The following is a 72,089-nucleotide window of genomic DNA, read 5'->3' as shown; positions in this document are numbered from 1 at the left end:
CACATTGGAAGCGTGTATTCGTCATCACCATACTGGCGTATCACCCGGCGTGCTGGTATGGAGTGCCATTGGTTGCACGTCTCGGTCACCTCTTGTTCGCATTGACGGCACTTGAACAGTGGACGTTACATTTCACATGTGTTACGACCCGTGGCTCTACCCTTCATTCGACCCCTGCGAAACCCTACATTTCAGCAGTATAATGCACGACCGCATGTTGCAGGTGCTGTACGGGCCTTTCTGGATACAGAAAATGTTCGACTGCTGCCCTGGCCAGCACATTCTCCAAATCTCTCACCAATTGAAAACGTCTGGTCAATGGTGGTCGAGCAACTGGCTCGTCAGAGTACGCCAGTCACTACTCTTGATGAACTGTGGTACCGTGTTGAAGCTGCATGGGCAGCTTTACCTGTACACGCCATCCAGGCTCTATTTGACTCAATGCCCAGGCGTATCAAGGCCGTTATTACGGTCAGAGGTGGTTGTTCTGGGTACTGATTTCTCAGGATCTATGCACCCAAATTGCTTGAAAATGTAATCACATGTCAGTTCTAGTAATATATATTTGTCCAATGAATACCCGTTTATCATCTACATGTCTTGTTGGTGTAGCAATTTTATTGGCCAGTAGTGTGAAACAAACTTCTTTGCATGAATTAATAGTCAACACTGTTCACTAGTCTGTCTGTAATAATGCAGGATCTACTGATCCTTCTGCTATGTTTATTTATGGTTTCCATAGCTTCCCTAACCCTTCATGTGACATACACAGAAATATTATGAAGAAACGATATTAAGTTACTTAAATTACACGTATATGGTCGCGTGAGCTATTTTACATCCATTTTTTTTTTCAAAATATAATATGTCACCTAAAAGTATCATTTCCCGCAAAAGTCCCTTGGGTGTTAGAACATAAATACTACAGTCTTGTTCCTTGGATGAAAAAAAGTTCGCATTTTTCACTATTTCGGTGAAATACCTTAAGCCTATTTCTTTTTGGAAACCACAGAGTAATTCAATATTTTTCACGTTTTACATCCGAATGGCACAATCTGCTTCTTTATTTTTCTCCTATACTCTAGCCCGTGACCAGAACTGTCATATCGTACATCAGTCAATGGCACAGGAGCTGCTTTTTCTTGTTCTTTACGGCTTCCTGTCCATCCAATAGTCAAATGCAGGTTTTCTCGTCCCAGGACAGATCAGTCCGTCTGCAATGTCCTAAGTAAGAATTTGTATAATAATCGTCTTTATGACTTCCTTTTTTCCGTTTACAAGCAGTTTTTGTTGCAAAAGAAGAAACAGTGCCGCAAAAACGCATTAAACTGTTACCTTGGCAACTTATGCTCACATAACCTTGCTCGGGGTCTGCTTAATAAACACACTAACCAGAAGATTTTCATCAGGAAACAGAATATCGTTGTGTATGAGAGCTTAAATGTGGCTTGCAAGCGCCATTGCACATCCAAGAAGGAAACTTCAATCATGTTGCACAAAACATTGTGAAATATTTATGTTTTGGGAGCAACACTGCCCACTTAAGAGCTATAATACTGCAGGTAGATTCCAGGGTGGAAACTGCAGTCCATGGAGTGACCGTCATATATTTACCAGCGGAAAAATGCTCCTATCGGTGCACATAAAAAGAAGAATATGCTCCTCTTCAATTAAAAGACTCTGACTAAAAAGTGGGGTAAGCTGCCTCATTCTACCTTCCTCAGTACCTTTAAAAATTTTCCCAGAATTTTTGGCATGCGGACATATTCGCGCTCTTTTCAACATGCAACTCACCTCTCATTCTCACAAGCTCACCTACTGTAACTGGCTCATGCCCACTAGACCATCGCTTTTAGTCGCTCTTACCCATCCACTGCCGCTCACCCATTCTCACTCACTCACTCAGTCCAAATCACTGCCGTTATCTCTTTGTGTCTAACTGTGACTGTCGCCTGGATCACACCCAGAGTCTGCTTCGTTCCATCCTACTGCTATTACCATTACTACTACTGTCTGCTCTCACTGTCATTGTCTCCCTCTTCCCCTCTCTTACTACTGCTACTCATTCATTCCTTCCCACTGTTGCTGTTTCTTCTCACTGTCACTATCTCTCTCTTCTTCTCTGTTATTGTCATAGACTCTCTCTTTTTCACTGGCTGTCACACACGTCCTCTTTCTCCTTGTCTTTATTCCTCTCCCACTTGTTCTGTCTCCTTCACTCCTTTCCTAGCACTGTTCTGTCATTGTCATCTATGTTCTACTCCCATTGTGATCCTCTTTCTCGCACTGCCATTGTCTCCTTCGCTCTAACTATACCACTATCTGCTATCTTCCAGTATTTATTACTTTTCCGTCTCCATCCCACTACCACTCCATCCTTCCCTCTTAGCATAAAAATTGCGAATATGTTTACATGTAAAACTTTTTGTGAACATTTTTAAATGTGCTAAGGAAGGTAGAACGAGGCAGCTGATACTTCACTTCAGTCAGTCGTTTAATTAAACAGGAGCGTATTTGCCTTCTTTGGGCTCCGATAGGAACATTTTTCCACTGTGTCCCTTCTTGTCGCTGGCACAGCAGGGAATGTCACTCATGTGAAATGAACTTCAGGGGTCAATAAAATTTTGATAGTTTGCATCTCTGAAATTGAAACAATGGAAAACTGATTTTACACCGCAGACAGGATTTTAAGTGCACAAAAATTTTGCAAGTGCTTCAGTACTACAGCATGGGATTCCCAGAACCCTTCCGGTTATATTGGAGATACTTTTCAGAATATTTCTCCGTGCTACGTCACCTTATAAACTACGTTTCCCGCTCACACTTGATTTTACGTGCGTATTTTATGTGTGCAAATTCGGTGACTTTGAACCTCTTTATCTCGGAAGCGAATAAAGAAAACAAGCAAATTTTCAAGTTTGTTCGAGATCGCGATCTTAGGGCTCTCAAGTAAAAAATTACACTCATTACAGTCATTTGCTGTGCATGGCCATCTTGGAATCTGTGGCTCGATTTTGGTCCCCTAAAATTATGTGTAACACTACTATTGATAATACCTATATTTGTCTCAACTAACTTCTTTGTCTGTTTTTATGCAGTGTGACTTCAGTATCACCAAGTTCTTTGATGTACCATCTGTGTAAATGTTTTATTCATTATGTATGTCAACTGATGTCATTGCAATGAATCTAAGGATCTAATTGTAAAAAAATAATATTATGTAAAAGGATGATTAATGCTAAAATTTTACTTGCGATCCTGGTTAGAGCACAGGGAAAGTAGGTTTGTAAACATGTAAAACACGGAGGGAAGCTCCTCTGCAGCGAAACTTCCTTGGCGGGAATGGAAAAGGTGGAATTGGCCGTCGAATCACGAGTCCTCTTTGTGGCAAGAGTCAGTCGGTAGTTAGCAGTCAACGTGTTGCATCTTGTGAACTGACCGGGTTTCTTTTTCAATAACAAGTTTGCGTTCTGTAAGCTTTGTGTTAAATAGCTGTGTTTTATCCTTTGACATTTACCTAGACAGGTTCCTATCCCAAGTGCTATTTCCGAGTATCCTATTTTATGGACCTGAAGTCATTTCAGTAAACTTTCACTACAGTAATAAACTCCGTGGAGTAGCAAATTTCACAACTATTCAGTGAGCTTAAGTTTTGAAGTACTCCACGTATTTTTCATAAATGGATAAAGTTTCACCCTAAATTAAGTTGCGAAGGAAAGATTTATAATATTCAGCTTAAAGACTGTTCTTATTGAAATCTCTGCACGGTATTAGAGTTACATGCAAAAACGATGATCCAGAACAGTTACTGGCTAGTAGACTTTGAAGGGACAGCGTAAGAATAATTACTGTACTGGTTTGGAAGTAACAGACATTATAATTTCATGTGCATATAGTTAATAGTGTTTTCCATATTGTGTTGTAACTAAAATATTCAGCCTCGATGTGAGTCTACTGATACATTAGTTTCTGCTAATTGTTGATCCAGATTTAAGTTACATATTGCAATTATAGCATTAATGAAGTACATTTGCCAGTTATCTAACATTGTTTGCTATAAAAAGCAGCTGGCTACAACTGTTCAAACTACACTAGATCTAGATTCCACATGTTCCATATGAGCTAAATAATATAAGGTTGTTAATACTCCTTGAGAATACAAATAATAATAGGAATAGAAATGTAATTACCTGACAGTTATTTCAAGAGCAGTATTTTCCAATAATCAAGCTGCTAAAAGAAACTCTTGCTCAGCGAATTCTGTGCAGCCATTAGTAATTATACATCTACAATAATAATCAGCTTTCTGCTTTAAAGTATAGATTGTAAACATTATTGACAGCCAGTAGTTGCAGAAACGGTTAATACTCCATCTGAGTTGATCATGCCAAACTACTGTTACCTTGCGCGATAAACTGCGTTACTGCTTAGTATCTTAGTTGCAAAACGTAAGTTCCACATCAAGTGAAGACAATCACATAGTCAAATTTCTTTATGAAACTTGCTAGTACATGGTACGACTTTACCAAACTAGGCTGGCACCGTTTACTTTTACGTAATTACAGTTTACACGATTATTAATAGAACCTTGGCTCGATTACCGTTTCTTCTGTTACTGTTTCCGTTCCATAGAAATCTTTAGAGGAACAGAAACAGCCCGATAGATTTCTGTCACGCGTAACCACTGTCAAATAAGATCCATTCACAGGATTAGCATTAGGGTTTATTGTTAACTTAGTAGTAGCCGGAAGTGTTCTAAAACGTTTTCCAGGTTATCTCACGATCCACCCATGAAGTAAAATAGTGCCTCCATAACTTCTTTATTCGCGCCACAGACTACATATAATACACAAAGAACTAACCGATTTGCTTCATTTGCCCAAGCTGGACCACTGGACCAATCTGTAATATTCAAATGTAAATGTCTGCATATGTGAACTGCTTTTTTTCATTGTGAAATTGTAATACCCACGATATGTCCAATATATTTGTAAAAGTGATCCATAGATGTTTAAAACTACTACTACTGTTTGTAGTACTTGTCTTTTGGTTTCCCCTTTACGGTGCGTCACATACAAAGAAGGGCAGGCGGAGCGACCAGTGATTCATTTCATTTGACTAGTGAGGGATACTATAGCAGAAACGGTGAGAAATCTTCGAACCTCGGAAAAAGATTCAAGTATGTAACGGAAGCAAAATATCGGAAATAATTTTTTCTGGAGAATTTGGTTGGTTGGCTGATTTGTGGTAGGGGACCAAACAGCGTGGTCATAGGTCCCATTGGGTTACGGAAGGATGGGAAAGGCCGTCGGCCTTGCCCTTTCAAAGGAACCATGCCGCCATTTGATGGGGAAAGAAGTCGGCCGTGCCCTTTCATATTAACCATCCCGGCATTTGCCTGAAGCGATTTTGGGAAAACACGGAAAACCTAAATCAGGATATCCGGACGCAGATTTGAACCGTCGTCCTCCAGTATGCGAGTCCAGTGTGCTAGCCACTGCGCCAGTTCGTTCCATATGCAGAAATGTCCTCTTAGGCGAGAGATGTTGGAAATAAAACTATCCACATATAGGCATTAAAATTCATTCTTCTCACAGTTCATCCAACTATGAAACGAGAAGAAACCTGACGGCAGTTCTAAGTGTAACACAAGGAAACCCAAACCTACGTGATAAAATATCCTAAACTGTCTTGAGATGAGGAACCAATAGTAGGAAATGAATCTTCGAAACATTGTGAAGTCATAAATCAACAATACGTGTGAGTACCGCATTCCTGTCCTTCTTGTGTTTGATGTTAAGCAACTGCCTGTCACACTGATGATAGTGGAAGATGTAGGATTACTTGTTAGGTGAACGTGCAAATATGAGTTCAGTATATCGAGTAATACAATGTACTGTCTGAAAAGGAAGCCGAATATGCATGTAAAAGTTTCTGTACGCGCTTTACCTTATTTGGAAAAAAATTGGCTTCGTGGATAGAAACTCACAAGAAATTGGGTCTTACATGCTAATTAGCTGTCCAAGGATCTTGACAAAGAATTTGCCACATAAAAAGCCTGAAGAGAAGGATTTGTATGGTGAAGAAGATGTTCAATAAATAACCAACCGCAAATTTCGCCGTGAAACGCACAGTTAGAAGAACATGGTACTGAGGGCACAGGAGGAGCTGCAGCTACACCTCCATCATAAACGACCTGTACAGACAATGAATCCAAAAGCCTTTTTACTCGAACTTCAGTTCTGTTGTGTTTTATCCATTGAGATCAGCGGTCGCCACATTGAACAGCTGCTATGAACTCAAGTTATTAATATGCAGAGACAGTTAGTGACGTATCTATTGAAGCAACAATAAGGAGTTCAGTTGTCGCTGTACTCACTCGTTAGGCTTTTACATCCCTTTTTCCAACCAGATCTTCCTCATTTCCCAGTATTCTTAGCTGATGCAGTATCCTTAAATTTCCATTCCTCAGATCTCGCTATATCAGAAAAAGTCTGTTTTCAACACTTATAAAATCTTTTTATATCTTCCATTATCATTATCGTTGTTACTGTCATTACTACTATTACTGTTATCACTATTAGCGGCAGCAGCTGCAGTAGTACAAGTACTGCCAATATTAACTTTATTAGTTCATTGCCAGTATCATTGTATCAAAAAAGCAAATTATTTTAAGAATTGTTGTCTTATTAAAACTTTTTTTTTTTTTTTTTTTTTTTTTTTTTGCTAACTATGATGAGAAAAATGTACTGTACGTGTGAACTCCTGGTCCGATGTAAGAGAGGGCCTGATGGCCCTTATCAGACCGGGGCAACAAACAAAAATAAATCAATTACTTATGTCACTAAAAAGCAAAACATCCACATCCGATCATTAGTAGCTTATCTCAAACTTCTCAGTTTAACGTCTCCTACCATCTGTATAATTCTGACTCTCAATGTTTGGGACACCTGTATAAGCAATGCCGTAGAGCCTCAACATACTGAAATAGCTTCATTATGAAATCACCATAGGATGCTCAATGAATTTACACTGCACTAGAGTACCATTACAAGACAAATGTCACATCAGAGTAAAATTCGTAATATCAGAAACCTATATTAAAAATTTCTTCTATACGATGTATTGCTAAACATTCTCTATATGAGCTCTATAAAATAAGTAATTGTCAAATGAATACACAAACCTTGAGTGACATTGTTGGCAGGGATATACGCTATCGATCCAGATGCCAACATCGGAAAGATTTTCTATATTCGTAACCACTGGGATGTTTTGTTTTCGATGCGTGACTTATGCACGAGCAGTGTTCAATAAGTAACGCAAGACTTTTTTTTCTCAAAACAGGTTTGTTTCACCCAGGATTCCAATACGTCATATTATTTCCGCCTCTTTTGGCTACAAAATCCCATTATTCAATATAACCTCCGTTCAATGCGCCCGCTTTACGCCACCTTACTGGGGAGGCCTGTATGCTCCCATTCTGCTGCTCCACTGGTCGACGTAGGAGCTAATGTCTTATTGCATCATCCACGTACTGCTTCCCTTCAGTGGGCCAAGCAGAAGGAAGTCGGAAGGTGCGAGATCCGGGCTGTAGGCTGAATGAGGAAGAACAGTTCGATAATGTTTTGTGAGTTCCTCTCGTATACGCAGACTGGTGCGAGGCCTTGCGTTGTCATGGAGAAAGGATCTCTCTTTGATCGCTCCTATTAAAGGTTAGAAACGAATACTGTTCCAACAATAACACATAATTATGATCACAACACAAAATTCGGTAGTGCATTAAAATTTATAGACTCAGTTAAGACGTACCTTCGTGAAAATTACGGAGATCAGCAGTTAGGCGGCCGCTGTGGCCGAGCGGTTCTAGGCGCTTCAGTCTGGAACCGCGCGACCGCTACGGTCCATGTTCGAATCCTGCCTCGGGCATGGATGTGTGTGATGCCTTAGGTTAGTTAGGTTTAAGTAGTTCTAAGTTCTGGGGGACTGGTGACCTCAGATGTTAAGTCCCATAGTGCTCAGAGCCATTTTTTCAGCAGTTAGGCGCAATGTTCGAATTTCAACGTCAAAACTAGAGAAAATTTCTAAGTCGAACTATGTTCCGATTAGCTCTACAGCCTGTCTCATATTTTGCGTGCTTAGGTCACGCAAATCAAGTAAATTACAGGCTTGTGGTTCAAACAAGAAGCGCTGCCACCCAATAGCGTAATACTCGTAGATGTTTCCCATGGGACTCATATCAACGGAAGTTCACTATCAAGGTCCTCAAAACACTGTAAAACGATGGTCTTTGGTGTGACGTCATAAGCGCGTGACTGCGTGTGAGATCGTTCTCTAAGTTTTCATATATTTTTAGGTTTCAGATACATATTTTAACAGTTTTTCTGATAATATTTACTATATATGTGACTTATTAGTGGTTTCTTCATTCACCTCCGCCTTTCTTGTGTTGTGGCCTGATATTTGTGAGTGTATCGTATCGAGCAACTTAACCTTTTACCTGTGTTTACATTCCGCGCTGACCAGTTGCAGCTGTAGCGGCGCATCGAAAGCTAAGTACTAATTAATTGTTTGTGTATAGTGGTTTATTTAGGAACTTTAGTAGTCTTCAACCGGTGTTCTTGGTGTTCTCTGATGAAATAATTTTAGAATAAATTTTTGGGAACTGTTTTCAGTTTCGTTACTGTGTCATTAGACGTTTGATTTTCTTTCTGTGTTAGTCTTTTGTTATATTCTCATTTGCTGTTGATTAATACTGTTAATAAAAGTAGTTACTTCCCTTGTAGAGTAAGTTAGTGATTATTGTAGTCAGTTTTTTAACATCTTCGTATTGTAGTAACGGAACATAGATAAAGTAGTTTTCTTGTTTCAATAACTGTAAAATTTTACCATGAGTGAGAAGTGTGGGCTTTGGCGTAGGTTCGTGAGTAGTGGATTGCGGTGTGAGACTTGTTCGAAGTATTTTCACTGGGGGGGGGGGGGGGGGGGAATGCAGTGGGCATTCTGTTGAGATCCTCTCATGGAACTGCAGGCTATGTAGCAAGAGTAAGTTGATAGAGGAGCAGGAGCGTAAGATCTGTGCCCTTCAGGTGCAGTTGAAAATCGCACAGGAGGAGCTAAATAGGATGAGGAGGGAGAAGGCGTTGGGGAATGGGAGCTGGCTATTGGCAAGAGATATGCTAGGAGAAGGGGATTTTCAGATAGTTTTACTATTGTTGTTTGCAATAGATATGACCAACTGTCAGAGTCTAGTGGAGAGGAATCTCTAGTAGCTGTAGATGTAGGAAGTACGCAGTAGACCTCAGCAGTTACGGTGGCTAGGACAGTCTCAAAGTCTAATAGAAAGAAGAAGGTTCTGCTGTTAGGTAGTTCTCATGGTAGAGGTGTAGGCCAGCAGTTGCAGAAAGTGTTGGGGAGTTAGTACCAGGTCACCAGCATTGTGAAGCCTAATGCAGGATTGGCTCAGGTGACTGTTAACATAGGGGGGTTACGTAGGGATTTTACTAAAGAGGATCAGGTAGTGATTTGGGTGGGGCTGGTAATAGTATTGATAGGGATGGGGAGTATGACATAGCTGGTGACCTGGAAAAGATAGCCACTCAGACTGGCAACACTAATGTTCATTTCGTGGAATTGTTTCAGGGTCACGATCGGCCTCATCTTAATACAGCCGTCAAGCGTAATAACATGAGACTTGGGGGTGCTCTGATGACAGAAGGCATGAGTCACATTTCAGTGGTGCCAGTGGAGTCTATCAGCAGGACGGGTTTCACTAGACATGGCCTGCACCTCAACAGGTATGGAAAGGGGAGGTTGGCAAAGCTTATAGGTGACAGCATAGGTGGGGGTGGTGGGATCACTCATGGGAAAATTCCTGTACTAGTGGGTGTTAGAGCTGCACCTTTTTTAGACTGAAGTCAGCTGATAGGTATTCCTGCTTACGGGAAGTCTCTCTAGCAAAGAAACCACTTTCGACAAAGCTTAGGTATCCTAGTAATGAGGGAATCAGTATGTTTCATCAAAATATACAAGGTATTAGAGATAAAGTTAGTGAACTGCTTATAGATGTTGACTCTGAAATATATCTGAAATATATCTGAACACTTCTTAAATAAGGAGATAATTCAGAGGCTTCCTTTACCAGGATACAGGTCGGCTGGCAGCTTTTCTAGGAGCTCTTTGCGGTGTGGGGGTGTAGCCATGAATGTCAAAAACGGTATCCCGTTTGAGTCAATTGATGTTTCAAAGTACTGCACTGAAAAGGTGTTTGAATGTTGTGCAGGTGTGGTTAAATTTAATGGAGTTAAACTTCTAACTGTTGTTATTTATAGATCCCCAGACTCCGATTTCACAACATTTTTTGCTAAAGCTAGAGGAGGTTCTTGGTTCACTTTATAGGTAATACAAAAAGTTAATTATATGTGGTGACTTCAATATTATTTGTATAAGTGATTGTGCAAGGAAAAGGATGCTGGTAGACCTCCTTGATTCATATAATCCTATGCAAACAGTATTCTTTCCAACGAGAGTGCAGGGCAACAGTAGAACAACCATAGACAACATTTTTGTTCATCCCTCATTACTAGAAGGGCATTCTGTTAGCAAAAACGTGAATGACCTTTCAGATCATGATGCATAAGTTTTAACTGTAAAAGACTTTTGTGCTGCAACACATGTTAAATATAGTTATCAACTTTTTAGGAAAGCTGATCCAGTTGCTGTAGAGACCTTTGTAAACCTTATCAAGGAACAAGAGTGGCAAGATGTTTATAGTGCTGATACAGTAGATGATAAATATAATGCTTTCCTCAAGACTTTTCTCGTGCTCTTTGAAAGTTGCTTTCCGTTAGAACGTTCAAAACAGGGTACTAGCACAAACACGCAGCCTGGGTGGCTGACTAGAGGGATAAGAATATCCTGTAGAACAAAGTGGCAATTATATCAAAACGTTAGAAAAGGTCAAAATCTAAATGCAGCAGCCCATTACAAACGGTATTGTACGGTACTTAAAAAAGTTATTAGGGAGTCAAATAGTATGTGGTATGCAGATAGAACATCTAAGTCTCAGGATAAAATTAAAACTATATGGTCAGTCGTAAAGGAAATGGCTGGTCTGCAGAGACAAGTCGAGGATATAGAACCAGTGCGTAGTGGGAATGTCCGTTTTACTGATAAGTTGCATATATGTACAGTATTTAGTAATCACTTTCTGAATATAGCAGGTGAACTAAATAGAAACCTAGTCCCAACAGGGAATCATATAGCGCTCGTAGAAAAAAGTGTTCCGAGACTGTTACCTGAAATGCTCCTCCATGATACTGACAAGAGGGAGATTGAGTTAATAATTAAATCACTAAAGACCAAGAACTCTCATGGATATGACGGGGTATCTAGCAGAATACTGAAGTATTGTTTTATGTATATTAGCCCAGTACTTAGCCATATCTCTAACTTTTCCTTTAGGAGTGGTCGATTTTCTGACCGATTAAAGTACTCGGTAGTGAAGCCACTTTATAAAAAGGGAGACAGGGATAATGTTGACAATTATAGACCTATTTCTATGTCATCGCTGTTTGCTAACGTTATCGAGAAGGTTGTATATACAAGGTTACTGGAGGATTTAAATTCACATAATTTGCTGTCAAATGTACAGTTTGGTTTTTAAAAATGGTTTAACAACTGAAAATGCTATATTCTCTTTTCTCTGTGAGGTTTTGGGCGGATTAAATAAAAGGTTGCGAACGCTAGGTGTTTTCTTTGATTTAACGAAGGCTTCTGAATGTGTTGACCACAAGATATTATTGCAGAAGTTGGACCATTATGGAGTAAGTGGAGTAGCTTACAATTGGTTCGCCTCTTACTTTAAGAACAGAAAGCAGAAGGCAATTCTCCGCAATATAAAGAGTGGTAGTGATGTTCAGTTAAGTGGGGCGTCCCCCAAGGGTCGGTGCTGGGGCCACTGCTGTTTCTTATTTATATAAATTATATGCCTTCTAGTATTACAGGTGATTCAAAAATATTTCTGTTTCCTGATGACACCAGCTTGATAGTGAAGGATCTTGTGTGTAATATTGAAACAGTATCAAATAATGTAGTTCATAAAATAAGATCGTGGCTTGTGTAAAATAATTTGATGCTAAATCACAGTAAGACTCAGTTTTTACAGTTTCTAACTCACAATTCAACAAGAACTGATATTTTGATCAGACAGAATGGGCATATTATAAGCGAGACAGACAGTTCAAGTTCCTAGGCGTTCGGATAGATAGTAAGCTGTTGTGGAAAACCCATGTTCAGGATCTTGTTCAGAAAATAATTGCTGCTTTATTTACCATTAGAACAGTATCTGAAATAAGTGACAGTTCAACATGAAAAGTAGTCTACTTCGCATATTTTCATACGCTTATGTCATATGGTATTATGTCATATGGTATTATTTTTTGGGGTAATTCTTCTGATTCAAAAAGGGTATTTTTGGCTCAAAAACGGGCTGTTCGAGCTATGTGTGGTGTAAGTTCGAGAACCTCTTGTCGACCCCTATTCAATAGTCTGGGAATTCTGACATTGTCCTCACAATATATATTTTCTTTAATGTCGTTTGTTGTTAGAAATATTAGCTTATTCCCAAGAGTTAGCAGCATTCACTCAGTTAATACTAGGCAGAAATCAAATCCGCATGTGGAATGCACTTCCTTGACTCTTGTGCAGAAAGGAGTGCACTATTCTGCTGCATCCATTTTCAAAAAGCTACGACAAGAACTCAAAAATCTTAGCAGTAGCCCAAACGCTTTTAAGTCTAAACTGAAGAGTTTCCTCATGGCTCACTCCTTCTATTCTGTCGAGGATCTCCTGGAAGAGCCGAAAAATTAAGCAAATTCCGGTGTTACATTGTTGATTTTTTTAATTTAAACTTACGAATTGTCGCCTGAATACGTTTTTTGTATTTCGTTTTATCTGTTTCTACTACCGTGTTATAATTTCATGTATTGACTCGTTCCATGACCATGGAGACTTCTTAATTTGGTCCCACGGAACAATAAATAAATAAATAAAAACAATGATTGCCTTGTGACACGGAAAATTATCGTTCGGAGAATGCCACTCTTGTCAGGGAAGACTCGAAACATGAATGGATGTCGGTGGTCTGCATTAATGGTTCCATAGTCGACATCTGTCATGGTGCCTATGATTACTGTTGTGTACGAGGTAATGAGAGGAATCAGAGAACATTTTATTAATTAAGGAACCATTTAAATCACCCCAGCTGTTGCAGTTTAGAGTAATGTGTGGTTCTGTTTGATACTTTGGTGGGTAAGGAGAGAAATCAGAGAATACTTTACCAATTAAAGAACAATTTCAATCACCCCAGCTGTCGCAGTTTAGAATAATGTATGGTTCTGTATGATACTTTGGTGGCCGAATTGTTTCATGTATATAGCAGACAAAAAACAACTGTGCTACGACGTAACGTCCACTCAACTGTTACGGATTAGTAGGTACACTGATAAAATTCATTAATGACGAATACTTTGAAGGTAGTACGACGGCGTACCTTTGTACAGTGAACGCTTTCTAGAGCTGTATGTTCGGGGTAAAACAAGAACGTACACCACACGTCAGCTTTCAAACAGCACTCTGAAGATGATTCGACGATGGTAATTGACTAGTAATAATGGAGGCACATTAGAGCGTGTGATACAGAATAGCATTGTGAGGTTATTTCACAGTACACTAGAACCACTATATTTTTTTAATGGTTATGACCAACATAGTGGTCGGACATCGTTTGTGGATGGTCCAGGTATAACTATATATTTATTACCATCTTGATAAGAGCATGGTGCTTTGTGTCGTTTGGCTCTTAAAAGCTCGTAGGTAAAAATTAAGACGGGTAGTTACTGTGGGACTTGCATAATCCCCCGAGGCACGCGAACTCGCTCCAAAGTTCAGCCTCTACTGTTCTAACATATTCTAGGTGTCGTGACGTGGGACATAGGACTTCTGTTTCGACAACGAGCATGTGTGGTGCATGATAATTTCCTGGATGGTTGATTGGTTAGGCTGCGTGTTCCTGTCGACCAAGCTATCCGAAGAACGAGTCGAAGACATCGATTTTCAAAGTCTGAATGGATTGGAGGGACTGGTTGGCCCCCACGTGTATCAATTGTATAAAATAGCTGGGAGGACTGTGGCTCTGAAAAGGCGAAGTTTCGTACTCACGTTTGTATTGAAACATGGCGTTTTATCAAATACCTGGGTCCACTATTGATATTCGTAATGGGCGGATCGGAGTAAGGGGGCCTTCGACAATGTCAACAGGACCCAGAACAAATGAACAGCTTTTATGTAATTATTGGTACTTGTCATTGTGATACTCGAATACTTTGAAAACAGAGAACTGCAAACGAAAGTTCGAAGTAGCTCGAAGTAGTCGTCGTGATCTAACATTTCAGTATCACCCATCAAGGATCGAAATCCAGAAGAAAAGCAATTTATTACACGGTCGTGGAACAGAGTAGTCGGTCCACCAGAACAATTTCTAAAGGCGACCGTTCGTCAGCAACAGGTAACTGGCAGATCCGACACGGTGAAAACCTACCAAGCGCAGAGCGTAGCTGAAGTAAGCTACTAAGAAAAACTCGCCACCAACTTTTTCACTGTAAGTTCATCTGTGAGCTGGCCATTTGAGGGTACAGTTGTCGGATGAGTCGTAAGATCTTAACCCTCTCATCCCGTACACGCAGGTTAAAAAGTATCTTGTTGTCGAATGTGACCACGAGGTGCTTTAAATGACTGCTGCATGGAATTTCCTGATGGAAAAAAAATCGGTCTGTCTCTAAAATCCGGGCGGAGACGGGTAAACATCCCCGCACTCGTCTGCGTTGACAGCAACTGTATTTTCCCTGGCCCAGTCTTCTATCACCGTGAGTTGACGCTGTAGGCGATTGATGATCGCATTGACCCTCCGGCTATTGGTCAGCAGGGTGGTGTCGTCTACAAACTAGGCGAACACCACACGAGGCAGTAGCGAGTGTCATTGACACAATGACAAAGAGTAGTGGAGACAACACAGAACCTTGGAGGATGCCATCTGTGAGGAGTCTGAGGCTGTCCCTCGATCTTCAATAGTATATGCCTATTGATCAAAGAGCTGTCGATGATCTTAAGGCAGTAGTTCGGGAGCAGTTTGCAAGTAGGCCAGTTTGATCAGTCATTTGTCCTGTCAGTCTCGATCGCCTTTTCGACTTCCAAAAAAATTGGGACTTTATAGTTGGACACATTAAGACCGTATGCAATAAATTCGAAGACGCGGATGAATAGCAGGTCTGCAGATAATGAAGGCTGAAAAACAAATTGGTATGGACGTATAATATCGTTGTCGAGGATCGATTGCCGAATAGATCTACTCGTCTGTTGCAGCCGTTCTTATAACAAGGTTCCTGGGAACACCGAGGGGCGTGCCCTAAGAACCGCTCGGATTGGCACCAGGACTGGCACTGCACTGACTTACAGCATCTCTGCTGTTGTCGCCCTCTTGTTTTGAGTTTCGATATTCAACAACACTGCAATTACTACTCCATTAAAGCCAGCTGACTGTCCCCCCACATCTTAACACTGGTCCTTGCCACTCTTCTCCTGGTGACATGATACACGTTTCGAACAACCATTCGCACTTAATGACAGTGTACCCAGACAATAACATCAACCTCGTACAACAAGAAACACGATTCATCCGACCAGGCCTAGGTGACTGGCTTTAATCGGCCACGGTCCAATATCGATGATTGCATGCGTACTGCAATTGTCGATGTTGTTTGAGGCAACATGGAAACACACAGAGGTCGTCCATTTGGTGCCCCATATTCGACAAACACTTGTGTCTTCACCAGCATTATGCCCTGTCGACAGATATGCCACAGATCGCCGCTTATCCTCCGACAACCGGGTTGTGTGAAAGGCATGGACGTCCGACACCTTGTCACCTACTGATGGTTTCACGGTCTCTCTACTACCTTCTATGCACGCCCACGACAGTACTACAAGCATAGCCGATCAGCTTCAACATTTCCGAAATGCTCATTTCCAGGTACAATCGTTTATGTCAATGGACTTCCTCATTCGCGGCCCGTATAGTGGCTAGACTGACTCTCCATTCATGGCTCTCCCGTTAACATAACTTCCTTACCGCGCCACGTGACTGCAACATCACCAGACGGCATTCTATCCAGCTTTGGGCAACAATCATTTTGTTTTTGCTCATCAGCGCACTCCACATCAGTTGTGCATTATAGCGCATTATAGTCAATTACGTTAACAGCCATTCAATTATTCTCCAATTTTTCCATGAAATTAATACTACGTCCACACAGGAAGACAGAGAATCTTATTACTGCGTACACATGTCTGAAATTTGGCGTTCAGTTTGAGTTTGCATAGTAGCTACTTTTAATACGCGTTGTAGCATCTCAACAGCTTAAACCTTGCTGTGATGTTTTCACCACACTGGTTGCTGGCAGTAGCTGTTGTTTGGAAATTGTACATTCCTGTGCAAGGCCACGTCTACAGTAATTATAAAAAACTCGATGGTGTGCCTCTGTAATATTCAACAGATGTTTCCTAGTAAGATCTTCCTTTTCCTTTTTTCTAGGTATTTTCCCATGATATGCTTCTGTCTAAGGAAGCCTAATGTTCTTGTTAGAAACATCTGACCTGGTTTTCACTAACGTAAAGGTATGGGCTTCGAGGAAACTGCAGAGGAGTAAATAATGCTTTGTCCTCTGCTAGTGCCTTTTTCCATTGTTTTATCTGATATGACTACCTTTTTGTATAAAGAGATCCACCACGAATTAAAAGCCACAAATTTGCTTGTTTTTTCTGCATAAAGGTGGCTGGGTTCAGTGATAAGTGATATACCGGGTGTAACTAAATTCCCTTTACAGACTTTGAGGACAGGATTCTTATATCAAAACAAGAAAAAAAGTCTAATAAACATTAGCTCTAAAATGCATACCCTAAGAGCTATGGGCACTTGTTCAACAGAAGAGATGTGTTTCAGATTAGCGAGATGAACAGGTGTTCATAGCTCTAAAGGTCTGCATTTTAGATCCCATGTTTCTCAGACATTTTTTCTTCTTTAAGGAACCTATCCTCAAATCAGTAAATGGAATTCAGCTGCAGCCTTTACATTGATCTGCAATAAGTACTCGGTCACACATTCGCAACTTTCTTTTCACCACACCAAAGTCGCAGTCAGACAGAAAATAAGAGTGCCCTCTAATGGGGAAATAGTGATAGATTTGACATCTGTCACTTTCTGCGAAGGTCAATAGCTATATAATTCCGATTTCGGCTGCCACGTGCTTTGCCGAAGAAGTGGAGTTCCCTTACGTTTTTGGGGACGAAGTATTCAGTGTAATAGTACAAAAAGGTGCACACTCCATAAGGATCTTTCTTACCTTGGTCCACATGGTAAGAATAAACCACACCTGTATCAGGTCTTAGGCTGCGCATCTAAGAAACCGCAACAGCTTGAGACAATTTTCTTGAACTTGCAAATATGGAAGTGGAACGTTCTGCATATAATCATATCAAAACAGGCAACAATTTCTTTGCAATTTTTGGCCACTTTTTTCATTGCAGTATAAACCTTAAAAGCCTCTGTTTTACGGGCGAACATTTCTTGTTATAACTGAATGAAATCCTCTGTGGCACACAAAATCTAACAGTACAGCTACTAAAAAGTTGTCAAGCTTTTCTTTCTTTTGTAGTCTTCTTTTTTCACCATTTTTGAAACGTCAGACTCTAAGCTGTTAATGTTAATATTACTGTGGAATAGTTGATCAAAGCTTACAATAAAAATCACCAATTGGTTCAGCATAATTCCAGGCCTGTCAACTAATAGAAATAAACGCAGATTTCAATTCGATCTCTACAAACGTCAAGGCTATGACGTCATCCCGTTTTCAATCCAATCGATACACCTATGTCCCAATAAACCGAAACCAACAATTCTGCATTGTCAGTTCTTGAGGGGAAATCTTCTTTTAGTACTAAGTGAATCGAATTATATTTCTACTAATACATAACATTTTTATAGTTACTTTCTCATTACTATAATTTATAGCATTAACTGCATTTTCTGCTAACGCTTGGCGGAACGTAATAATGATCGCTAAAACTTCGCAAAAAATGAGAAAGAGTCTTCCTGTTTAGTTTTAGTATTATGACAAATTTTATCATTATCATTGGTATTGTGGTTTTAATATTATAATTATTGCTAATCTAAGGCACAACTTTGTAATCAGTTATAATGTGTAACGATATAAAAAATCCCAAAAACAGTAAATTTGAAGACAGCAATAAATATATAAATTAAAATAAAATAATGATACATGCCTGTGTGTGAAATTAATTACGTGCTCTTAAATTAAATCATCGAAGATGCATTGATATATGAGATCATATCAAAGGAAACTTGCACATATTCACAACTTGCATTGTGGGAAACCTGTAGGGACAGTTATAATTATGTACTGGGTCGAGAATTCAATATGGAAAGTGCATCCAGGAAGCTTATCTATTAGGGTGCCTACTGTGAGTTTAGGACTACAAACATGTCAAATCTCACATAATCTGTCAAGAGTAAAAACCAGAGAGGGCATTAGCAATAGTAATAAGTGTATTTATAGCTGAAGACCATTTGACTCATTTGTTTAATATTTATTGATTTCTTGTCAGATGTTTCTGCACAAGGAAATTAATCATCAGATATTTGAAATGGTCCAAGAAATATTGAAGGATCACTGTCAGTTGTTGAGGTGCAAAGGAGTCAGTGAAATGAGGAAGACATATGTATCTTCGTATTCTTGTTTATTTCATGCACTTTGCCCCCAATTACAGGTCATTGATGGGACAGTGAGGACAGGCATTAGTAGTCGAGCCCAACTGCAGCAGCCTGCGCCTGCGCTTGTGCCTGGCTCAGGGCTGCGCCGCCACCACCGTAGTACCCACCCCCAAGCCCGGCAGCCTGTGCCTGGGCCTGAGCCTGGGCGAGGGAGTCAGTCAGACCCAAGCCGTAGAGGGCGTGCCGCTTCCAGATGCCGTGGTAGCCACTGCCCAACCCAGCAGCCTGGGCCTGTGCTTGGGCCTGGCTGAGGGCTGCACCACCCCCACCATAGTAACCTCCCCCGAGCCCAGCTGCCTGTGCCTGGGCCTGAGCCTGGGCAAGGGAGTCAGTCAGACCCAAGCCGTAGAGGGCGTGGCGCTTCCAGATGCCGTGGTAGCCGCCGCCCAGCCCGGCAGCCTGTGCCTGCGCCTGTGCCTGAGCAGCACTCAGCCCTGCTCCTCCACCCAGAAGTCCACTGCCGAGCCCCAACCCTGCTGCTTGCGCCTGTGCTTGAGCTTGAGCTAGGCTCGCATCCAATCCTCGGTGGATGCCGAATCCTGTGAATCCAGAATACATCTTACATATTTGATTTACTTTCCTCTCCTCATCGATCATTTTTTCTACAACAATCATGTTTGAGCAACGCTATAATAGATTTATTCAATTGTTGACTCACATTTACAAGATATTTTGAGGCCTTTTTTTCACCTTCATCCTCTCAACTCCAGCTTAAACTTGCATGCTCTAAATTACAACAGCCTTTGCTACCACTTTCTCAAACCACATTTCTTGTGTGCTTGATCAGTGTAAAATTGCGACAACCAAAACAGTCTTCTTGTACTATTATGCACATACTACATGAAGTATTATACACATTGTTACACATTCTGTTAAAAACTGCAAGCAATTGTAGTCAGTAAGAGAACAACAACGAGATGACGGCAGATACAGAAAAAATCGCCAAATCAGTCCAAAAAAAAAAGACTCACAACACTATTTCTACTATGATGTTATACTCTAGATCATTACTAACAAATTAAGACTACATCCAAAATCAGGAATGAAAGACGCCAGATCTGCCATTCACCAAACATGTTATTTTGATCTAACCACTTGAGCCATCCTCTCGGGCTACTTATGACTACAGCTCACTGCTGCCCAGTCTTAGAGCACTACTTTTGACAGATACATTAAACTGACAGACCTATCAACTGTGTCTCTGTTATCTTTGTAGGACATTATCTTGTCAAGATTAAACTGTGTCATCTCCTTCCTGAGGAGTTACTGAACAGCATTCTAGATAACAATGTGGGCGGTTGACACTTCCAACTGGGGATACCAGATATCAGAAACAGAGCTGATAATTCTCACTCATCTTCTTATTTTATCTTTGAAATTCTGAATAGTATCCATTCCAAGAGCCTTACCAAGGAAGAAATATCGTTGTTGGTAGCAAGGAACGTGTCACCCAGGGCACTACAATAAATCGTAATTTTTTGGTAACAAAAATGTATGATGTATTAGTGTAAGAGTGGGATCTGACAGCCTCCTTTGTTGCACAACAATCAGCGCACGCATCTCTGTCAATCAATGACATCATGTGCTCCAACTCCTGTACTGGGCAGTAAATAAAGTACATGAAACAACCACTTATTAAGGGGAGGTGTTACCAAGTGAGACACTATCTACGCATACTAGTTAGACAGTGGCCTAGAAATATATTCCTCTGGCGGTATTTAGTCTACATCTCAGGCACAGATTACAAATTATGTAGAGTATCTTACCTAAATATGTAACCTGTTGGAATATTGCTGCCTAACAACACTGACGTATGGTAACCACAGTCAGGTCTGAAAGCAGGTTAGTCAATCATTTAAACGCTTAGCACTGAAAGTTTGTTTATTAGGGACACTAACATAATGCCTCCTCAAAAGAGCAAGACGCATACAAACTTCGAATATTCCAGACTAAACAAAACAATCATATGATACTTCTAGAACCTTCTAGAAATGACAAACAAAGGGTAACAATTATTTCCTGGTGCTCAGATTCGAACATGTGAGCCACAGCAGCCAGCCGGTGTGGACGAGCGGTTCTAGGCGCTACAGTCCGGAACCGCGCGACCGCTAAGGCCGCAGGTTCGAATCCTGCCTCGGGCATGGAAGTGTGTGGTGTCCTAAAGTTAGTTAGGTTTAAGAAATTTTAAGTTCTAGGGGACTGATGACCTCAGAAGTTAAGTCCCATAGCGTTCAAAGCCATTTGAATCATTTTTTGACCCACAGCATGGCATCCAGCGATGCTGACCACTACTCCACACTGAATGGAGCATAGTTCCCAACATATTCCCTCTCCTGAAAAAAAAACGACCCACTAGTTCAGAAATTTGTTCTTATTGGAGAAGACTACAACATCCTGGATACAAATATTGGCAATGGCCCTTTATATGGCAGTGCACGAGGATCCTTGCCTTTGGGTTGGTTCAAATGGCTCTGAGCAGTATGGGACTTAACATCTGAGGTCATCAGTCCCCTAGAACGTAGAACTACTTAAACCTAACAAATCTAAGGACATCACACACGTCCATGCCCGAGACAGGAATCGAACCGGCGACTGTAGCTGTCGCGCGGTTCCGGACTGAAGCGCCTAGAACCGCTCGGCCACCGCGGTCGGCTTGTGTTTGGGTCCTATTGTGTAGCCTCTCTCATTGAAGCTTGCAGTCATCGAGTAGGCGTTCAGTTTCTTTGAACAACAAGCCTCCATCGTCCATCTGTGGCTCAGTATTTTTGTAGGGCTTCATACAAAGGACATGGATGAGGTCTCAGCGCTTCTGCTTGCTGAAGAGTCGTAATACTCAACTACGCAAATGATGTCCAACAAGGATACAAAGTAGTGTTTTAATAACTTTTTTCGACAGTTCCACTTCTCACAATGGAGCAAAAATCCATACGGTGTCTCTCAGGCTATATCTCATTGGTTGTGACATGGTGTTTTGGTCCTTCTCCTGAGCATCCAAGATCTTTCTTGGGTACTGGCGATGAGATGTTTCACATAGTCATCCTGAATGTTGTCCGGTTGAAATATTAACTGTGCATCCTGTGCCCTTTGGGCCTACTGACATTTGAGCAGAAAGAGCAGTGTGAAGCCTCTAATGACTTGCTTTGTGGTGTTACATGCGAACATCGTGAGGGCATTATAGCATTCCTGTATCGCTGTTCGACATCACTGTACATCAAGAGTATTTTATTAAAACGTTTTGTTAGGCTCTTTGGGTGTAGGCTGTTGTCATACTGTGAATGATATCGCAATAACAAGTTACATCTGACACTATTTTTCCTACAATTAGAGATCATAACACAGGCTGCTTCATGCTTCAAAACTATGTCCTCCACAAGTTTTGATGACAGCATTGTGAGTGAAGTAGTCAGTGTAGACTACTGTCCATCGATTCCTTTTTATCGGCATAGGGAACCTCCGCAAGAGGTCGATTCCAGTTCGATGGAATGGCGCTTCTGCAGGCAGAATTTGTATCAGATGCCCTACAGGTAACTGCTGCACTTGCTTGCGTCACTGTCATTCCTTATAGTGGCTCACATAGTGCCTAAAAGATCAGTAGAAAGCTGACCAGTGATACCTGCGCCTGATTCTGGCTAGAGTCTTTACGAATCCCATGTGACTCGCTACTGAAGTGTCATATAATTTCTTGACCACAGTTGATTGTAGATGAGCTAGATTGCTGAGAAATGATTTCCAGAACATTGTGTGATAGTTCCTTTTGAACAAGGATGCGTTCAAGAGGAATTCTTCTTTAGTCAGTTCCACCTTCAAGGATTATTTAGTTTACAGCAGTATTGGATCTACCATCTGTTCAGCAGCAGTGTAGTTTGATGCAGCCATGAATGAGAATTTATTGATAGTTCTGTGTTCCACCAAAAGATTCCTTGAAAGGTATGTGGCAACCCTATGTCTGCACACCTATCTTGTATACCTTTATGATGTCACACTCCTGAGGGCTCAGTGACCATCTCGCTCATTGCCCCAAAGGATCTGATGGGCTAGTTAGCAAGCATAGAAGAAAACGGTCTATCACAATAGAGAATGATTTGCCAAATAAATGTGGCCAGAACTCATTCATGGGCCAATCAGTTGCGAGGCACCCTCTCTCAGTTGCAGACTTGGAAAGTACTCTGGAAGCATAAGCTGTCACCCATTCGGCACTTTCCTCAAGTTTCACTAGAACTGTACCTATCTCACAAATGATAGCAGCATTGGGAAGCTCTGACAATGCGCTCTTGTAATACAGTGCTAGGAATGGAGAAGATATTGTTGTTGTTGTTGTGGTCTTCAGTCCTGAGACTGGTTTGATGCAGCTCTCCATGCTACTCTATCCTGTGCAAGCTTTTTCATCTCCCAGTACCTACTGCAACCTACATCCTTCTGAATCTGCTTAGTGTATTCATCTCTTGGTCTCCCTCTACGATTTTTACCCTCCACGCTGCCCTCCAATACTAAATTGGTGATCCCTTGATGCCTCAGAACATGTCCTACCAACCGATCCCTTCTTCTGGTCAAGTTGTGCCACAAACTTCTCTTCTCCCCAATCCTATTCAATACTTCCTCATTAGTTATGTGATCTACCCATCTAATCTTCAGCATTCTTCTGTAGCACCACATTTCGAAAGCTTCTATTCTCTTCTTGTCCAAACTATTTATCGTCCATGTTTCACTTCCATACATGGCTACACTCCATACGAATACTTTCAGAAATGACTTCCTGACACTTAAATCTATACTGGATGTTAACAAATTTCTCTTCTTCAGAAACGCTTTCCTTGCCATTGCCAGCCTACATTTTATATCCTCTCTACTTCGACCATCATCAGTTATTTTGCTCCCCAAATAGCGAAACTCCTTTACTACTTTAAGTGCCTCATTTCCTAATCTAATTCCGTCAGCATCACCCGACTTAATTAGACTACATTCCATTATCCTTGTTTTGCTTTTGTTGATGTTCATCTTATATCCTCTTTTCAAGACACTGTCCATTCCATTCAACTGCTCTTCCAAGTCCTTTGCTGTCTCTGACAGAATTACAATGTCAAGGACGAACCTCAAAGTTTTTATTTCTTCTCCATGAATTTTAATACCTACTCCGAATTTTTCTTTTGTTTCCTTTACTGCTTGCTCAATATACAGATTGAACAACATCGGGGAGAGGCTACAACCCTGTCTTACTCCCTTCCCAACCACTGCTTCCCTTTCATGCCCCTCGACTCTTATAACTACCATCTGGTTTCTGTACAAATTGTAAATAGCCTTTCGCTCCCTGTATTTTACCCCTGCCACCTTTAGAATTTGAAAGAGAGTATTCCAGTCAACATTGTCAAAAGCTTTCTCTAAGTCTACAAATGCTAGAAACGTAGGTTTGCCTTTCCTTAATCTTTCTGCTAAGATAAGTCGTAAGGTCAGTATTGCCTCATGTGTTCCAGTGTTTCTACGGAATCCAAACTGATCTTCCCCGAGGTTGGCTTCTACTAGTTTTTCCATTCGTCTGTAAAGAATTCGTGTTAGTATTTTGCAGCTGTGACTTATTAAGCTGATAGTTCGGTAATTTTCACATCTGTCAACACCTGCTTTCTTTGGGATTGGAATTATTATATTCTTCTTGAAGTCTGAGGGTATTTCGCCTGTTTCATACATCTTGCTCACCAGATGGTAGAGTTTTGTCAGGACTGGCTCTCCCACGGCCGTCAGTAGTTCCAATGGAATATTGTCTACTCCGGGGGCCTTGTTTCGACTCAGGTCTTTCAGTGCTCTGTCAAACTCTTCACGCAGTATCATATCTCCCATTTCATCTTCATCTACATCCTCTTCCATTTCCATAATATTGTCCTCAAGTACATCGCCCTTGTATAGACCCTCTATATACTCATTCCACCTTTCTGCTTTCCCTTCTTTGCATAGAACTGGGTTTCCATCTGAGCTCTTGATATTCATACAAGTCGTTCTCTTATCTCCAAAGGTCTCTTTAATTTTCAGAGATATTAGGCTAAGGAAAAATGTTTCTTACACCTCGTTTCAGGAATCTCTGGATCCCCCTGCAGTAGTTCTTGCAAGATATGTGCGTTGACATAGAAGTCCTTTATGAATCGCCAGTAGTATGAGACCATATCGAGAAAAATTTTCACTTCACGAATGCGTCTAGGACTAGAAATATCTGCGACTGTTCTTATCTTCTCTGGATCGAGAGAAGCTCCATCGCTTTAATTAGGTGCCCCAAGATTTTCATTGCTTGGACGAGACTTCGGTTTCGTGTGAAGGCCTGCAGTCTATACACACTTTAGTATAGTTGTCAGGCTGCTTAGATGTATTTCAGTGTCTTCAAAGGAACGGAAATGTCATACAGATAGCAAAGAGATAAAATCTACTTAAGATTTCTAGGCTGATTATCCGTCATAGGCTCAAAGACAGCTGTAGCGGTACGTAGTGCAAATGCCATACAGAGCGTCAGGAGTCCTGAAGGTAGATTTTTTACAGGCTGCCTCATCAAGTTCATTTGACAGTAGCCTGTCTGAACAACCATAGTTGAAAAATACATCAAGGACTCTGTGAATATTCAGTGGTGTCATCTTGTAGCATTTTCTCTGCTTCCCTCCAAATTATGCGTCATGCAACTTGTGGCATCCCTGTAAAAGCGTTGACTAATTGGTGGGTGCTCCCAAAGCATGTGAAAAGTGACACAGAATGGCTAACACTCACCGACATTGTTGCTAGGTCAAGCCACATCCTATTGGCACTCCGGTAGCACTTAACTCCGCTGCATTTTCTGAACTGATGATGAAGCATGATTTTTTGTCTATGTCAGTGAGCTGCTCTTTCTGAACTGGCTCTGCTGTCCCTACATTTATGATCATCACTGTTATGTAAAGTTCTTTTGCAACTGACTAAAGCTTCACAGTTTAACTAACCTTATATACTGACGAAGAAAGTCCTCTCATTGATGACAGTGGGGAAAAATTGCCCAGAGCAATCTTTATGAGTGTTTGTTAGAATAGCTTGTCAGCCTGCACCTCTTCCACAATCAATGTTTGCTTGTGATGCCTGCAAGGAGTCTCATCAGAGAATAACATAATGAGTACATTCTTTCAAAACAATAAATTCAAAGGGCTGTGTTCTATCATTAACAACTATTCTTGCCAAACATTCTTCATAATCATCATATCATGGAACAGTCTTGACGATGTCAAGCAGTCAACTTTACAGAAAATGCAAACCCATATATATGCGTGCGTGTGTGCGTGTGTGTGTGTGTGTGTGTGTGTGTGTGTGTGTGTGTGTGTGTGTGTGTGTGCAAGCAGTTATTCGGCCTGATCATCATGTCAAGTTATATTCCTTCAAACGTTCTCAATTTAGGAGAGTATCAGCGACCGAGGTATGGATTAGACAAGACTGAAGACACCAGCAGAAACCCCCACCGTGTACAGGCAGGCATTATCTTGCTGTTATGTAAGCCCACGATGTCTTGCCATAAAGGGCAACAAAACGGGACGTAAAATATCGTCAACGTACCGCTCTGTTGTAACGGTGCTGCGGATGAGAACCAAAGGGCTTGTGCTAGGCGGCCGGTGTGGCCGAGCGGTTCGAGGCAGGTTCGAATCCTGCCTCGGGCATGGATGTGTGTGATGTCCTTAGGTTAGTTAGGTGTAAGTAGTTCTAAGTTCTAGGGGACTGATGACCTCAGATGTTAAGTCCCATAGTGCTCAGAGCCATTTGAACCATTTGGCTTGTGCTATGAAATGAAATGACATCCCACATCATCACTCCTGGTTGTTGTCCATATGGCGGGCGACAGTGATGTTGAAATCCTACTGCTGCCTAGCGCGTTTCCTGACACGTCTTCGCTGCTCATCAGGCTCGGTTCGAAGTGGGACTCATCACTGAAGGCATTTCTACTGCAGTCAATGAGATTCCAGGCCGAAGACGTACCCCGAAACTCCACGGACAGTAGTGAGATACGAACCTGACTGTAGCCCGCCATGTGGCCCGACTGCCAGGACTGCTATTTCTTTTCACAGTAGCATCCCTTTGGTTCCCACAGCACAGCTGTATGTCGATGATATTCTGATCACCGTTTTGTTGCCCTTCATTGCAAACCTTCCTGAGCTTACATTTCAGCCTGCACACTACGAGAGTTTCTGCTTCTTGCCTTCGTGCTTGCCGGACCCTGACTTGACCAGGAACATCTTTGGATCTTTCTCGAACTGAGAACGTCCGGATCATTATGGGCAGGTCAGTCCAACCATCTCTCGATTTTGACTATCTGACGAACCATTTCACAGATTTTGGTACGGTATCTCTAAGGAGGATGGTCATCGCGTTACTGGCTTGCTCAACTTGTAAAGCTTTTTCTCTTGAATAAATAATCCAAATTTTCTGAAACTATAATCATTTTTTTGTCTGTAATGTACATCACATCTCACAGTTTCCGTCACATTCGGATAATTCCTTCGCGGTGCGTGTTTTTTTTCTTTTTTTTTTTTTTTTGTCTTAGAATATATATACACTGACGGAAAAAGTCGCAACAACAAGAAATAATTAATGAATAGTAACGAAATTCCGGGATTATTTGTCTAGGTAACATATTTAAGTGATTGCAAGAGCACACGTTAATGTAAGCGCGAGATTAGCTATTGCAAATGAGAAACGCTGGAGCATTAATAACCTGTGTAAGCATTCAAACATGAATGCATTTTGTTGTACAGGTGCCGGGTGTCAGTTTCTGGGGTGGAGTTCCATGCTTGTATCACTTGGTCTGTCAGTACAGCGACGGTTAATGCTGGTTATGGATGACGCTGGAGTTATCGTACGATGATGTCCAACATGTGCCCGATTGAAGATAGATATGGTGACTGAGCAGGCCAAGCCAACATGTCGCCATTTTAGGTTAGAACAGCGGTATGTGGGCGAACGTTATCCTGTTGGAATGCTGTTCATGAATAGCAGCATAACATATGTCACCAGACTGACGTACAAATCTGCACTCAAAGTGCGTGGGAAACCACGAGAGTGCTATCGCACCACAGACCATAGCTCCTGGTGTAGGTCCATTGGCTCTAGAACACACACAGGATGGTTACAGGCTCCGACCTCCTTCTAACCAACACGGGTCAGTGGCACCAAGGCAGAAATAGCTGTCATCAGCAAGCACAACAGACCTGCATCCTGCCCTCCGACGAGCTCTAGCTTGACACCACTCAAGTCGCAAATGGTGATGGCTTGGTTTCAGTGTAATGTACGCTAAAGGACGTCTGGCTCGGAGCTGTCCCTGAAGTAACCGATCCGTAACACTCCGATGTGTCACTGTAGTGCCAGCTTCTGTTAAGACTGCTGTTGCAGATGCAATACGAGGCCAGATCCATATGCAGAAAACGATGGTCTTCCCTCTCGGTTGTGTCACGTGCCACCGCACTTTCTCGCGGCAATTGCTGCCAGCAATCATGTACATGGCTACATTCCTGCCAAGCCCTTCTACAGTATCGCAGAAGGAATATACAGCTTCTTGTAGCCTATTACACGACCTCGTTCAAACTCAGTGAGGTGTTGGTGGTGTTGGTGTTGGTGTTAAGTTCCTTTGGGGCCAAACTTTTGAGGTCATGAGTCCCTAGGCATACACACTGCTTAATCTAACTTTAACTAACTTACCCTAAGGACAACACACACACACATGCCCGAGGGAGGACACCTCCGACGGGGGGAGCCGCGCGAAGTGTGGCAATGCGCCTTAGACCACGTGGCTACCTCCCGTGGCACGGTGTTGGTAATGGCGCCTGTGTCGCCTTAAAGGCATTCTTGAATTACATCAACTAGCTGGCCGCTGTGGCTGAGCGGTTCTAGGCGCTTCAGTCCGGAATCACGCGGCTACTCCAGTCGCAGGTTCGAATCCTGCCTCGCGCGTGGATGTGTGTGTTGTCCTTAGGTTAGTTAGGTTTAAGTAGTTCTGAGTCTAGGGGACTGATGACCTCAGATGTTAAGTCCCATAGTGCTTAGAGCCATTTGAACCATTAACATCAACTCACCACGTCCAGTCTCAAAGGAAACTAACGCTCACGACCCTTGCGTAGTGTATTTAAAGCAAACGTGATTTTCTTCCTCATAGTGGTGCATAGTGGCCACTCTTATGCGAATGGGGCGAAATTTGAGTAGACATCATCTTTGAGACGTGAAAACACGCCTACCAACTTCCGTTTACGTCGCACAACTCCAAACATGATTTAACTAAATTGGAAAGTGAAAGACAGACATTGAAAAATTTGAGAAAACTGTAGCATTAATAATGAACGTACACAATGGTGAATTAGAAATCTTCCAACGAATTTTATTAGACTGTGAGTCTTCATCAAATGATTCAAATGGCTCTGAGCACTGTGGCACTTAACGTCTGAGGTCATCAGTCCCTTATAACGTATAACTACTTGAACCTAACTAACCTAAGGACATCACACACATCCATGCCCGAGGCAGGATTCGAACCTGCGACCTTAGCAGTCACGCGATTCCGGACAGAAGCGCCTAGAACCGCTCGGCCACCGCGGCCGGCTAGTCTTCATCAACTACGGTTGTGCCCAGCCAAGCATGGTAATGCATGCTGCAGTATCAGTAGACCAAGACTAAACTACTTATCCTGCTATACCCACGTGAAAATGACCAAAAGGATGAAATTGCAATAGTGGTTTTTCAATAAATGGACAGTCAGTGACGGAAACAACGTCTTTCAAAAAATTTTACGAGACTGTGAAACCAAAGCAAATTCAACTGTGTTTTGGAACAACTTCTTCCAGTTTTTGACAGCTAGTTACAACTACAATTTTTATTTTCTTAAGTATTACATGACCTACATCACTGAAGCGTGCTGCACATGAGCGATATAGCTGGCAGCGTTCGATACTTCTTGTATAACTACAACTGTTTCGCCACTGCAAGAGTGAAGGAGTGATTAATTCCTGAATTGCACTCTATTTGTGCTCGAACTAAACAACTGAGCTTGGTTGTGCACTGGCTTCGCATTCTGGCGGATGCCTCGCATTCTGGCGGATGCCGGTTCAGATCCCTTTTCGGCCATCCCGATAATGGTTTTCCTGATCTCCCTAAACCGCTTAACGTAAATGCTGGTATGATTCCTTCCAGAGTTTAAGGCAGTTTCATTCCTCTTACTTCCCCAGTAGAAGCTTGTATTCCTTCTCTAATTATCTCGTCGTCCACAAAATCTTAAACCCCAATCTTTCTGTCTTCAAACTAAATAGGCACGAAAGAGATTAACTGCTAAGCATACCAATTTGCGACAACAATAGCAGAAGATGGATAGGAAGGAAAAAAAGTAAGTAACGAAGTAAAGAACCACGTCAAAGTTTGTTAGTTACATCTGCTGTCTGTGACTGTACTTTGCAGATATTATCCGATGTTCGTGAGAGACATGCAGCTATTGAATTAGTGCATAAATTCGCAACATTTCTCCATAATTTTAGTAAACACAACAAAGACACAAATGGAGATTTTAGTCATCAATAATATTTATCCTTTACTGCTTTCAACAGTCTTCCAATGCTGGGGTGACTTTTCGATTCAGCAACTGTAGAAATCACTTGGTTTTGAGGCGAAGAACTTGTAGAGCCATGGTCGGAGCGCATTTTCATCCGGAAAGGAAGTTCCTTGAAGACTGTTCGACAGAGAGCGGAAAAGGTGAAAATCTGAAGGTGCAAGATCAGTTCAATAAGGTGGCTGCGGAATGACTTCCCAACCCAACTCATGTTTTTTGTCAGGCTTGAGGAATGCGGGCCGGCTTTATCGTGGAGTAGCATCACTTCGCGCTGTCTTCGTGTCGTTGTTTTTGGACTGCGTCTGCAAGACGTCTCAGTTGTTGACAATAAATGTCAGCAGTGATGGCACACCTCGCGGAAGCAAATCCCAGTACACCACACCGCCGCTGTTCCACCAGATGCATAACATTGTCTTTTGTGGATGCGCACAGGTCTTTGTACTGGGAGTCGCTGCTTTGTTCGGGCTCAACCAATCCTTCTTTCCCTTAAATTAGCATAAAGACACAATTTCTCGCCACAATTAACAGTACAGGATAGGAATGGTCGGTATTGTTCATGAGCCAATTGATGACAAGCGAACAGAGATGCACATATGACCACCCACTGATTTTTTTTTTTTTTTTTTATTGTGGGGTAGAGCATGCGGTGCCTAGACACCTGATTTTGGACCGGCTCCCCATTTCATGCAAATTTTGCACGATGGTGGAATGGTGACATTGTTATCACGTTTGCCACTTTTCGAGGAAAATTACTTGGATCGTTATGAATCAATGAGTTTAAACTATCTTCTTGAAAGCACAAAGGTAACCCGCCAACGCGCTGCTTCCTGGACTCGGGTAGGCGTGCCAGCCCCGGATCGAATCTGCCCAGAGGATTAACGACGAAGGCCGGTGTGCCGGCCAGCCTGGATGTGGTTTTTAGGCGGTTTTCCACATCCCGTTAGGTGAATACTGGGCTGGTCCCAACGTTCCGTCTCTATTACATGTGTCCATTTGAAACACGTTCGCACTATTTCACAATTTACACTAGATGCAGACAGCTGGGGTACACTGATTCCATCCCTGGGGGTACGGGGTGGCGGCAGGCAGGGCATCCAGCCACCCCTAAAACTCACCATGCCAAATCCGTTCTAACCACGCCGACCCTGCGATCGCTGCAGTACAAGGCGTAAACGAAAGAAAGAAAGAAAGAATTGAAACCACGAAGGTCTTCCTGAAGATGGAGAGCTACTAATGTCAAAAGGATCCTTCTCAAGACAAGAAAACCATATTTGTGTGCTCTTTCCAGTGGCATTATCCCCATACACAGCGCAGATCTTTCTGGCTGCCTTCGCTGCTGTCACCCCTCTACTGAAAAACAGAAGAATGTGTCGGAAATGTTCAGATTTCTCCACATGGCACTACGTTTTTTAGCTTTAACAGCTCGAGCCACTATTTCCAAATGACAATATGACAATATGTAAACTGAGACACCAGCAGTGAACTACAAACAAAAATTGACGGTCGATAAATAAACCCATAGCAACAGGAATACCAACATGCAAAACAAAAACGTTTTCAACTTATTCAAGAACGTAATATTTCGGTTTTACCCCTATGCATTAGAACACGCTAAAGACTATGACATTATTTTGTAGTTTAGAACTCCTCTGAAAGACTTTTTACTACGTTTCCATGGATTGAAAACTTTTACAATTTTAGTATAAAGATACGAAACTTGAATAACATTTTCGAATGTAATAGCACATTATTCAGCTTGTATAACTCTATAACGTAAATGTCAGCCATGGTCCTGGTTGAAGACTAGTTAAGAGATGACAGTATGAAGACACGCACTGGTCTCATAGAAGGTAACTGAGGCGACCTACCTTGCACAGCGGCGGCGGCAGCCAGGAGGACTAGGACGGTTCTCATGGCTGTGGGCTGTGGATGCTGTAGCCGAAGTGAGCTCTGCCTTACCTTATATTGGAAAGCGATGAGGAAGCTGGCCAGTTCACGAGGAAGTCGGAGCGCGCTCTTCCACAGTCATTCAACTGCAGATAATGAGGGTGGCGCTACGGCGCGCTTCCCCGTTCGTGGTGGATATCGTGCCCACTCATTAAAATATCGTAATATTCTTCCAAGAACGGGCAGGCTACAAGCTGTTCCAGAGGTACATTGTCATAAACTTTCCCTGTGAAGGGTGGTGGTAAACAACGCTACGTGCTGGTTCTAAAACTCTGCTGTATTTTCATCTACAGCTACACACACACTCCGTTATCCTGCTCACGGTGCATGATAGAGGGTTCCTTGTAATACTAATAGTAATTCCCCATCTTGTTCCACTCGAAAAATGGAACGAGGGTAAACGACAGTCTATATTTATATGAAATAGAGAATGTGGAAAGATAGGGAAGGGATGGCTGGAAATTCATGAATCCCAGCTGCACAGGGCATTGTGGTAATGCAATAGTGTGAGTTGAAAATATGTTCCCGACCGTGACTCGAGCCCGGATTTACCACTTCTAGTGAGCGCCCATCTCTTGACGAACTACCAGTTTAATAAGTCACGGCTGCAAAATACTAACGCGAATTCTTTAAAAACGAATGGAAAAACTAGTAGAAGCCGACCTTGGGGAAGATCAGTTTGGATTCCGTAGAAATATTGGAACACGTGAGGCAATACTGACCCTACGGCTTATCTTAGAATCTAGATTAAGGAAAGGCAAACCTACGTTTCTAGCATTTGTAGACTTAGAGAAAGCTTTTGACAATGTTGACCGGAATATTCCGTTTCAAATTCTGAAGGTGGCAGGGGTAAAATATAGGGAGCTAAAGGCTATTTACAATTTGTATAGAAACCAAATGTCAGTCATAAGAGTTGAGGGGCATAAAAGGGAAGCAGTGGTTGGGAAGGGAGTGAGACAGGGTTGTAGCCTCTCCCCGATGTTATTCAATCTGTATATTGAGCAAGCAGTAAAGGAAACAAAAGAAAAATTCGGAGTAGGTATTAAAATCCATCGAGAAGAAATAAAAACTTTGAGGTTCGCCGATGACATTGTAATTCTGTAGGACTTGCAAGAGTAGTTGAACGGAATGGACAGTGTCTTGAAGGGAGGATATAAGTTGAACATCAACAAAAGCAAAACGAGGATAATGGAATGTAGTCGAATTAAGTCGGGTGATTTAAGGGTATTAGATTAGGAAATGAGACACTTAAAGTAGTAAAGGAGTTTTGCTATTTGGGGAGCAAAATAACTGATAATGGTCGAAGTAGAGAGGATATAAAATGTAGACTGGCAATGGCAAGGAAAGCGTTTCTGAAGAAGAGAAATTTGTTAACATCGAGTATAGATTTAAGTGTCAGGAAATCGTTTCTGAAAGTATTTCTATGGAGTGTAGTCCTGCATGGAAGTGAAACATGGACGATAAATAGTTTAGACAAGAAGAGAATAGAAGCTTTCGAAATGTGGTGCTACAGAAGAATGCTGAAGATTAGATAGGTAGATCACACAGCTAATAAGGAGGTATTGAATAGGATTGGGGAGAAGAGAAGTTTGTGGCACAACTTGACTAGAAGAAGGGATCGGTTTGTAGGACATGTTCTGAGGCATCAAGGGATCACCAATTTAGTATCGGAGGGCAGCGTGGAGGGTAAAAATCGTAGAGGGAGACCAAGAGATGAATACACCAAGCAGATTCAGAGGGATGTAGGTTGCAGTAGGTACTGGGAGATGAAGAAGTTTGCGCGGGGTAGAGTAGCACGGAGAGCTGCATCAAACCAGTCTCAGGACTGAAGACCACAACAACAACAATAGTGAGCGGTTGCCTTACCCACTTCGGCCTTCCGAACCCGTCCACAACCGACTCAAATTCTAACTTATCGCACGCTGCGCTGTGGCGTACATCACCCATTAGCCTCTACTCGCAAATTATTGATTCCCGGAGGAGAGGGGAGCTGGGACGATATTAGTGCATCCGCAACGAAACGAACGTCAAGGAGCCTTCGCGCATGAGTGTTGTCGTAGTGTTGTATCAACTTTCCAATACCGTCGTCGTAGAAAGCAGCCGCCTGTGCTTTCGGCCAGTTATCTGCACTGGTCTGCAGCTCGTTGTCTGTGGAAAAATTTTGTCTTCATAGCCAGCGGTTCTTGTGAGCAGAGATGAGACTCAGGGGGAGTCAATTGTGGGTGATCAAAGACTTCTCATCGGAAACGCAGCAGGAACGTCTTCATTGCCCCTGCAGTGTGCGGCCGAGAATTGGCATGAAGAAGAAACTGCTCGGCAATTGTGTTATGTGGGCTGCATGACACAGGCGATATCACTAACCAGGCCCTCGTATTTGGCGGGAGACACTGTTCCCTATGCATCTTTGCGTGCTCACTGTTCACTCAAAACTGAAAAGAGTGACGGGGCACCATCGACGGGCATACTAGAGACACTGCCCAACACATGTGTGCGAAGCTTTACCGAATTTTCAAATTGGTTTCCATTTCGCGACTGATCGTAAGTTACTTTCTGGACAACCATATATGTACTAGCCTTAATTTCTCTTATCTAATCTTCACCGTCTTTATGCGAAATGCGGTAGGTGGCAGTAGAACGGTTCTGCAATCAGCCGCATATGCCTGTTCCCTGGTGCAATAGTGTTTCGCGAAAACAACGTTATCTTCCTTCCAGGAATTCCCATTTGAGTTTATGGAGCATTTGAGTAATACTCCCATATTAATCGAGCCTACCAGTATCAGATCTAGTAGAAAGCCTCTGAACTGCACTTTCTTCCTTTAATCCGACCTGGTGGGGGGCCCCACACAGTCGATAAGTACTCAAAAATGGGTCACACAAATGTACTGTATGCAGTCTCTTATACAGGGTGTCTCAAAACTTTTGGGTCAAATGAAAAAGATGATAGTGGTCCACAGTCGATTATGTTGAGACCGGGAACCAATTGTCGGAAATACGTATTTATTATGTTATGGACATAAACAGCGTGCACTGTTGTAGTAATTGTTCAAGGCGACGACTGCCAGTCTTAATGCCGCTTGCAGTTATTGGAGACTGTATCCCTTGTTGTCCGCTAAAGTTTATGGCTTCAGCCCTACAGTGCACCAGTGCATTTCGATGTTGATGCCCGCGAGCAGCTAAACAACACGTACCCTCGTCAATGGATTGGAACTGGAGGCCCCATCAAATGGCCAGAGCGATCTCCGGTTCTTGCACCTTTGGACTTTTTCCTTTGGGTTTACGACAAGAAGTTGATGTATGAAACCCCCGTCGACATTGATGAAGACCTGCTTGCTAGAGCCCAGGCTGCCTGTTCCTGGCAATTTAGACACCAAGGATCTTTGAGAGAGTGCGGCAGAGCCTCATGCAACGTTGCCACGCGTGCGTGGAGGTTGGCAGTCATCAGTGTGAATAATTACTATCAGTTACGTTGTTTGTAAGCCGTGTACGCTGTGTATGTCCGTAACACAGTTAATATGCATTTCCGACCGTTGGTTCCCTATCTCACTATAATCGCTTGTAGACCCACTATCACTTGTTTCAGTTTGACACCTTTATGATGAGCTACACTTTCCTAAAGTTCTCCCAATAAAGACGACAATTGTCTTCCCTACAACCGACATTACGTACTTGTTCCATTCCACATCGCTTTGCTACGAGAATCCTACATATGCAGACGACGTGACTGTGTTAAGTATGAGTATGTCTAATACTGTTCTAAGAGTTCTTTTTCCAACTCATCTGTATTAACTTACATTCTTCTACCTTTAGAGCAAGCTGCCATTAAACACACCAAAAGTCATCCTGCATCCTCCTTGAGCCACTCAATGACGAACCTTCCCGTACATCACAGAACCACCAGTAAACAACTGCACGTTGCTTCTCACCCCATCGTCACTTCGTATACGTATACAGGATAATCAGAAACAGTCTGGAAAGCTTGGAAGGAAGTTGCAACGTAGTTTCTGCTGAGAAATAATTTTTAAGGAAAAAGATTTGGCGAGGTCCTAGCAGGACCCGCACAGGGAGGATTCATTACGAACTCAGGCAGTTCGCCCATTCTGAGGTCGAGGATCTAGACGATTTTTGCCAGTTATTGACATGGATACTGGCAAGGTATTGGTCACAGGAATTTAAAAACTTCAGAGGACGTTTAATTACAAGTTTGAAGTCGGATGATAAAAGAAATATTTTCTTCGTTTGATATAATTTCGAATTAACAATTTGTGATTTTTTTCCATTTCTTGTATTGTAAAACCTTTGTTTTTGCACAATTTCATGATTCTAGATCAACGCGAAGTATCCTGTAGATTCTTATGAGTGAGTTTATATCAAAATATGTGAGATAAACGGCCGTATGTTTGGACTATATTGACTTATACAAACTCATAAGTTAATGTTTATTATACCGACAACGGACCGTAGACTTCAGTATGAGACATAAATTTCGACTTGATGCGTCTACCGGTTCTTGAAAAAAAGTGGCCGTAACAGACGGACGGACAGACAGTCTAATAACAGATGATAAAACTTTTTTTCATATGATATAATTACAGATTAACTATTTTCGGACTTTTTCATTTGGTTGTAGTGTGAAACCTTGCTTCTTGGCAAATTTCATGATTGTGGGTCAACGGGGAGTATCCTTCAGGTTTTGATGAGTGAGTTTGCGAGTGTCAAAATATGTGACATAAATGCCCATATATTTTTATTGCACTGACTTAGAAGCTTTGTTTTTCTACACCGGCAACGGAGCGTGGTCTTTAATACGTGAAATAAATTTCAGCTTCATACATCTACCCATTGCTGAGAAAAATGGTTTTGAATGGTGGGATAGACAGACAGACGGACAACAAAGTGCTCCAGTACACGTTTCGTTTTTACCAGCAGGGCTCCAGAACCCTAAAGATCAATACTTTGCGCTGTTTCAGGGTTAATTTTCTTTGAAGTTAACCAGTCATACCGTTGCGTGAGTAAATTCAGGCGGTCCGCCACAGAAGGTGTCGCGAAACGTGTTCATCGTTTGGTTTTCTGAAACCGAACACGAAAGCGACACAAAAAGTAGGGATCGAACCAGAGCGAAAGGCTGAGCTATCATATATGCTGTGAGAACAACTAATACTAACTATATCTGGCGGACCGCTTGAATTTGCGCGCGCGGAGGCCTTCAATCTAAATAACTCGGTAACGGCGCAACGTATTGAATTTTTTTCTTAACGTCATTTCCCAGCACACCGTACCAGGCAACACTCTTACAAGCTTTCCAGACTGTTACTGACTGCCCTGTATAGAGAACAAGAACGGGTCTATCACACTTCCCTTGGGCATCCCTGAGGATACCCTTGTCTCTGATTAACAATTTCCGACCAGGACAACATATTGGGTTCTATTACTTAATAGGTCTTTCAGCCACTCACATACCTGAAAACCTATTCGATATGTTCGTGCTTTCGTTAACAGTCTGCAGTGGGGTACTGCGTCAAACGGCTTCTGAAAATCTAGGAATAAGCAATCTGCCTGTTGCCTTCATCCCTAATTCTCAAGGTATAATGCGAGAAAAGAACAATAAGAATAATTTTGGAGGTTGTAGTGGGTTTGTATTTACACTCAAGAAGTAATTGGAAGTTCTATAAAGCAAAAAAGTGACGTACACTACATCATTTCATGTGTGCTGATGACGATGTTTTGTAGCCCACACTGGTTTATAGTATTCTCAGATTGAAGCGACGAAAGAAAACTTGTACCAAGGATGAGATTCGAACCAGAGTCTCCCATTGACTGCAGATGACTGGTATACGATAGCTCAAATAATTATAATAATTAATAACATAATAAATAACTAACATATGGGTTACTGAAGAAATACCAGAAGATTGGAAATGTGCCCTAATACATCCGTTACATAAAAAAGGGGATAAATCGGATGTGAACAACTACAGAGGAATCTCCTTACTTGCTGTCACATACAAGATATTATCAGCTTGTCTTCTTGAAAGAACACAAAAACTGCTAGAACCCAAAATCTCAGATTTCCAAGCTGGTTTCAGACCAAACAGATCATGTCCAGAACAAATTTTAAACTTGAAATTGATTACAAGGATGAGACAAATGCGAAGGAAGCCTACAGTATATGTCTTTGTCGACTTTAAAAAGGCATATGATTCAATTCACAGACCCACACTATTTAAAATTCTTGAAGAACAAGGACTGGATAAGAAGACACGGAACATCATAGAGCAGACATTAACAAATACAAAATGCAAAGTGAAATTCATGGGAAAACTTTCAAAATCATTTGAGATAAAAACTGGGGTTAGACAAGGTGATGGATTATCACCTCTGTTATTTAACTTAGTTCTGGATAGAGTCATGGCAGAATGGGAAAAAGAACTCAAAAAAGAAAAGTACTGGAAACCAATATCACTGGGAACCAAAAAAGATGACCTACAAATCCCCTACTTAGCCTACGCAGACGATCTTGCAATAATGGCAGATTCTAGTGAAATGGCAGTCAAACAGATAGAAACCTTAAAAGAGTGTGCAGGAAAAGTTGGCCTACAAATATCTTTTGAGAAAACGGTGTTTACAACAACAAATCTAGAAATTTCTAAGTTATAAACCAAATATGGAGAAATTAAGAGGGTACCATACTTTAAATATTTAGGAGAGATAATTTCTGAAAAATACTCACAACAAGAAAGAATATTAAAAGCTCGTAGGGGTCTAGGGCTGGTCCAAAACATTTACAATAAAAAATGTCTATCTATAAATACAAAAATTAAACATTATAAGTCGGTAATTAAACCAATAATGCTATATGCCAGCGAAACCTTGACACTTAAAAGGAAAACAGATATGGAAAACCTGAAGAAAGAGGAAAGGAAAATCATTAGGAAAATTCTGGGACCAAGATGGACCAAAGAGGGGTATAGATTACAGAAAAATTCTAAAATTGAAGAATATTCTAACATAGAGATAGACATGAGGAAGAGGCGTCTAAAATTCTATGGCCACATAATGAGACTTCCCGATCACAGACTTACAAAAAAAATAGTAAGATACGTAACATCCCTTGTTAATGGAGGAGAATGGATCAAAAATGTAAAGAAAGATCTGGAATTAGCCAACATTACTACTGAAGACATGAACAAAAGAAACAATTTCAAACTTAAAGTTGACAAATGGGAGGTCAAACCAGAGACAAAAGCGCCGAGAACTGGAACAAAATGGAGCGAAGAAAGAAAAGCTGAATTCTCGCAAAGAATGAAGACCTGGTGGGCAAACAAGAAGAATAAGAAGCCCCAGAAGTGAACCATCTTTACTTAGCGTCTTCCATGTTGGGAGCTTTACGACTAATAATAATAATAATAATAATAAATAACTAATTTTTCCTGTCGTGTTGTTAGCCGTTACAGGCGTATCAGATTTTACGCTTACAATTCGTGTTAATGACTCCATGTACTGGCCCATTCCGCAGAAACCGAGCCTGTTGTTGTATCTTGAGGTTCTGAGTAACGCGGTATCATGATGGCAGAAGCCTGTGTATATTTCCGAGTGTCTCAAGAAACATCATTTACAAGAGATGAATCGAGTTGCCGGGTAGAGAACACAAATTTCAAGTAAGGCTAAACTTTCAGTGAACCAAAACACATTACTATACGAGTTTTCATATTATTAGCAAATTTTTTTGACATGCCCCAAGGACTTTCCTCGGTAGTGTTTCACACCGGAAAAATAAACTTTGCTGATGACAGCAACTTCTATTCTGAAGATTTGTGAAGAGTAGGATTACAATAAACTTTTCAGTTTACTTTTCTTGCAGAATAGGCTCCAGTTCTTCTTGTCTAGGCGGCTGATTCTTGAAGCTGAAATTCTCACATTTTAGGTCCTCATGGTTGAATTGATCTCAATAATTTTGAAAACTGTCTTTGCAGAATTTTTGTTTTATGTTAATTTATTTTGTCACATTTTACTATAACACACAGTATTATGAATTTTTACATTAACAAAGCCGAAATTACATTCTTCACCCAAAATACACCTTGCTTGCTACTACCCCATTCTGCGGTAATAATAATATTCCAAAGGGCTTAATGGTTCAAATGGCTCTTAGCACTATGGGATTTAACAGCTGAGGTCATCAGTCCCCTAGAACTTAGAACTAATTAAACCTAACTAACGTAAGGACATCACACACATCCATGCCCGCGGCAGGATTCGAACATGTGACCGTAGCGATCGCGCGGTTCCAGACTGAAGCGCCTAGAACCGCTCAGCCACTCCGGCCGGCCAAGAAGGCTTACAATTATTCTTCACAAACGAATTTCTGTTATTCTCGATTATTATTTCATAAATGAATCCAGAAATAAACATAATAAACAGTACTAGAGTGCGTAGTTAATAATAGAAATTTTAAGTGTGCCGAATAATTCGTAATTTCAAATGTCTCAAAAAAAATTGTAACTGTACATTGAGAACTGGTATTTATCGATTAAAACATCCAAAATGATAATTCCTATTCATAAATTTTAGCTTGAAATATAACATATTGTGTATATAATTATATGAAATTTTTCAGTAAAACTGCTGAGATAATACTGACCTGTCGAAAATTCGAAAAATATTACTGGAATCAACTACTACTGTCGATGAAAAGTAATGCTAGAGGAGGATGTCCTGTTACAATACTCAGAGAAAATACAGAGAACTCCTTGCGGAGAAAGTAAATGTAACACTCACCGAAGTTTCTAATTAGTCAGCCTGCAATACAGTAATACTAAATGTAAAGAAAAAAATCCCATGAATTTCAGTTCTATGAGGGAGAGTGACATGGTTTAATTCAATGTAAATGATAGAGGATTATCAGTACAAAATAAAGTAGGCATAATACACTAGTAGATCTACAGTAATAATGAACAAGAAAATAGGAATATGGATAAGCTACAGTGAACAGCACAGTGACCGCATTATCGGAGCCAAAACAGATACGAGGGTGGTTTGAAAACCAATGCCTCCAGATTTTTAATGTGAAAACTATTAGAGCTTTTTAAAATAAAAATGTTATTAACATTCTGCATCTTTATCCACATGACTTCACGTTTATTTCTCAACATAGTGACTCTAGCGAAGAAAACAATTCTCACAACGAGAGACCAGATTTTTAATCCCATCGCCGAAGAATATTTGACTTGTTGACTGAGCCACAACCTCACCTATGCTTGCACCGCTTCATTAATATCAAAGTGAGGTCCTCGAAGGTGTTCGTTAAGTTCTGGAAACAGATACAAGTCGGATAGGGCCAAGTCGGTGTCGTATGGAGGATAATCAATGACAACCCAAGGTGTCGGATTGTTGCAGATGTCGCAGCGCACGTGTGATCTGGAAATTTCATGTTGAAGAAGAGGGTGCCCCATGTGTGGACGAACTCTTCGAATTCGCAACTCGATTATAGTACGATGTTTCTCACGCACTACATATTCACATTTGACACTGCCAAGTTGCACGCTACAGTTCCGAGCCCTCTAGCAGTAAAGGGCTGCAAATATGTAGACGTGAAGAATAAAGATGTAGAGTGTTACTAATGTTCGTTCTATTTAAAAAGTTTAAAAATTTTCACTTCCAGCACGCCCTCGTACAAATCCAACACCCACCACACTGGTAGGCAACACGTTTATATGCCAAGAAGCTGTAACCTCCCCCTCGCTTATCGACCTTAATGACAGTGAAAAATTAAACCGCGTGTACCTAATGGAAATTTGGGAAAAGCAATCGTCACCGAAGTTAATCTGTCGGTAAAGAGGTAGGAAAGGGTTACATCTAAATGAAAGGAAAAATGCAAATGAAACTGGTGGAAATTAATTTTGAAAAGGGGTAAAGTTAATAAAGAAAGTAAATGTGCGGCCGTTACGTTAACAATTAACTAGCGGTAATTAGATATTTGAGATTTGGGGGAAATTACGGTCGCCAGTCCTATGGACAATTACTATAGTAACTGAAAAAGAAAGGTTATTTATTACACATATAATTAGCACTAGAAGCGTGGCAACTGAAGGGTGACACGTGTAGTGTGAAAACTGAAAGTTTGTCAGAAGTAATAAATTTCGCTACACTCTGACTTAATTTAGCAAAAGAATTAATAAAACCGTAAAACTGAAAGTTAATTTAGTAACTGAAGTTAATAGTGAGCTTTCTTTCTGAAGCACATCGAAATTCAGTAAAATACGGTTAGTCTTGGACTACCTCAACAATCATTTCAAAAGCTACTTGAATCTACGCAATTTAGAAATAAGAGATTTAACTTTGAACTTGAATTAAATGATTCTGAATAATTAACAATAGTAAAATTTAGTACGTACCAAGCTGAGCTGCAGTCACAGGTAACTAAAATACGGTAACAAAACTCGCACTTTTAATTTGTGCTTGTGCAACCTAAATATTGTAGCCAGCTATGAATACCTTAACTGAACTTTGAAATTAAAGCAGTGAAATCGAATGATGCTGGCGTTTGAATTTCAACGACACTCGGGCTCATTTCGGAAAAGGAAGGGACCCTGCTTGGCAATGCAATTGGGACAGTGAGCAACAAAGGTTCATGCTAAGTTGCTGTAATTTTGTGATGCAACAATTTTAAAAGTTTGAAACGCTGAGGTCTGCCATACAGTTCTAAAACTTTACGTGCTTCCAGTCTTCCTTGTTGGTTCATTGAAGGTTTGAAGCCGTCGATCGAAGAGGTGGCGACAGTCACTCATTGTCGGCCGTCGCTGTTGCAGAAGCTGGATGTTGGCGCGCCTTCTTCTCGACACGGTCACCAGACGAAACGGGCTCTTGATGTGCGCCAGCTAATGCTTCCCGTCCGCGATACCATGTCAGAAACTATCATCGCAAGTCGAGCGCAATTACATGCTGCCAAACCCCGAAAGCGCGGCAACTCGCGGGAGCTTCACACAACACACCTGCTTCACTGCACCACCCCAGCCAGACTCTCTCTGCTCAGCCCGCGCTCCACGCGGCAGAGTTTACACTACCAAAGATCCTAAACACTTTGGTTCTCCACACAACCTATCGATGTAATGGTTCGATAGCATAGTTTCCCTAGGCCAGACCCAGCGTAAAAATACAAATAATCTTTACACAACAAACCAATTATACGTCGACATAAATGCATATATATACAAATAGTAAAACAGTTACAATATACAAAGACACAGAAACGTCATATATTCAGGTAACAAAATAAGGAAAAAAAATTATAGTACAATAGATGGAAATACGAGGATATGCATTTCCGGCGTTACAAAGCCACGCACATCGAGAAACTATATTCGGAATTCAATAAGTTGTTCATATAGAGAAGGGATACAAGCCGAAATTGGATAGTGGCATATACACTGAAGAGCCAAAGAAACTGGCACACCCACCTAATATTGTGTACGGCCCCCGCGAGCACGCAGAAATGCCGCAACACAACGTGGCATGGACTCGACTAATGTCTGAGGTAGTGCCGGAGGGAACTCACGCCATGAATACTGCAAAGCTGTCCATAAATCCGTAAGAGTAACGAGGGGGTGGAGATCTCTTCCGGACCGCAAATTGCAAAGCGTCCCAGATATGCTCAATAATTTTTATGTCTGGGGAGTTCGGTGGCCAGCGGAAGTGCTTACACTCAGAAGAGTGTACGTAAAGCCACTCTGTAGCAATTCTGGACGTGTGGGGAGCCGCATTGTCCTGCTGGAATTTCTCAAGACCGTCGGAATTCACAATGGACATGGACGGATGCAGGTGATGAAGATGATGTTTGGTTTGTGGTGCGCTCAACTGAGCGGTCGTCAGCGCCCGTACGAAGTCCCAATTTTTACGCAGTCCAATTTTTTTCACATTCCAGTCTAGCCACTGTCACGAATGATGATGATGATGAAATGATGAGGACAACACAAACACCCAGTTCCCGTGCAGAGAACCCGTGACCCCGCGATCCAGAGGCAGAAATGCTAGCCACTAGACCACGAGCTGCGGACTGGAGGTGATCAGACAGGATGCTTATGTACGTGTCACCAGTCAGAGTCGTATCTAGATGTATCAGAGGTCCCATATCAATCCAACTACACATGCCCCACACCATTACAGATCATCCACCAAGTTGGACAGTTTCCTGCTGACGTGCAGGGTCTGTGGATTCGTGGAGCTGTATACGTCCATCCGCTCGATACAATTTGAAACGAGATTCGTCCGACCAGGCAACATGTTTCTAGGTATCAACAATCCAGTGTGATGCTGATAGGCCCTGGCGAGGCGTAAAGCCTTGTGTCGAGCAGTCATCAAGGTTACACGAGTGGGCCTTCGGCTCCGAAAGTCCATATCTATTATGTTTCTTTGGACGGTTCGCACACTTACACTTATCGATGGCCCAGTATAGAAATCTGCAGCAATTTGCGGAAGGGTTGCACTTCTGTCACGTTGAACAATTCTCTTCAGTCATCTTTGATCCCGTCCTTGCAGAATCGTTTTCCGCAGCAGCGATGTCGGAGATTAGATATTTTACCGGATTTCTGATATTCACGGTACACTCGTGAAATGGTCGTACGGGAAAATTCCCATTTCGCCGCTACCTCGGAGATGCTGTGTCCCATCGCTCGTGCGCCGACTACAACACCACGTTCAAACTCACTTAAATCTCTATAACCTACCATTGTCGCAGCAGTAACCAACCTAAAAACTGCGCCAGACATTTGCTGTGTTATATGCATACCGAAGCGCCGTATTCTACCTGGTTACATATCTTTGTATTTGAATACGCATTCCAAACCAGTTCCTTTGGCGCTTCAGTGTAGAAGAGAGGAAAATATGGGAGCCGAACGTGGACTAGGGACAAAGGATTGGAAGGGGAAACCTGTTAGTATGATTTTCCACAAAGTGCAGCGTAATCATTGCTAACATCTAATTAAATCGCTCCCTCCAGGAGCTGATTATGTCGTCTTAATTTCATGCATCCAGCTTGTTACTCTCAATGCACATTTCGGTAGTCTTTCGGTGCTCAGTCCTATTTACTCTTAATTAACAACTTGCAAAGTCACTGAACGTGTCCACTAATTATTAACGTAACTATGTTTAATCATCCCCACCAACCTGTGCTAACATTATACTTTAGACCTGTAATCCGTCATCCATTTGTCAATCCTTCTTCATAAATACCAGTGACTAATTGTCATGTTTAAATATAATAAATCTAATTGGTATAGTGACCATTTGTTTCCCTCATAGGTAGAAGATCTCTCCCCCAATAACGTGTGTATGTGAGTGGTGTGGTACCCATTTCTTTCATGATTAATTGGGCCACCCCTATTAATATTACATAAGACGTTTCCGTTGTGTGACCGTATCTTCATTTTTAATTTTTTGCATGATAATTTGTGGTGGTTCCTTACTCTGTTGGTCACCAGAGTTTGGTACTGTGCAACCTAGGGGTATGCACCAAGCACAACTGGCGCCCTACGTAAGTGTCTGGAGACCCTGCAAGGATTAATTACCGAAATCCGGAAGTCTTCTGATTCTTAAGTTCAAATTTTGTTTCAACTAATTTTAACTGAAAAAAGCGGAAAAGTTGGACCAATACCCAGCAACCAATGAACATCACCAAATCTAAAATAATTTTAAATGCATGCAGTTTTTCTAATTTGTGCTTTTTCCTAGCAAACTTCATAAGCTGGTGAGTAAAGCCACATCGTTGTCCTGAGTTCTCGTTTTTGAAATTGCCAAGGAAATTTTTATCTATTTGTGGCTGGTTAGGATTTACTATTTTTCGTGAAATACGTGTATACTGGGAGAATTTGGGTATCAAACGGAAATATTTAAATGTGTTCTGAGAGTTATTTGTAGATATTGTTTCGTGCATGAGGAATTAATGAACTATAAGAATTCTGTGAGATTACATGTCGACTAGTGATTCGTGTATATTAGGCAGAAACATGTCGCGATATCCACCAGTTCAAGTTTGGATGATGCAGGGAACTGCACTGTCTACTCTGTGTCAGTTCGGGGGAAACGTGTGAGATGGGTAGTTAACGTCCATTCAGGTGCACTCAGCGCCTTCTCCTTAGTCATAGCACACCTTGTAACAAGTCTGTACCCGAATTCTGTGAAACTTGCAATGTGCTTGGCTATTTATGAGGTAGAGAAAGTAGAAACTAATTTGTTGTTTGTTTTTGTAGATCAATAGGCTATGAATTAGGTTAGTGATTTAAGTACGTTTAATAATGGGAGAATTGTTGGTTGATCACTTGAGCAACAGTTTACACTGTACATACGAAATGGCGAGGCCAGAGTTAGAATCCGGATTTCTCGGGGAAATATTTTTCGCTTTATACATAGATGTGATCAGCACTGGATAGTGACACTTCTGTGTGAAATGTGTCAACGTATCATTAGTGTGCGGGGTTACGAAGTGAAGACTTTTCCGCAAACAGCTGAGCACTATATGAAGACGCGACATCCCGATCAGCAAACGTGTGGACTTATTTCGATAATCTACTGATCAGAAAAGGAAATCACACAAGCGAAAAGGAGAAAGGACGAGCAAGATGAGGGCAGGAAAATGCAAACTGTTAATCAAACGGGAATAGTTGAAACTACAACTGAAGTAACCACCAACGAAAAGGCAGAATTAAAAACCACGTACGGTGAATAGTCCAGTATATCAGCATTGGAAGAATCCATGCTGGTCAAGTTAATAGAAAAGGTTCAACATAATATGGAATATGAGGCGGAGATACACCGAAAGACTGAACAGTCATGGGAAAATATCGCGAATCGACAAGAAGTGCCAAGTGTCCGGACTAGAGAAATATTTAGACTAATAGAAGAACTGAGGAAAGGTGCCTCATTAAAAAAAATTAGTGCCGACTTAGAAGCAAAAACCGCAGACCGATTTTTTAAAATTCAAGGAAGGTTGGAGGTTCATAGGAAACACCCTGAGAAACGAATTACAGATTTGGGAGAGAGGGGTATGGGAAAATGCCGCCAGGGTGAAGAGAGAATTTTTGCGAAGCTAGACGATGGGTTGCGCCGAGTAGATACAGAATAAGCAATAGCAATGGAAGAGCAACGCTGAAGAACGAAGTTAAAGCATTGGTGAAGATATTAAATAAAATCAAGCAAGATCTGAAGCTGTTGGAAGAAAGATCCAATAAACAGAACAAAGCAGTAACTATGAATATAACGACTACTTTGAAAGAGGAAAATAAGATCGGGATGGAATTTGCACGTGATAGCTGTGAGGAAAATGTTAGTAGTCACTCCACTACACAGTCGCGTGAATCAGTTGAGTATAGTCTAAGAATCACCGAAGAGGACGTACTGCGTCGACAGTATATTGGAGTCTAGAATAGAAGTCACTTTTCGAATAAGTCCGATGAATTTCATCAGAGACTTTGGATCAGTAATTTAGACCATATTCTACCACTGTCATGGTCACACCACCAAAAAATTAACTTCGTTTGCGCACAATTGCGTAGAGATCCTGCGACAACGATGAGTGTCAGAGTACTTGACTGTCAAATTATAATGAATTTTGACGATATTTCATGGAGGAATATTGGTCGGAACTGCAGGAGGAATGTCAAAAGAGAGAGCTCCTCGTGTCGCCTAAGTATTCGAGATCGTTATGGAACAGTCTAAGAAAATATTTCAAGACTATGTTCAACAGAAATAACATGTCAGACGATCCGTTTACGTCAAAGGTGATTGAACGGCTTTGCAGCGTGAAATTACCGTATCGAGTGAGAAGAGAGCTCATGTTGGCCGGTAGAGGCATGTCTGCGGAGGAGAGTTTTAAGAGTTGTTAGCAGAGTTAAGATTTGAGCGTGAAATGGTCGAATGACGTTCGTAACACAGAGATTATTAAGTACGACAGAGTACAGTTCGTGTTACATACAGGTTTAGAGTGTGAAGTTTGTGTACCTATAGATGTAGTCCGAATGTAGTAGAATTAAATCAGGTGATGCTGAGGGAATTAGCTAAGGAAATCAGAGACTTAAAGTAATAGGTGAGTTTTGCTATCTGGGAAGCAAAATAACTGATGATGGTCGTAGTGGAAAAGATATAAAATGTAGACTAGCTATGACAAGGAAAGCGTTTCTAAGGAAGAGAAATTTATTAACATCGAGTATAGATTTAAGTGTCAGGAAGTTCTTTCTGATAGTATTTGTATGGAGTTCAAAAATGGTTCAAATGGCTCTGAGCACTATGGGACTGAACAGCTGTGGTCATCAGTCCCCTAGAACTTAGAACTACTTAAACCTAACTAACCTAAGGACAACACACACATCCATGCCCGAGGCAGGATTCGAATCTGCGATCGTAGCAGTCGCGCGGTTCCGGACTGCGCGCCTAGAACCGCGAGCCATTTGTATGGAGTGTAGCTACGTACGGAAGTGAAATATGGGCGATAAATAGTTTAGACAAGAAGAGAATAGAAGCTTTCGAAACCTGATGCTACAGAAGAATGCTGAAGATTAGATGGGTACATCACGTAACCAATGAGGAGGTACTGAAAAGAATAGGGGAGAAGAGGAATTTGTGGCACAATTAGACTACAACAAGGGATCAGTTGGTAGGTCATGTTCTGAGGCGTCAAGGGATCACCAATTTAGTACCGGAAGGAAGCGTGGAGGGGAAAAATCGTATAGGGAGGCCAAGAGATGAATACATTGAGCAGATTCAGAAGGATGTAGTTTGCAGTAGTTACTCTGCGATGAAGAGACTTGCACAGGATAGAGTGGCATGAAGAGTGCATCAAACCAGTCCCTTGACTGAAGACAACAACAACAAATACAGGCTTAGTCCGTAAGATTTGTAAGAAAAGAAGGAAGATTGGGCTTCAAGTACAGTAGACATCGAGGTCATTAGAGACGGAGCACAAACTCGGATTGTGGCAAGGATGGGGAAGGAAATCCTGTCCTTTCAAAGGAACCATCCTGGCATTTGCCTGGAGCGATCTAGGGAAATCACGGGAAACCTAAATCTGGGTGGCCGGACCCGGGTTTGAACCGTCGTCCTCCCGAATGCGAGCCCAGTGTGATAACCACTGCGCCGCCTTGCTGGGTGTAATATTTGTATATTATAAGTATGATTATCGTGCGTGTGTTGATCAACTGTGAAATTTCAGTACAAGTTGCGTGTGCCGTGGCCCTAAACGCAGGAATATCAGATGAGTTATTAGATGAGTTATTAGAAGAGTTTTTAACGTTTCATCAGTGAATAATTAAGTATGCCTGTTGCGGGGTCGCACTGTGACAAGAGAACATGTTGATAATGATTTGTCGGACCCAGGTCTGCGCCACTGACGTGTACTCATGGATGTAGACAGACACGTGGACACTGTATACTGTGATTAAAGGCTAAATTGGATTGTTGGTTGCGGGATCGTAGCGTCTGGATTTACAGTGACGAGAAGCGTTCTCGTAGTATACGTAAACTGGACTCAACAGGTTTACTTAGGCGTGAGGGCACGATAAGCTTAGTAGTTATTTTTCCTGTCGAAATAGTGTATAACTAAATTCGCAAGGAAGTACGTAAGTCTGAAGTCAGGAAATGCATCATTGTCTATGGTTTTTTTTATTTGATGTTCGCAGGGAATGCGATGATCGTCCGGTGGAAGTGTCCATTTATTAAAACATTTTTACAGCAATTATTCCGGCCATAAAACATTTTGACGGTAATGATACCGGCCAAAAAAAGTAAGAATTGGTAATAGCAGCAGTAGACGTAATGCGGAATCCAATTCAGGTATGGAAAGGGGGTATTTGTACTAAATATCTGAATTTTAATTAAGGTAGTTCAAAATTTTTCTTTATGAAATAATTAAACATATGTTATGTTCGTGATCAAATTATTTTTCAGAACTGTCTCACAAAAACAATTTTTGATTAAAAAGAAGTATCTTAAACTGTGAAAGAATGGGAAGATACAGAGAAAATACGATGTTATGACCCACCACATAAATCAAGAAGTATAATTACTTACTTTAGTGGAACAGTATCTGATCATAGGGCACGCTAATAACTGTAGAATGAACCTGCATGCTATTCACCACTATTTGTATGGCTAGTAACGGTGACCACCCCTAGTAATGCATGATTTCCGTCTCACGGAACTTCATTGTTCAAATTAATGATTATTGCTTTTTTTATAACACAATTTTCTGGACATGGATCCCACGTCATATTTGAACGTAATTTAAATAATTTCATATTTAAAGAACTAAGAGCCTCATTTAATATACTGCAAATTTTTGAGGCCACGGAGCCGCCCATTGAACTGCATTTCCATAAATAATTTAGGATTGAAAGTTTTTGCAAGGTACAGGATCCAGAATCATGCTGTACGTGTTTTTCTAACTGGCAGAAAGTTCATAGGCCAAAGAGTAACATGAGAGTTTTAACGCCACAGTACATGTTTTGAGCCCACCAAGCCATAACTAGTACCGTTCTGTCACTTTCGGTTGGAGTTATCTTTTCTTGTATACCTATTAAAATGTAAAATTAATTGCAGGCCACAGGATCATAATTAGCACTACTTCTGCATGTTTATACATCAGGATTATCTTTTATTGTGTACATGTGATTGTTATGTGCTATGGTTTTGTGCAACATTTCTGAACTGTATATACAGGGTGAGCCACCTAACCTTACCGCTGGATATATTTCGTAAACCACATCAAATACTGACGAACCGATTCAACAGACCGAACGTGAGGAGAGGGGCTAGTGTAATTGTTTAATACAAACCATACAAAAATGCACGGAAGTATGTTTTTTAACACAAACCTACGTTTTTTTAAATGGAACCACTTAGTTTGTTAGCACATCTGAACATATAAACAAATACGTAATCAGTGCCGTTTGTTGCATTGTAAAATGTTAATTACATCCGGGGATATTGTAACCTAAAGTTGACGCTTGAAACCTCCGACGTTCAGTTGCGTGTTGTAACAAACACGGGCCACGGTCGGCGAGCAGCATCTGCAGGGACATGTTTACGATGACGACCGTGTTTACGAGTGTGGCTGTAGTGCACTGTTGTGGTTTGGTCTAGCTGTCGCAGTGTCCGCATGTAGCGCTTGCTGCTATTGTTATTCTGCATTCGTCTCCGCACGCAGACCAACTGTAGTACACCGTGTTACCAGCCGTCTGTGATAGTGTAGTGTTGTAGGAACTGTGACCATGGTGTATTCGAACTCTGAAAAGGCGGAGATGATACTCATCTATGGCGAGTGTCGACGAAATGCAGCTGAAGCCTGCAGGGTGTATGCAGAACGGTACCCGGACAGAGAGCATTTGCACATTGCAAAACATCTACCGCCAACTGTATGCAACAGGTATGGTCGCAGCACGCAAACGGGTCCGTAACAGGCCCGTCACAGGAAAAGCGGGTGCGTTGGTGTGTTAGCTGTTGTTGCCATGAACCCAGACATGAGTACACGGGACATTGCGAGAGCCGGTAGACTGAGTCAAAGTAGTGTCATGCACATACTGCATCGTCACCGCTTTCACCCGTTTCATGTGTCGCTACATCAGCAATTACATGGTGATGACTTTAGTCATCGAGTGCAATTCTGTCAATGGGCATTAACAGAGAATGCGTTCCAGTTCTACCTGTTTACCGATGAAGCGGGTTTCACAAACCACGGGGCAGTGAATCTACGGGGCATGCATTACTGGTCCGTGGACATTCCTCGCTGGCTGAGACAGGGAGAGCGACAGCGACCGTGGACTGTAAATGTATGGTGCGGAATCATTGGCGACCACCTCATTGGTCCTTACTTCATTGCAGGGGCCCAAACAGCTGCAACATACATCGCGTTTCTACAGAATGATCTGCCAACGTTGCTCGAAAATGTCCCACTGGAAACGCGTCGACGTATGTGGTATCAGCATGATGGTGCACCTGCACATTCCGCAATTAACACTAGGCTGACCCTTGACAGGATGTTCGACGGGCGTTTCATAGGACGTGGAGGACGCATAAATTGGCCAGCCCGTTCTCCTGATCTCACACCTCTGGACTTCTTTCTGTCGGGTACGTTAAAGGAGAATGTGTACCGTGATGTGCCTACAACCCCAGAGGATATGAAACAACGTATTGTGGCAGCCTGCGGCGAAATTACACCAGATGTACTGCGGCGTGTACGACATTCATTACGCCAGAGATTGCAATTGTGTACAGCAAATGATGGCCACCACATTGAACATCAATTGGCCTGACATGTCGGGACACACTCTATTCCACTCCGTAATTGAAAACGGGAACCACGTGTGTACGTGTACCTCACCCCTCATGGTGCGTCAGTGAAAAAGACCAATAAAAAGGTGTTAGCATGTGGACGTAATGTGCTGTTCCAGTCTCTTCTGTACCTAAGGTCCATCACCGTTCCCTTTGGATCCCTACGTAATTCGGTGCTCTCCGATACACACGATCGAACAGCGGAGGAGTGGTACTCAAGCGTCAACTTTAGGTTACAATATCTCCGGATGTAATTAACATTTTACAATGCAACAAACGGCACTGATTACGTATTTGTTTATATGTTCAGATGTCCTAACAAAACTAACGGGGTTGCATTTAAAAAAAACGTAGGTTTGTGTTAAAAAACATACTTCCGTGCATTTTTTATGGTTTGTATTAACCAATTACACTAGCCCCTCTCCTCACGTTCGTTCTGTGGAATCGATTCGTCAGTATTTGATGTGGTTTACGAAATACATCCAGCGGTAATGTTAGGTGACTCACCCTGTATAATGTTAAGTGATACAACTGTTCAAAGACAATCACATCCAAAGCAAGATACACAAGCACACGGAGACTACTATCGGATTTTTTAGTATCCATACTCGACTTTAAGATTTAATTACAAGCAAACCAACAGGCCTATCGAAAATGAGTTGTACCAATAGTTTTTTAGGCAATATAGAGAAACTGTATTTAAAGTGCAGTATATATATTTTTATTTTAAATTGTATAAGGATTTTCAGTTTTCGATGACTTCGCTACGAACTGCTCACTTCAAAACTATATAGCTTGAAATATGTTTGTCTGATGTTAATGAAATTTTAATAGGTTACAGGCACATGTGTTGGTAGTGGAAATCTCAAGTTACAGAAGTTTCAATCAGCCAACAAAAGTTTTTCTAGAGTAACTTTCTCTCAACCCAGGATGAACGCATTACAGAAAGCATGGGTTTGTTTTGATGGTCTGTTTTGGGCTTGTAAAAAACTACAACCACTGTGACGGTACAGAGTGATACGTATTTTATAAAGAGTGATGTTTAAGACTGCTTCTATGCATGCTGGACCTCGCGGTTAACAGAGTGCACGGCTGTGAAAATGAATGTGTCGTTGCTGCGAGCCACTGGGCTATTAGTAAATGGTTTGCCTGTGACTGGCGACGTAGCACATGATTCCCCCATTGCGCCCGCTGTTATTTCCACAATCAGAGATGCATAGAACCAGTCTTAAATATCACTATTTTTATAAAATCCGTATCCCACTGTACGGTCACAATGGTTGTAGCTTCTTAGAATTGCCAAAACAAACACGGACTTCCTGTTACTTGCTTTTCTAGCAAAGTTACTTTAGAAAACTGAGACCTTTTTTGGGTGATTGAAATATTTTGTAACTTGAGATTTCCACTACCGATATATGTACCTATAACCCATTACAATTTCATTAACATCGGACAACATCATTTCAAGCTATATACACTGAAGAGCCAAAGAAACTAGTACACCTGCTTAATATCGTGTAGGGCACCCACGAGCACGCAGAAGTGCAGTAACACAACGTGGCATGGACTCGACTAATATCCGAAGTAGTGCTGGAGGGAATTGCCACCATGAATCATGCAGGACTGTTCAAAAATTCGAGGGGTGTAGATCCCTTCTGAACACCAATTTGCGATACATCCCAGATATGCTCAGTAATGTTCATGTCTGGAGAGTCTGGTGGCCATTGGAAGCGTTCAAACTCAGAAGAGTGTTCCTGGAGCCATTCTGCAGCAGTTCTGGACGTGTGGGGTGTCGCATTGTCCTGCTGGAATTGCCCAAGTCCACAGCAATGTGCAATGGACATGACTGGATGCAGGTGATCAGACAGGATGCTTACGTACGTGTCATCAGTCGTATCTAGATGTATTAGGGGACCGATATCACACCAACTGCACATGCCCCACACCATTACAGAGCCTCCGCCAGCTTGAACATTCCCCTGCTGACAAGGAGAGTCATGGATTCATGAGGTTGTCTCCATAACCGTACACGTCCATCGCCTCAATACGACAATTTAAAACGAAACTCGTCCGACTAGGCAACAAGTTTACAGTCATCAACACTCCAGTGTCGGTGTTCATGGACCCAAGCGAGGCGTAAAGCTTCTCTTCGTGCAGTCATCAAGGGTACACGAGTGAACCTTGGCTCCGAATACCCATACCGATGATGTTTCGTTGATTGGTTCGCAGACTGACACCTGCTGACGGCCCAGCATTGAATTCTGCAGCAATTTGCGGAAGGGTTGCACTTCTGTCACGTTCAACGATTCTCTTCTGTCGTCGTTGGTCCCGTTCTTGCAGGATCTTTTTTCAGCCTCAGCGATGTCGGAAATCTGATGTTTTGCAGGGTTCCTGATATTCACGGTACACGCTTAAAATAGTCGTACGGGAAAATCCCCACTTCATCACTACGTCGGAGATGCTGTGTCCCATCGCTCGTGCGCCGACTATAATACCACGTTCAAACTCACTTAAGTCTTGATAACCTGCCATTGTAATAGCAGTAACCGATCTAAAAACTGCGCCAGACGTTTGTTGTCTTATATAGACGTTGGCGACCGTAGCACCGTATTCTGCCTGTTTGTATTTGAATACGCATGCCTATACCATTTTGTTTGGCGCTTAAGTGTAATTTTGAAGTGAGTTTTTCGCAGCGAAGACGCCGCAAACCAGATAATCCCTATTACAGTTTAAAATTTTAAAAAATGTGCATTGAATTTTAAAACCAAATTGCTCCATAACATAATGCAGAATAAAACAAAAAATATTGATATAACTAATTTTGTTACAGAGCTACTGGTTCGCCTGTAATTAAAGCTTAAATTCGAGGCTCCATAATTAAAAAATCCGATGGTAGAGGCAAGAGCTGAGACCAGCCGCAGCTGAACCGAGTGCGGCTTTCAGTGATCGGTGGTAGAAGACCCGCTGAGAGATTTTCTCTGGACACAGCGTCCGCCGCCACTCTCAGAACCCTCGTTGCAGCCGGCTGTCGGAAGGAGTCTTTCATTGTTGGTGGCCTGTCTCCACGCTACTGTCAAGGTCAGGTTTCCTTGCTACTAGAGCCGACCCACTTTACACAGGAAGTGAATGGGTGCCCGATCTATTTTCGCCGGAAGTCATGCCCTACGGTTCCACAGACTACGAGACAATGCTATGAAACTCATCAAACCAGTGTCAGCATAATGAACTATTAGAAAGACCTTTAGCGACCTGAAAGAAAAACGCACCTGTGCTGAACGCTATCCAGAAAAACTTTCTATGGACACTGAAGCACCACAAGGTCATAATAGATATGTAGTTAACAAACTACTAAACTCTCGTTGTGTACTTGCATATTGAGTCATGCCAATCAGAGACATGAAGACCACTGCTGTTATAGTCGACATCTACTTTGTAGCGTGTTTGTGAAGGAAAAATCATTCCTATTTGACACTCACCACGCCACTTGTGTGCCATTAACACTTTTGCAATTACTCACGTAATCTAGTGAGGACTGGTCAGATCCGAGAGCTGGTAACTCTGACCTCTGTGTTACTGCACGCTGTGAGTGAGGTGGAGGTGGACTAATTACCATAAAATGCAAACTATGGACACCATTTCTATGCTAGTCAGCACATTCACTCTGGTCAAGGCTTTGGACTTTTGATTGGCGTCGCGCGTCCACGAGAATATTTCACTGGAACTATGAACACTCCGAAATTCGTCTCTCATCTACCTAAAGCGTACAGAAGCAATCTGCGTGACGAACAGCGTTATAGCGAAGATTACTGATCTATTTTTGCCTTATATTTTACAGTATGTTTCTCTATTATGCATATTTCTGGGACAATTTGTAACTAAGATTGGCCAACCGGCCTTATAAAGATTGTAGGAATGGTTTTTTGCCGACATAAGTTATCACCTGATATTTAAAGTATGTCAACAGCGACGCAAAATATTACATACAGCAAATGTGCAATTTTCATCTTTAATTCAGTAGTGTCATGGACTGTGCGGCTGGTCCCGGCGGAGGTTCGAGTCCTCCCTCGGGCATGGGTGTGTGTGTTTGTCCTTAGGATACTTTAGGTTAAGTAGTGTGTAAGCTTAGGGACTGATGACCTAAGCAGTTAAGTCTCATAAGATTTCACGCACATTTGAATATTTTTGAATTTTTTAGTAGTCAAGTAACTTTTTATCGCGCACCATTAACGGTACCACAATTAATTATTAAAATCATCTGCTGTGTGTATCTGCAGCCAAGTACAGAATTTTCTCGATACTGCTTTTGACTTTTTTTGTAATCATTCATTTACCGTTGTGAACGTCACACTAACACACAGCTACACAAGTATTTACTGAATAGCAGTCATCGAAAGTGTTTGCATGCTATCAATATTAGTACACATGAATGGATTTTAATTTACTATGTGATAGTTTTTTTGGGTATTTACAGAATAGAAATTTTACGCGAACATACAGAAAGACATGTGCCATTACAATAAATTTTACGTATTCTTTAATGGTTTCCGAAATGTGTTCCTGTAACTGTAACTCGTTTACCTTTCATTTCACTGCCCTTTACTATTTGATAATCCTGTAACATAATTCCGTCTATGTTTTACTGTCAGGTTCGAATCCTGCCTCGTGCATGGATGTGTGTGATGTGCTTAGGTTACATAGGTTTAAGTAGTTCTAAGTTCTAGGTGACTGATGACCTCAGATGTTAAGTCCCATAATGCTCAGAGCCATTTGAACCATTTATTTCAGTATGTTGCAGCATCATCAGCATGGAGGAGCTTGTACACTTGTACCTTAGACACTCTGGCTTTTTCTTTAAAGCGAGCAGTATTGAAAAGTTTTCACCCAGTTCTTGTGTGCAAATACACACTCCCTGCATTCTCTAGTACCATTGATCACAGGCGACTAGAAGAAAATGCCAAGAGTCCTGAGTCACGAGAGTCAGGCGGATGCAGCGTTTCTTAACCTTTTCGAAAATATTTGACTTGGTACTATATCAGCATTTACTAAAAGGGGCTAATCGTAGGATACATCAGAAAAATTGCAAGAGGATTGAGGATTTGTTGGTAGGGAAGTTGGTGAGCCATCGACAGCAATAATTTGAGGCGCACCCCAAAGAAATGTATTGCTATCCTTGGTATTCACGTGCTAATTCATTAATGAAAAGTTTAATGAGTACAGAATATGTATTGAGAGTAAACCGAGGAAACATTACAGCAATGAGAAGTAGCAAAAGAGAGAACAGTGACAAACTTAACATCAAAATTGGTGCTCATGAAGTAGACGAAATTAAAGAACACTGCGGATCTTGCAAGCAAAATAGCTCATGAATGACGAATAAAGGAGGACATCAGAAGCAAACTAGCACATGCAAAGAGGGTGTTCCTGATCAAAATACATCCACCAGTTGCAAACATTTGCCTTAAGTTGAGGAAAAAAATTTTTATGTTGTATACTTAGAGAACGGCATTGTATTGTTGTGAAACATGGACTGTGGGAAAACTGGAACAGAAGAGAATGGAAGATTTTGAGAAAAATGTTGAAAATTAGGTGGACTGATATGCTGAGGGATGTGGAGATTCTCCACAGAATTGGCGAAGGAAGTAACATACGGCAAGTGCTGGAAAGAAGAAGGGACAGGATGATAAGTCATACGTTAATACATCAGGGAATAACTTCTATGGTAAAGGGGGTACATCTACGTGAGTACTCTTCAGTTCACACTTAAGTGCCTGGCAGAGGCTTCTCCGAACCACCTGCAGACTATTTCTGTACCATTCCACTCTCTAACAGCGCTTGGGAAAGATTAGCACGTAAATATTTCTATAGCGGCTCCGATTTTTCTTACTCTATTACAATGACCATTCATCTTTATGCAGTCCGCCCCCGGTAGCTGAATGCCGGTACGGTAGCTCAGCGTGTTCGGTCAGAGGGCTGAGTAAAGGAAGCAGCGATCAACTTGCATGGATGTTATGTGACGTCCGCCCAGACCAAACGTAACGAACAAAAAAAAAAGATAAAGAAAAAGAAAAAGGGTGGTCAGCGCGAGAGAACGTCAATCCTAAGGGCCCGGGTTCGATTCCCGGCTGGGTCGGAGATTTTCTCCGCTCAGGGACTGGGTGTTGTGTCGTCCTAATCATCATCATTTCATCCCCATCCACGCGCAAGTCGCCAAAGTGACGTCAAAAGGAAAGACTTGCACCCGGCAAACGGTCTACCCGACGGGAGGCCCTAGTCACACGACATTTACATTTATCTTTATGTAGAATTGTGAAAATAAAATATTTTCGCATTCAGAGCAGGAAGTTGGTGAAAAGATCATCCCAAAGCGAAAAACGCCTTTGTTTTAATGGTTTTTCTCTCCAACTCGCTTATCATATCAGTGACATTCTCTTATTTCGCGATAATACGAAATGAGCTACCCTTCTTTGGACTTTCTCGATGCCCTTCGCCAATCCTGTCTGGAAAATATCCCGTAGTACCTCTAGCAGAGGACGGACAAGAATGGAAAAAAATGTGGTAAGGGCTTATGGGACTAAAATGCTGAGGTCACCGGTCCCAAAGCTTACACACTACATAAAATAACTTAAACTAACTTACGCTAAGGACGACACACACACCCATGCCCGAAGAAGGACTCGAACCTCCGACGGAGGGTGTCGTGAGCACCGTGGATAGGCGCCTGATAACGCGCGGCTACCCCACGTGGCGACAAGCGTGGTTTCGACAGTCTCTTTAATAGACGTGTTGCGTCTTGTAAGTGTTCTGCCCATAAAACGGAGTCTTTGATTTGCCTTTCCCGCAACATTACATATGTGATCGTTCCAGTGTAAGTTGTTCGTAGTTGTAATTCCTAGGTATTTATTTCAGTTGACACCCTATAAATTTATGTGATTCATAGTGTAACAGAAATTTAACGGATTCCTTTTAGTACTCATGTGGGTGACTCACACTTTTCGCTCTTTAGCAAGATATCTTGTCTAAATCATTTTGCATTTGGTTTTGATCTTCTGATGACTTTTCGAGACGGTAAATGACAGAATCATCAGTAAACGATATAAAATGGGTAGTCTAAATCATTTTGCAACTAATTTTGACCTTCTGATGACTTTATGAGACGGTAAATGGTAGCATTATGTGGAAGAATTCTAAAAGACCTGCTGAGATGGTCTTATAAATGGTTTTATACATTGGTAACAGCAGATGTCCTATTACAGTTCCTTGGGGAACGCTGGATATCGCTTGTGTTTTACTCGTTGACTTTCCACCAGTTGCTACGAACTGTGACCTTTATGACAGGAAATCTCGAAACCAGTCCCACAACTGTAGAGATACGCCATAGAGACCCAATTTAATTAGAAGTTATTTGTGACGAACGGTGTAAAAGCCTTCTATAAATCTAGAAACATGGTATTACTTTAAGATTCCCTGTCGATAGTAATCTTTACGATGTGCGTATAAAGAGCCAGTTGTGTTTCAGAAGAATTATATTTTCCGTAGATTGTTGCCTTAGAGGTAATTCATAATGTTCGAACTCAGTATATATTCCGAAATACTAATGCAAATCAATGTCAGTGATAGGGTCTATAGTTCGTCGGATTACTCCCATTTCTACTTGAGTATTGGTTTGACTTGTGCAGTCTTTTGGTACGAATCTTTCGTCTAGGGAGCGGTTATCTACGATTGCTACGTATGGGTTACTGTTATTAGCATAATCTCAAAGGAACCTAACTGGTATGTTATTTGGACCAGAAGAGTTGCTCTTTCTAAGTGTTTAAGCTACCCCGCTACACCAAGGATATCTATTTCTATGTTACTCAGTCCGGAACCGCGCGACTGCTACGGTCGCAGCTTCGAATCCTGCCTCGGGCATGGATGTGAGTGATGTCCTTAGGTTAGTTAGGTTTAAGTAGTTCTGAGTTCTAGGGGACTGATGACCACAGAAGTTAAGTCCCATAGTGCTCATAGCCATTTGCACCATTTTTTATGTTACTCACATTGGCAATAGTTATCGATCCAAAGTCTGGAATATTTACTTCGTCCTCTTTGGTGTTGGAATTCAGGAAAACTGTGTTTGATAACTTGATAACTAAGCTTTAGTGGCGCTGTGAACGGTAATATTATCATGGGTATCGCACAGTGGGGGTATTGATTCTGTCGTGTACTCAGCAGATGACCAGAATCTCTTTGTAGAGGGTAAACACTGTAGAATAAGGCAGAGATTGGAGTACATTCGACAAATAATTGAGCACGTAGGGTGTAAGCGGTACTCTGAGATGAAGAAGTTCAAACCAGTGAGAAGACTCCTGACAAAAAATAAGGCATTTTTGTGGGTGGAAGTATGCCATACACACTCTGAACTGCTGTGATGAATTACTGTAATACTGTCTCAATTTCTTTGCCACTCATGTGCTTTCCATAATTTTAGCTCTAGTTTGGTTACCATTTGCTAACCCGTAATTTTGCTCACATTGAGAAGATTCTCTTCGCGAAGCCAGTAACAAACTTCAAAATGGCACGATGGCCTTAGTAGAGTATTTATTGAAATAACCTGTTTCGGCAAAGAACGTTGCCATCTATTCTGGTCTTATGCACTACGCTTCAAAGAATTTTGCCCATGTGTACAATAACTTGTGTCACATACTAACTTATTGTAAACATGGACGAGATTAAAATGGTTCAATTGGCTCTGAGCACTGTGGGACTTAACAACTGAGGTCATCAGTCCCCTAGAACTTAGAACTACTTAAACCTAACTAACCTAAGGACATCACACACATCCATGCCCGAGGCAGGATTCGAACATGAGACCGTAGCAGTCGCGGGACGAGATTCAATGAAGCGTAGTGCATAAGATCCGAAGATGACAACATAGTTTGCTGATACTCGTACATCTCAATAAACACTCTAGTAAAGCGATGGTAGCATTCTGAAGTTCGTTACTTCTCTTTTCATATCAGTCTAGACGGCGCCCAGGGTGGAGTAATGTCAAGCATATACAGTATTATCTATCGCGCATATGCCTAGCACGACTAATAGTGCATCCACCGGTGTCGACCATGAGAACAGAGGTGGGCTGTAGGTATAATGGCCGAAACGAGCGCTGCTTGCCCTTACATTAGAAGCTCACGATGCAGACGACGAACGGGAAAGCACCCAGTAGGGCCATCCCACCTTATCTCCAGACAAGTGATTATGGAGGAGCGCGCGCCGATTTCCTCGTTAAGCTTCCTCGTGAGCCCCCAATATAAGGGCCAGCAGCGTTCGCTTCGGCCACCACATCCACAGCCGCAGCCATGAGATCCATCGTGCTGCTCCTGGCCACCGTCGCCGCCGTGCATGGTAAGCTGCCAGACGATCATTACATCTACTCATACGGGACCTTCAAGCAGATATCTGATCAGTATTGAAATTTTAGAGGTATACGTCATAATACATTCGGAAGCGTTCATTAATATTAATGCACTTGCAACGAAGTTGTCAGAACCTTTAGTAGATATACAAGCATCAACATTATTGGCAGTTTGTAGCGTATACTAACGCTTGATGTGAAATTGGAATCAAAAATACTAGAATCATAAACCGGAGAAAGAAAATAATAAATATTTTTAAGATGATTCTTTATTCGTTACTAACTTAATCCTCTTTAAAGCCAGATTCAGCCAAAGTGTGCAATTCCATTTTTTTATTTATTTTCTTACGCTATATTGGAGCAATACTGCAGGCTTATCGGCTTAGTCCCACGTTTAATTCGTGCAGACGTCGCTAAAATAGAGGTTGAGCGCAAAAAAACCAGCAAATCCTCGTACAAAGAGCTGCGCGCATCCATAAAAGATAACGTTATGCATCTGGTGGAACAGCGACGATGTGGTGTACTACGAATTACTTCTCGGAAGTAATTCTGGTAGGGTTTCGGGTTCCGCTAAATAGGTCAGGTGTCCACTACACACAGGAGGCGGCTACACGGGTAGCAGGGGCTGTGTGGCGTGAACCGGGCGGTTTTTTAGGTTAGGCAGTCTCGGGAAAGATCAAAAAGGGCTCCAGTCTCAAAAGGTACAGGGCAAAGAAACGACGAGAATCGACCAAGCAACAGTCGGTATTGTAGTTGTAAATTGTCGTAGCTGTGTTGGGAAAGTACCAGAGCTTCAAGCCCTGATATAAAATAAAGCACTGAAGCTGAAATCGTTGTAGGAACAGAAAGCTGGCTAAAGCCGGAGATAAATTCTGCCGCAATTTTTACAGAAGCGCAAACCGTGTTCAGAAAGGATAGATTAAATAAAGTAGGTGGTGGTGTGTTTGTTGGTAGTAGTTTATCTTGTAGTGAAGTTGAAATCGATAGTTCCTGAGAATTACTGTGGGTAGAGGTTATACTCAACACCCGTACCAAAGTAGTAATTGGCTCCTTCTACCGACCCCCCGACTAATATGAAAGAAAACTTGTATCTCATTACAAATAAGTACCCCACTCATAGAGTTATAATTGGTGGAGACTTCAATCTACCCTCGATTTGTTGGCGAAAGTACATGTTCAAAGTCGGTGGTAGACAAAAAAGATCTTCCGAAATTGTACTAAATGCTTTCTCTGAGAATTACTTTGAACAATTAGTTCATGAGCCCACACGAATTGTAAATGGTTGCGAAAACACACTTGACCTCTTAGCCACAAATAATCCTGATCTAACAGAGAGAATAATGACGGATACAGGGATTAGTGACACAAGGTCATTGTAGCGAGGCTCAAAACCATTTCAACCAAAACCACTAAAAATAAACGCGAAATATATCTATTTAAATCAGCAGATAAAAATTCACTTGATGCCTTCCCAAGTGAGAGTCCCCATTCCTTCCAAGCTAATTATGTAAGTGTAGACCAGATATGGCTCAAATTCAAAGATACAGTATCGACAGCAATAGACAGATTCATACAACATAAGTTAATAAGAAACGGGACTGATAAACCATGGTACACGAAGCACGTCAGAACACTGTTGCAGAAGCAACGAAAAAAGCATGCCAAATTCAGAGGAACGCAAAATCCCCAAGACTGGCTTAGTTTCACGGAAGCTCGAAAATTAATGAAGACGTCAATGCGAGATCCATTTAATAGTTTCCACAATCAAACATTGTCTCAAAATATGGTAGAAAACCCAGAGAGATTCTGGTCGTATGTAAAGTACACCAGTGGCAAAAACAGTCAATACCGTCACTGCGCAATAGCGATGGAAATGTTATCGATGATGGTGCCACTAAAGCGGAGTTACTAAATACAGTTTTCCGTAATTCCTTCAAAAAAGAAGACGACGTAAATATTCCAGAATTCTAAACCAGAACAGCTGTTAGCATGAGTGACATAAAAGTAGATACCGTAGGTGTTGCGAAAAAGCTCAAATCACTTAAGAAAGGCAAGTCTTTCGGTCCAGATGGTATACCAGTCAGGTTCCTTCCAGAGTATGCAGACACAATAGTGCCTTTGTTAGCAATCATATACAACCGCTCACTTGACGAGAGCCTGGAGAGTAGCACAGATCACACTAATATTCAAGAAAGGAAATAGGAGTAAACCATTGAATTACAGACCCATATCACTGACCTCAATTTGCAGTAGGATTTTGGAGCATATACTGTACTCGAACATTATGAATAACCTTGAAGAAAATGACTTATTGATACATAACCAACACGGATTCAGAAAATATCGTTCTTTTGCAACACAGCTATTTCTTTATTCCCGTGAAGCAATGAGTGCTGCTGACAAGGGATCTCATATCGATTCCATATTCCTAGATTTCCAGAAGGGTTTTGATACCGTGCCACACAAGCGACTATTAATCAAATTGCGTGCATATGGAGCATCGTCTCACTTGTGTGTCTGGATTCGTGATTTCCTCTCAGAGATTTCACAGTTCGTAGTGATAGACGGTAAATCATCGAGTAGAACAGAAGTGATATCTGGCGTTCCGCAAGGTAGTATCATAGGCCCTCTGCTGTTCCTGATTTACATAAATGATCTAGGTGACAATCTGAGCAGCCCCCTTAGATTGCTGATGACACTGTAATTTACCGCCTAGTAAAATTATCAGACGATCAATGCCAATTACAAAATGATCTACAGAGAATTTCTGTATGGTGCGAAAAGTGGCAATTGGCACTAAACAAAGAAAAGTGCGAGGTCATCCACATGGGTACTAAAAGAAATCCGATAAATTTTGGGTATACGATAAATCGCACAAATCTAAGGGCTGTCAATTCAATTACAATTACGAGCAACTTAAATTGGAAAGAACACATAGATAATATTGTGGGGAAGTCGAAAGAAAGACTGCGCTTTGTTGGCAGAACACTTAGAAGATGCGACAAACCCACTAAAGAGATAGCCTACATTACAATTATCCGTACTCTGGTGGGATATTGCTGCGCGGTATGGTATCCTTACCAGGTAGGATTGACGGAAGACATCGAAAAAGTGCAAAGAAGGGCAGCTCGTTTCGTGTTATCGGGCAATAGGAGTGACAGTGTCACTGATATGACACGCGAGGTGGGGTGGCAGTCACTGAAACAAAGGCGGTGAGATCTATTTACGAAATTTCAGTCGCCAACTTTCTCTTCAGAATGCGATAACATTTTGTTGACACCAACCCACGTAGGGAGAAATGATCATCATAATAAAATAAGAGAAATAAAAGCTCGAACGGAAAGATTTAGGTGTTCCTTTATCCCACGTGCCATTCGAGAGAGGAATGGTAGAGAAGTAGCATGAAAATGGTTCGATGAGCCCTCTGCCTGGCACTTAAGTGTGAATTGCAGAGTAACCATGTAGATGTAGATATAGATTCTGACATTACTGTCAACAGCTGAGACGTCTTTCAGACGCAGTCCGAGAACAACGATCAGAAAAGCTGCATGAAGTGGTGCTACTCCACGATAACGCCCACCCGCATTCTACCGAACCGACAAAAATCACTATACAGGACTTAGGTTGGGAAGTCATTCCGCATCCGCCTTATTCACCTGATCATGGGCCCTCAAATTTTCACTTTTTGCGCTCTTTGTCGAACAGCCTTCAAGAACTTTCTTTGCGGATAGGAATGCTCTACGAACATGGTTCGCCAAGTTCTTTGCCCCAAAACCACGTGATTTCTGCAGTCGCGGAATCTAAAATTTATCCCAGCGTTGGAAATGAAGGGTAATATGTTACTGATGACTAACGTCTCTCTTATGTATATCTGTCTTACGTAAAAACATTACGAACTTACGTACCAACGTAATATTTAAGTAGTGTTGCAGTTCATTATCACCAAGGCCTGTGTTTTAATTTAAAACGCTCGGCCCGTAACTAATGCTCATATTTACAAAGTTACAATTTCTCCTGTCCTTCTAGCGTTGATGATGACTATTAGAGTCCGGTCGCGTTTTCAGCCTGATTATCGTGTCGTCGACATAGCTCCCCAATAATCACCACGTGCTCCTTGTGCACTGTACGTCCATACGTCAGGAACACCTGATAATGTTAGTGAGGCATGTCAACCAAATATTGCGCCAGACAGACGGGCACAGGTCATCCAGCTTAAAACTCGGGAAGACACAAATCATCGTTTACGAATATAACTTCTTACCTATAACCAAGCAGGGGAATTTTACTTCGAAGCCAATGATCTCTGTGTTCGCCTACGTTAATATGCAAATGTGATATAAATACAAGTCCATCACTGTCCATCTGTAATACTTTGTTACAAGATTTTCTTAAATATTTCTACCTGAAAAATAAGAAGGCAACCTGCACCTTGGCTAACTAAAAAACTAAAATAGCTCATGAACTTCACGGACGCTGCCCATCAGGCATTCGAACTGAAGTGAGCCCTGAAAACCGAACAGTCAGTCAGGTTGTGAGAAATACAAAATTCAGGCATGTCCCATACATTATCTGACAATAGAAATAGTCCGACTGTCCTATGGAGAAAACGTGCATGGTCTTGATATAGACAAAGTAAAAGCTGCAGCTGATCCGACTGTCCCAGTCGAAGAACTGAACTTCACATTACCTACAAACACAATTTAACCACAAACGAAACAGAGATTCATTGAATACTTCACGGGGGTAAATGACTGTAGCCATGAAAAACTCTACTTGAAACATGTTACTTGCAGCACCGGCAGGAAAGCGATCATGTGTATCGGATCAGCATCTATCTACTGGACACGATGACATTACAGTTCCAACGATGGAGCTTATTTTCACCCACTACTGCGCTCTATAACATTTATCTTCAACGACTCCTTAACCAGAAGTGTTTTCCCTGCAGACACCAGTGTAACATCTCCAACAGGACCACTTGTAGTAAAGCACTGTTAAAGTGCTTTTTTTTTTTTTTTTTTACATAGCATGTGCTTAATAATGTAAGGCGAAATTAAGGGCTGCAGCACTTTCATACAGATTAAACGCAGTGTCCATTATAAATATAGCTTGGCAATGCAGGTAAAAGAAGTATTTAATTTCTACAATTTATGCTTATTAATCTGAAGACAAGCAAAATCGAAAAGTCTCACAAGAAAATAAATAGCTAATGAATACCGGGTGATCAAAAAGTCAGTATAATTTGAAAAGTGAATAAATCATGGAATAATGTAGATAGAGAGGTACAAATTGACACACATGCTTGGAATGACATGGGGTTCTATTAGAACCAAAAAAATACAAAAGTTTCAAAAAAAGGCGATCAGAATAGCAATAATTAGCATAACAAAGTAAGACAAAGCAAAGATGATGTTCTTTACAGGAAATGCTCAATATGTCCACCAGCATTCCTCAAGAATAGCTGTAGTCGAGGAATAATGTTGTGAACAGCATTGCAAAGCATGTCCGGAGCTATGGTGAGGTATTGGCGTCGGATTTTGTCTTTAACCATCCCTAGAGATGTTGGTCGATCACGGTACACTTGTGACTTCGGGTAACCCCAAAGCCAATAATCGCACGGACTGAGGTCTGGGGACCTGGGAGGCCAAGCATGACGAAAGTGGCGGCTGAGCACACGATCATCACCAAACAACGTGCGCAAGAGATCTTTCACGCGTCTAGCAATATGGGGTGGAGCGCCATCCTACATAAACATCGTACGTTCCAGCAGGTGTTTATCAGCCAGGCTGGAGATGATGCGATTCTGTAACATATAGGTGTATCTCTCACCCGTCACGGTAGCAGTTACAAAACCAGAGTCACGTATTTCCTCGAAGAAAAAAGGCCTGATAACGGTAGATGTGGTAAATCCAACCCATACTGCGACTTTCTCGTCGTGCAATGGAGTTTCCACGACAGTTCTAGGATTTTCGGTAGCCCAAATTCTGCAGTTGTGGGCGTTGACAGACCCTCGGAGCCTGAAATGAGCTTCGTCGGTCCACAACACGTTATTCAACCAATTGTCATCTTCCGCCATCTTTTGAAACGCCCACACCGCAAATGCCCTCCGCTTCACTGACTCGCCAGGTAACAGTTCATGATGCCGATGCGTTTTGTACGGATAGCATCGGAGGGTACGCTTCAGTGCCAACCAAACAGTAGTGTATGGAATGCCGGTGCAGCTGCACGAGCGCTGACTCCCCCGTGCATAGACGAACCCACTACAGTCTCCATTTCTTCCTGACCTGTCTCAGCAGCATTACGTCTTGTGCTCGGTCGGCCACTACAGGATCTATCGTGTAAACAACCCGTGGCTTCGAACTTCGAAATCATTCTCGCCACAACGGACCTTTACCCGTTCGAATCCCCTTCCTATGGAGACAGGATCGTAACGCCGAACTAGCACATTCCCCATTCTGATAATACAGCTTCACTAAAAGCGCCTTTTCAAGTAACGTCAACATGCTGTGACTGCTCGCGTATCTGATTCTCTCTCTCATTACAGCTCCTTTTATACACACTTGTCATGCGCAGTCACTGGCGTTTTGGCCGGCCGGTGTGGCCGTGCGGTTCTAGGCGCTTCAGTCTGGAGCCGCGTGACCGCTACGGTCGCAGGTTAGAATCCTGACTCGGGCATGGCTGTGTCTGATGTCGTTAGGTTAGTTAGGTTTAAGTAGTTCTAAGTTCTAGGGGACTAATGGCCACAGTTGTTAAGTCCCATATTGCTCAGAGCATTTGAACCATTTGAACCACTGACGTTTTGCTGTCCAGCGCCATCTGTCGGACATTCTGTGAACTTTTTTTGGTTCTAATAAAACCCCTTGTCATTCCAAGCATGTTTGTCAATTTTTACCTCTCTATCTACATTATTCCGTGGTTTATTAAGTTTTCAAATTTATGCTGACTTTGTGATCACCTGGTACATATTTATTTGCATCTATTAGTGCAACTCAAACATGATTAATGTACAAAAAGTTATAGATGTAAAGAGAAAGACCAATCAAATGTGTAATATGTAAATCTCTATTTACAGCTGGAGCACTGGATAAAGCAGATCATGAGGGTGTCAGCATTTCAAAGCGACACGCCCTCTACGGCTTGGGGCTGACTGATTCTGCCGCGCAGGCGCAGGCCCAGGCACAGGCCGCTGGGCTCGGGGGTGGATACTATGGTGGGGGTGGAGCTGCACTGAGCCAGGCACAGGCACAGGCGCAGGCTGCTGGGCTGGGCGGCGGCTACCACGGCATCTGGAAGCGACACGCCCTCTACGGCTTGGGGTTGGGTGAGTCTGCTGCCCAGGCACAGGCCCAGGCACAGGCCGCTGGGCTCGGGGGTGGATACTACGGTGGGGGTGGAGCTGCACTGAGCCAGGCACAGGCACAGGCGCAGGCTGCTGGGTTGGGTGGTGGCTACCATGGCATCTGGAAGAGACACGCCCTCTATGGCTTGGGGTTGGGTGAGTCTGCTGCCCAGGCACAGGCCCAGGCACAGGCCGCTGGGCTCGGGGGTGGATACTACGGTGGGGGTGGAGCTGCACTGAGCCAGGCACAGGCACAGGCGCAGGCTGCTGGGCTGGGCGGTGGCTACCACGGCATCTGGAAGAGACACGCCCTCTACGGCTTGGGGTTGGGTGAGTCTGCTGCCCAGGCACAGGCCCAGGCTCAGGCCGTTGGGCTTGAGGGTGGATACTACGGTGGGGGTGGAGCTGCACTGAGCCAGGCACAGGCACAGGCGCAGGCTGCTGGGTTGGGTGGTGGCTACCATGGCATCTGGAAGAGACACGCCCTCTATGGCTTGGGGTTGGGTGAGTCTGCTGCCCAGGCACAGGCCCAGGCTCAGGCTGCCGGGCTCGGGGGTGGATACTACGGTGGGGGCGGAGCTGCACTCAGCCAGGCACAAGCACAAGCGCAGGCCGCTGGGCTGGGTGGTGGCTACCACGGCATCTGGAAGCGACATGCCCCCTAAGGTTTTGGGCTAGCCGACTCCATCACCTAGGCACAGATCCAGTCACTGGATGCCATGCTGGGTGGTGGATACTGCAGTGTGGGTGGCGCCACCTCCAGTCTGGCTCAGGCACAGATACAAGCTGCCATCGTGAGACTCGACTGGTGGTGGCTGGCGTCCTGTTCCTTCACTGGCTCCTAACTGTGGGAGGCAAAATTACATGAAATAAAAGAGAGTGCACTGCTACATCTGTCTTCCTTATTTCACTGACTCCTATATGTCTCAGCACCTGACACTGTTAAGTGAACAGCAACAATTTAACTGCCATTTCATATGCAAGATTTATACTCCTCCCTCTGCATTGAACAGGTAGGTGATTACCAAGTGCCATATAAGTCACATACATTTAATTTATGGTGAGCTTCTTCTTCTTCTGTCACTATAGTGGTGTGGTGTTCAAGGAATGCTGTAAGGTACAGGAACTAGGCAACATTTGCATATTGAGGTAATGCCTGCTACTCTACTATTTAAAGTAACACACTGTTGGTGGAATTTGACTTATGTTCTTAAAAGTTAATATTCTTGGCTGCATTGTTCACATGCATGGATTAGAATCTTTCTCACAGCCATATCACTTAAGTCTAGCAACTCATTCCTCAAGAGTGAATGATATTTGGTCTGTCATGATAGCCACTCGTTTCAGCTTCAGACATCTCAGCTTGCAATCAGTATACCTAGCACAACACAGACTTTTCACAATTAATCATCAGTTCACAGTGCAATACGTATTCACAAAGTCGACACACCATGAATGTAACTCACCCCACCCCTAATACACTGACAGAACAAGAAAATCTAAACACCAAAAAATAATTAATGTAGAGTAATGAAATTTCGAGGATATGTTTTCCTAGGTAACATACTTAAATGAGTAACATTGCAAGTTGACAGTTTAATGTAAGTGGGAGATAAGCCATTGTAAATACAAAATGTTGGTACATTAATAACAGGTGTCACCGCCAGAATGTTGAATGCAAGCTTGCAAAAGTGAGTCATTTTGTTGTGTAGGTATCGGATGTCAGTTTGTGGGATGTAGTTCCATGTCCATTTCGCTTTCTCAGTCAATACAGAGACAGTTAATCCTGTTTATAGATGATGCTGGTGTTCCATTCCGAAGATGTTGATGTGTGCTCGACTGGAGACAGACCTGGTGATTGAGCAGGTCAAGCCAACATGTCGATACTCTGTAAAGCGTGTAAGGTTACAACAGTCACGTGTGGGCAAGCGCTATCCTGTTCAAAAACACCCTCTGGAATGATGTTCAAGAAAGGCAGCACAACAGGTTGAAACACCAGACTGACGTACAAATTTGCAATAAGGATGCATGGGATAACCACGAGAGTACTCAAGCTGTTGTAGGAAATCGTACTCCAGATCATAGCTCCAGGAGTAGGTACAATGTTTCTAGCATGCAGACAAGTTGGTTTCAGGCCCTTAGCTGGCCTCCTAACCAAGAAACAGCCACCACTGTCATCGAGGCTGTACCAGCTTTCATCACAAAACGCAAGAGACCTTCATCATGCCTCCCAATGGGCTCTAGATTGACACCGCTGAAGTCACAAATGGAGATGGTTTGGCGTCAGATGGTTCAAATGTCTCTGAGCACTATGGGTCTTAACATCTGAGGTCATCAGTCCCCTAGAACATAGAACTACTTAAACCTAACTAACCTAAGGACATCACACACATCCATGCCCGAGGCAGGATTCGAACCTGCGACCGTAGCTATCGCGCTGTTCCAGACTGAAGCGCCACACCGCCCGGCGTTTGGCGTCAGAGGAATGCTCGCTACAGGGCGTATGGCTCGTGGCATCGTTGAAGTAACCGTTTTGTAACGGGTTGTTATGTCATTGTATTTCCAACTGTTGCTGAAATTTTTGCTGCAGATGCAGTACAATGCATGAGTGCCATACGCTGAACGCGAT

General features: G+C 42.1%; 2 protein-coding genes across 2 annotated transcripts; one reads left to right on the top strand and one right to left on the bottom strand.

The window, feature by feature from the left end:
- Nucleotides 1–18,928: 18,928 nt before the first annotated feature.
- Nucleotides 18,929–32,393, bottom strand: LOC126455749 (uncharacterized). Its single transcript, XM_050091519.1, has 2 exons — nucleotides 32,345–32,393; nucleotides 18,929–19,443 (listed from the first exon to the last, which is right to left on the bottom strand). The coding sequence occupies exons 1-2, from the start codon at nucleotides 32,388–32,390 to the stop codon at nucleotides 18,929–18,931; spliced, it is 561 nt and encodes a 186-aa protein (XP_049947476.1). The 5' UTR covers nucleotides 32,391–32,393.
- A 29,639-nt stretch (nucleotides 32,394–62,032) lies between these two features.
- Nucleotides 62,033–70,350, top strand: LOC126459183 (spidroin-1-like). The gene is made up of 2 exons (XM_050095842.1): nucleotides 62,033–62,111; nucleotides 69,194–70,350. Exons 1-2 carry the CDS (start codon nucleotides 62,066–62,068, stop codon nucleotides 70,123–70,125), a joined length of 978 nt encoding a protein of 325 aa, XP_049951799.1. The 5' UTR covers nucleotides 62,033–62,065; the 3' UTR covers nucleotides 70,126–70,350.
- The last annotated feature ends 1,739 nt before the right edge of the window (nucleotides 70,351–72,089 follow it).

Source organism: Schistocerca serialis, chromosome 1, assembly GCF_023864345.2.
Source record: "Schistocerca serialis cubense isolate TAMUIC-IGC-003099 chromosome 1, iqSchSeri2.2, whole genome shotgun sequence".
In the NCBI taxonomy this organism is placed as follows: Eukaryota; Metazoa; Arthropoda; class Insecta; order Orthoptera; family Acrididae; genus Schistocerca; species Schistocerca serialis.
This window is presented reverse-complemented; position numbering and strand designations above follow the sequence as displayed.

Excerpts from the sequence above, each read along its gene's own strand:
- LOC126455749 (XM_050091519.1), bottom strand. The coding sequence starts at position 32,390 with ATGAGAACCGTCCTAGTCCTCCTGGCTGCCGCCGCCGCTGTGCAAG. Across the intron at positions 19,444-32,344 it reads TGCCGCCGCCGCTGTGCAAG|GATTCGGCATCCACCGAGGA; the intron begins GTAGGTCGCCTC and ends CTGGATTCACAG.
- LOC126459183 (XM_050095842.1), top strand. The coding sequence starts at position 62,066 with ATGAGATCCATCGTGCTGCTCCTGGCCACCGTCGCCGCCGTGCATG. Across the intron at positions 62,112-69,193 it reads CACCGTCGCCGCCGTGCATG|CTGGAGCACTGGATAAAGCA; the intron begins GTAAGCTGCCAG and ends CTCTATTTACAG.